Consider the following 72089-nt stretch of genomic DNA (forward strand, 5'->3'; position numbering starts at 1 on the left):
AATGAACCAATCAACCATCTGAATTGTGACATCAACTGAAATCAGTTCAGAGTTTAATCTGCCAATCCTGTCTGTTCCAAAGTCAAAGTAAACCATGTTATAGACCATTATAGTAGAACGACATACACATCTTTAGAGAGATTCAGTTTAATAACTCACCTAATAATACTTCACACCTGGGAGTATTAATGTTCAAAGCAACCCCCAGCAGAACTGATATACTGGGCTGCGTCTACGGGTCGTTTTACACAGAACAAGTATCGTTCAGATCCTCGCTGGATCGCAGCAATTGGAACGATAATTGTTTAGAGTAAATCCGTCATTTGGATCTTGCAGGCATAAAATCCAAACAACGATCGGCCTGTGCAAACAAACAGGCAGTTGCTCATCTGTGAACGACTGCTGTGAATGGAGGCAGGTGGGCAGAAGCGACCTCCGGGCCGTCCCACCTCCATTCACTGAGCGATGATCACACCTGTGCAAAAATATAGGAGCGATTATTGTTTGGACGGCTGTTGGGCGCTGAAGCGTAAGTCGTCCCGTGTAAAGGGGCTGTAGTACAAGGCTGGAGGGTGCAGTACATGACACCGGGACTTTTACTTTGATGATCCATGTGTCACGCACTTTGTTCCCTGCACTATGAACAACACTGTACATCACTGTTGCCTAGAGTGTTCTTTTAACCCCTTCCTGCCACAGCCAGACTTGACCTTTGTGATGCAGCCCTATTTTTCAAATCTGACATGTGGCAATATCTTTGGAAAGCTTTTACTTCTCCTAGTGACTCAGAGGTTGTTTTTGTGTACTTTGTTACTGATACATTTTGGTTGAACGGATTTTATTGTAACTCTAAAACATAAGCAAACAGTCACGTGTAACGATGACAAAGCAATAGTCTGCCGAAGAACCACCTCAAATAATGGGGTTTCATGAGAAGAACTTAGGGCTTATTCACACGGGCAATTTTAACGTCTCAGTTTGAAACTGATAGTTGGACTCACTAAAGTCAATGTATGTATTCACCGGTGTGATTTTTTTTCTCACAGACCAATTTGCAGCATATCATATTCCAATGCAATTCTCAGACCAGAATGCCCATTTAAGTCAATGGGTGCTTTAAGAAAAATGGAATGCACCTATTAGAATTATAAATGACATAAAATGCGCCACCTTCTGGTTTTTTTCACGTGTGAAAAACTGATTAAACTTGAATTACACTCGCATATTAACAATACAAACACTCCCCAAAATCTGATGTACAACGGCGCACAGACATTCGCATCAGTTCAGTTTTTCACTGACTAAAATCGCACTCGCTCGTTTGAATAAAGCCTAAGAGTATGTTCACATGTAGCGGGAACACTGACGATTTTCCGTGAGCAGCTGTTGATTGCAAGAGAAGCGGAGCAGCAGGCAGAAATCAGCTGCAACATCCACAGCTGATTTCGAGTCAAAATCTACACTAAAGGAGTGAATTTTGATTCTTGTTTTTGATGTGGAAATGCTGCAGATTTTGCCACAGAATTTTCCATTGCAGAAAGTGTGAATGTACCCCTAAAGTACAGGTTTGCAGTTTCAAACTGAGCTGCTATGTACTGACATTGCAGTAAGTCTTGCAAGGATATAGCATTGGTGGTGCTGGGACCGTCACTGGTCTCTAGAATTAAGGAGTATCTGGTGCCCCTTGAGTGCTGTACCCCATCAGCTTTTAGCTTCGATATCAATGAAGACATGCAGATGATGCGGTCACTGTGATACACAAGGATAACACACCTTTCACGAAGGTATTTCGGAAAATAATTAATTTGCAGTGCACTTTCAGTATATTCCTTTACTTTAATTATTAACTAGAGATGAGCGAGTATACTCACTAAGGCACATTACTCGAGCGAGTAGTGCCTTAGCCGAGTATCTCCCCGCTCGTCTCTAAATATTTGGGGGCCGGCGGGGGGTGGGGAAGAGCGGAGGGCAGATCTCTCTCTCCCTCTCCCCCCGCCGTAACTCACCTGTCACCCCCGCCGGCCCCCGAATCTTTAGAAACGAGCGGGGAGATACTCGGCTAAGGCACTACTCGCTCGAGTAATGTGCCTTAGCGAGTATACTCGCTCACCTCTAGTTAATAATTAAAGTAAAGGAATATACTGAAAGTGCACTACAAATTAATTATTTTCCGAAATACCTTCGTTGGTTGTAGCGCCCCCTAGTTTAGTATAGTAGTCAGTACAGGATGTTAATAATTAGCCTTTTTTTTTTACTATGTACACTGAATAATTTCAATTTGTGCTATATACGATATATATTCATACCTTACTCTGCTCCTTACTGAAACCGCAACCCTGGACTAAATGATTTGCTTGATTTATGACCTGCTATGTCTCAGCACCGCGGGCTCCAACCAAGTGCAGCAGTGGAGATAATCGTCTTAGGCCTCATGTCCACGGCGAAAATCAGATCCGCTGCAGATTCTCCATGGAGAATCTGCAGCGGGTCCCTCCTGCCCCGCGGACATGAGCGCCGAAAATAACAATAAATCAGAATTAACTCACCTCCCATCCGCTCCGTTTCTTCTCTTCACCGCGGCGTCATCTTCTCTGCCTCGCGGCCGGATCTTCTTTCTTCGGCTCGGCGGAAGCGCATAATGACGTCGGTGACGTGCCCCGCGCATGCGCCGTCCCGAAGCAAAATGATCCGGCCGCGACTGAGAGAAGATGGCGCCGCGGAGAAGAGAAGAAACGGAGCGGGTGAGTAAATCCCGATTTTTGTCTCCCGCGGATCCGGACGGCTTCCATAGGCTTCAATAGAAGCCTGCGGGAGCCGTCCCCGCGGGAGACCCGCATGAAAATGGAGCATGGTCCGGATTTTTTCATGCTCCATTTTTTTTTTAAATCCCTTTTATTGACCATCCGCGGGTATTTATCTACCCCGCGGGTGGTCAATGCATCCCTATGGGGTGCGGATCCGCGGGCAGGAGAAGAGTTAAAATCTGCTGCGGATTTTAATTCTTATTTTCCCCGTGGACATGAGCCCTTAGACAATAAAACGAAACCCAGAAACATGTAAATGAAGCGCAGGAAAGTTATGGGTCTACGAATGGGACTTGAGTGCAGTACCAAGTGTAGACTGCAGCAACATACCGTATATGGAGCTGTGCCTCTGCAAACCACGAGGTGGCCACGGTACTCGCTGGAGAGTCACAGCTCCTTCGTTCAGCTAGGTGGAGAACAAATTTAATTTAATTCTTTTAAAACATCCTTTAATTCTTGGAAAACCTGTTGAGCTATCCAGCCGCTCATGCAGACACATCATTATTTGATTCATTGTGTGGTGCTGCCCTCTAGAGGTCAATGAATAAAGTGCCGTCACGTTATATAAAAGTTGATTTATTTAGCCTTTAGCTCTGAAGTACAGAAAATCTTAGAAATCTTACTGCGACCAAAGTCTGCGTTCATCATTCCTTCACACGTTTCTCCTCCCTCTGTCACCACACTGTAGCCAGGTTTTGGTACAGTGAGATATTCAGTCATTAATGGGATTTATCCAGCAGCGAATTTACAACACAAAAAGTCCTTTTGGGTCACCAAACAAATGCAGCTCTTTCCCGTAACATGCGCACTCCAAACCTCTGCCATTCCCGCTGGTAGATCCACAGCTCTTGAGTTGTATCAAGACAGGCGAGAACTGCACCGCCCTTCCATGCGATCAGTCGTGGGTCCATATCCTAGGTCAAAGCACACAACATGCAATTATCATACAAGAGTTATAGTAGATCTGCTAAAGCAGGCTGACGTGGCCCATGGGCGGTGTCTTGTATCACAGCTCACTCAGGCTCCATTCACGCTAGCGGTCGGCTTTCTGCATTCCTGGTTCATCATAAGAGCAGAAAAATGAAATGCCGGATTTGTTTTATGATGGAAATAATTAGTGCCTGACAGAACTCGTTGACTATATTGGGGTCCGTAAGGCCTCGGTCATGCCCTCTGGCATTCTCTAACATACAATACTGCAGCATGCTGTGCTGTTTTCCTTGGCATCTTGTGCCAGATCTGCACTGCAGATTCTGTAAGGTACATCTGACATAGAGGAGAACATAACTTTACTTTCAAGTGGCTGGGGCCGAGTTGCAATACCAGACGCAGACAGAGGAAAAGTGTGGCGCTGTTTCTGGGGGCAAAAAAGTAGACCTATTTTTCGGGACAACTCTGTTAAAACTGCTGAGAAGCTGGATAGAAGCATAAAAAGCAGAGGACAAGCTGCAATTCTTCCATATTGATGCATCAGGCTAACACAAGCGCAATTTCATTGCGTGTTATGTGTGTAATATACACGTGCATAATATGCAGTTAGTGGGGTCAGTGAATGTACATTGATTTTCATTGATCCATTCACACGGATATATTCATTGCATATAATACATGTGTAAGAAAGAACGCAGTAGGTTATATTTTACTGTGTATAACATGCAATAGAGCCCTATTGTTCTCTATGGGAGTGTATAAAACGCTTTACATATGCAATTACATTGCATATGTGCGGCGTTTATACTCAACATTGCTAAGCAACAGCGCGGGAAATGTAAAAAAAAAATGAAACAAGGAAGATTGCGCATGACAGCGTGCATGTGATACACAGTCATGCAGAGTCAAAAGTTGCTGCCATATGTGGCGATACACTGGCGCATACAGTGGTAAAACGCAGCGTTTTACCGGACGCTCATGTGAGCCAGCCTTAGACTCAGTTGAAGTCCACAGCAATTTTCTTTTGTAGTGTAGTAATAAGTGTGATGTTTCTGTACGGAGATGGATCACAATATGTGTCTTAACATACTGACTACTACTACATAGGACAGTGACAGGCAAGAAGCAGGGTGAAGTCAGTATATACAATAGATATAGATTCTACCTTAGGTCTTGTTATAACTTCTACATTTTCCACCACTCTTCTGAAGGATGGAGGCATTTTATTGAGGATCCGATGCTGTAGAAACTTCTGTGCCTTGAGGAACATTAACCCTCCTCCGACCACTAAGATGGAGCTGTACATCTTCTTCTTTGTATCATCGGAGGCTAAAACAGGAAAAAAAGGACCATATTATATAAAAACTTTACTTATGAAAACAATCCAGCATCCAGGAATGAGGATGAAAAACTTCTGGTTTATTTAGCAAAAATTAAAACCATATCCATTAGGGACAAAAAAAGAGCCGTCTAAAAACAAGCCTACATATTAGGAGAGCTATATCTCTACATTATGTATGACTAAATAAATATCAATTTAGTCCCTATGCCTTAAATATTCATGTATTTGCATATTAAAATTTATAAGTCTTCAGTTTTGTATGTCCATGGATACCTATCCGTGGGCATACAATCTGTTATCATTAACATAACATATGTTAATCATTAGAAACTAGAGCCTATCCTGAGTCCTTATGCCTTATAGGGTATGTATCTCTATTGCTACGTCATTTGGAGTATACATGTAACAGGGTGTTATTAATAAATCAGAAATACATTGCTTTTGATACACGATCTATGTCAAGTGTCTGCTGTCTGCGTGCACGCTTTCTCGGTAACCAATTTGAAACATTAAGTGAAATCAAAGGGACCCATTTGGTTCCAATATGCTTCGTAGCTGAAGTTTGTCCGCTGTTTATTCCTTGCAACTGGGTTCACAACCCTGCATATAGTGGAGGATGATACTTCGTAATCTATGAGCTGGTAAATTCTGAGACTTGTTACATATAAAAACTTGCTATTACTATAATTATTATATTCTGTGCTGTTTTTTAATTATTTAATTAACACAACTTGCATTTTCTAAAGCCCCTATACTATGCCATAATCATGAAGTGGGCATGTTCACACAGTATAATCTGCCACATAATATGCAAGATAAATTCGAAGCTGGGCCTTAGATTTCTGCCTGGCACTGACATTTACAGATGTTATGAACTAGCACTATTCGGTGGGGCTAATCTGTATGGGGATATACTGATGAAGAGTATGTGTTAAAGTGGGTCTATACACTTCTGTATGGCCATATTAATGCACTTTGTAATGTACATTGTGCATTAATTATGAGCCATACAGAAGTTCTAAGAAATTTTTCACTTACCTGTTCCGTTGCTAGCGTCCTCGTTTCCATGGAGCCGTCTAATTTTCAGCGTCTAATCGCCAGATTAGACGCGCTTGCGCAGTCCGGTCTTCTTCTTTTCTCAATGGGGCTCCGTGTAGCTCCGCCCCGTCACGTGCCGATTCCAGCCAATCAGGAGGCTGGAATCGGCAATGGACCGCACAGAAGCCCTGCGGTCCACCGAGGGAGAAGATCCCGGCGGCCATCTTCAGCAGGTAAGTAAGAAGTCACCGGAGCGCGGGGATTCAGGTAAGCGCTGTTCGGTGTTCTTGTTTAACCCCTGCATCAGGGTTGTCTCGCGCCGAACGGGGGGGCTGTTGGAAAAAAAAAAAGACCCCGTTTCGGCGCGGGACAACCCTTTTAAGAATTGACAACACTTTCTTTCGCAACATGGATTTCAAATCCGTGCTAAATACACTACGGTGTGGATTCCCATTCAAATGGCTGGGACATAGATTTGGTGTGGATTCAGTGTAAAATCCACTTCAATTTCTGACATATGAACATGGCCCAACAGAGGCATTGATGTGATTGTTATGTGTATATCCGACTTACCGCAGCAATCAATGCTATGAAGAATTGCCTTGTCCAGGCCCAGCGCTTTCCCTTCAAACTGAGATACCATTGATTTCCTGGAGAACAAAGTTGCAGAAATCTCCTCCCCGTCATTACTATGTCCCATGCCATCACACTGAGAGGGGCCAAGATCTGCTTCCATCATGTGTCCTCTTTCTCCATCCATGCCCTGGCTCCGGGGATCATCAAACATGCTGGGTTTGCTCATGGCCTTCCGGTCTGCAGCAGCCTTAGAAGACTTCAGAGAGAGTCTAAATTACAATCAAACCCTGAAGGAACTTTATAAACTGTGGCATTCATGGTATGCCCATAGATGTAGCAGAGCTATGTTTACTAATGTAATAGCACACAGCTTGTAATTTGGCACAACTCATTATATAACACTGATATGTTGCTTTAAAGGGATATTCCCACTCAGCATTTCCTAACTGAGATCAGAAACCTGCCACTGCGTTCCCAAGCAACGCATCGGGTGGTAAGCAAACAGCCGAGGCAGCAGCCTTGCGCTGTTTTCGTAACTTCCAATGAAGTGGAGTTACGGAAACAGCGTACCACAGTGAGCTAGACTGTTTATGTAACACCCGTTCATTTCAATGAAAGTTATGGAAACAGCATAAGGCTAAAGCCTTGGTCATTTCCACAACACCTGGTGACGTGGTCGGGAAACAAGTGGTGGGTTTTTGGTCTCAGCCAGGAAACGCTGAGATTGGGAATATCCTTTTTCATAATACAGATTTTCATGGTTCCAGTGTAAGCAGCTCCGCCTTACCTGATCCTGTTTGCTTTGTGTCGCCAGTAGATAATGCTCATCATGAGGATCTTCTGGGTCTCCATGTGACCGGTGTTGTAAAGAAGTCATTTTCTGACCAACAATTCCAAATGTAGCCGGATAGAACAGCGCCATAGGAGCCTAGAGGACACCAAAGAAACTAAAGTAAGTAGCAGGTCATACCAAGCATGCAAAGCTAATAAATAGTACAATGCAGTAAAAGCCACTGGGCAGAGGTAAAACGTAAAGCAGTACAACAGTTAAGTAAAGAATAAAGGCCCATTTAGACACAAAGATGATCGCTCAAAAGATTGCTTTTGAGCGATCATTTTGCATAAACTACTAATTGGTACTTATGCCTATTAGTATCAATTAGCAGCCTGTGAGTGAATGGGAGCTGTATTTAAGGAACAGACCACCCGCTGTTCGCTGAATACTTTTGCTTTGTTCTGCCTGCGGGGCTGACAACTGAGAACAGCTGACAGGACGCAATCAGCAGTTATCAACTCTTCCCCAGCAGAACACAGCGTGTGGTCCATCTTATTAGCTCTTCTGCTGAATGACGGATTTCAGGCAGAACTGAATTCAATCGTTCGGCAGAAAACTGAAAGATGGGCACATTTACACACAACGATTATTGCTCAAAGAATGGCTGTTTTGAGAGATATTCGTTGTGTCTAAATGAGCCTGTAGTCAGTGATGCAAACATTATTTACATAGATATCAAATGAAGAAACGCAAGGGATGGCTAGAATACTAAAAGATGAACAACTGATCTTACTTGAAGTTTTTCATCTCCCAATCTCATCTGGTACAACAAGGCTGGAGAATCTGGATGTCGCACCTGAAACTCATGATCCTGCAATCCACAAATGTCCTAAAGAAAGCATACAGGTGTATATTTGCAACTAGCCAGACCACACATGGAATATTGTGTACAGTTTTGGGCACCGGTACTCAAGAAGGACATATCAGAGCTTTAGCAGGTACAAAGGCGGGCAACTAAAGTAATAAATAGAATGGGTGGACTACAATATCCAGAGACGTTACTAAAATTGGAACTATTTAGTTTAGAAAAAAAAAACAGCTGAGGGGCGACCAAACGACTATGTATAAATATATCACAAATCAGTCCAGAGATCTCTCCCATCATCTGTTTATACCTAGGCTGTGACTGTAACAAGGGGGCGCCCTCTATATCTAGAGGAAAGAAGATTTCTACACTGACATAGAAGGGGGTTCTTTACTGTAAGAGCAGTGAGACTATGAAACTCTCTACCCCAAGACGTGGGGATGGCAAACTCACTAAAAAAAATCTAAGACGGGCCTGGACGCCTTTCTTGAGCATTACAATATTACATGTTATAGTCACTGATTACAGAAGGTAATCAGTCGGTGATCCGGGGATTATTCTGATTGCCAAATTTGGAGTCGCAAAGAATTTTTTCCCCCATAGAATTGGGAAAACTGGCTTCTACGTCATGTTTTTTTTGCCTTCGTCTGGATGAACATTGGGGCGAGGGGGGGAAGGGGTAATAGGTTGAACTGGATGGACATGTTACATGGTATGTAAGGCTGAAAAAAGACACAACCTTTACATAACTATTTGGTTTTAAACACAAGTTCTTACATCTGACCAGAAAGCCTTATTAAATTGTGCAGTAATGTGACTCAATTGCCCCCTCCAGTGGTAAAAATCTAGTATTATATTGTATGTAATGGATAAATCGCATTCTTAAGATTATAGGATATTCATTCTGTTTAGCTGCATGTGATCTAGTACGTAAGTGTTAGGTTTTGCTCCATTATAGCCACTTTAAAGAGAGACATTCTTGTATGCCTATGGAGGGGGGGGGGGGGGAGCAGCCAAATTCTTGCTGAACATGTTTTGTTGGATTTTTCTGGTTTAATTCAATTTTTCCCTCCAGGGTGTTTCTGTAACTTCCATATATGCATTTACGCTCTTGAAAAAGACCATAAACACATGCTGACAGGTAAGCCTTCTGTTATAGGTATAATCCAAGGCTGTGATGCATGATACGGTATAGGAATATGTTACTAATAGGCTCTCAGATTAACAAAAATATATACTGCATGGTATACTTTTATTTTTACTTCATTCTTCTGTATGGAATAGCTTAGAAAAGGACATGCTTTTGGCATACAGTGAATGAATGGGGCTCTATGGATAGGACTGTGTGCAAACTCCGAGCTGTGCACAGAACTTTTGTAAAGGTTTTTAGCCTCTGGACATAAACAAGAATGTTCCCATACAAAAAGGTGAGAGACTAAAAACACAATTTGTATATACATTTGTAAATCAAAAGGATTCCATCACTGGGTTCATGAAGTTTGACTAGGAGCTGAGCTCGGAGTCACAGGGCAGGGCCGTGACGGCTTCTCTCCACTCACAGCATACAGTGTCAGCCCTCTCCCTATACACAAAAGGGGAGAGAGTTGTCAATCTGCATGATGCTGGTGGGAGAAGCTGGCACAGCCCATCTTGGTGAAGTGGAAGTCAACTCCGAGTCAAACTTCATGAATCTCATAACAGAATCCCTTAAAAGCATGAAACTGCTCCTACCTGATCTAGATGAGTGTACGTCTCCTTAAGCTGCTGTAAGAGAAGGGCGTCTAGTGTATTGGTCAGCTGACACCCTCGATAAGGAAATCCTGCTCTCTGCATAAGCCAAAAGAAGCCGCGTGTGACATCAGATCCGCCATAGGCGAGACACAGTCTGCAAATACACAATAACATTCATTTCTTCTACGCCTCCATTCTTCTAAATGATACATGTCAACACTTTCTCTTATGAATACACTCTTATAGTAACGCTAATGTGTGTTGACATTTGAACTTACAAAGGGTTTTCCAGGCAAATACTATTGATGACTCATGATAGGTCATCAATAGTTGATCGGCTGGGCCCACTACTTGGGACCCTGGTCAATCATCTGATCGGGTGCCTGCTGCCAGCATCACAACATACAGGGTACGTAGCGAAAGCAGTTAGCTCTGACCCCTGTGGAGTGTCCGGCATCCGTAACTGCAGGCGAAGCTGTCACTGATTTTAATGGGAGCTCCCCCTGCAATTACGAGAACTGGCCACTAAACAGGGTCAGAGCTAACTGCTTCCACTCTGTATCCCTGTTTGTTGTGGAGCTAACAACAGGCACCCAATCAGCTGATCGACTGGGGTCCCGTGCAATGGACCCCAGCCAATCAACTATTGAGGAAAGCTCCTTAAATTTTCCTAATTGGAAAGAAAAAAAAGAACAGTTTTTTATACATGGAAGAAGTAAAGGGGCTTTCTTACTGGATAACTGCTGTTCCAAATGAAGAACTACTAGTAAAGAGTATCATTGTGGGAAGCTGCCAGGAGCCACACATTTCACCTGCAGAGTCCTCTGTGTAGCGGCTCTCCACATGCATATAATATGGCCTATAAACAGCGGATGTCCTAATAATCCCGGAGATACCTGGTGTTTCGATGAGATATACCATCCTCCACACAGCAAATGCTAGTCTTTTGATCGCCAATGTCAACAACGCATGCACTGGTGAGACCACTTCCATACACAGCGCAGACTGACTCCTGATGAATAATCACACCTGAAAGGCAAAATCCATTTATATGCTTAATTTGAAAAGAACATAATCAGTTTTGTGTCCTAATAAGACGTGGTAAGACTTCAGCGAAACTCCAAGATGACGTCTAATGCCAAGCGGTAAATAGTACTTCATAGCAGAAAATATATCATTCCATGTAATATACTCCTCAGCTACTGCAGAACTTCAGCCTAACATACAGAGGTTGGTTCAGTTTAATCTCAGCACCACTAGACTGACGGCGATACACATATAGTGCCATATCTACCTGTAATTTGACCTCTGAGGAAGAAACAGCTGTGCTTAAAGAATTTATATTACTACATGAACACACCTGAAAATCCCATCTTCATGAGGACCATATTAACCATCTCTTTCACATGCTGCCTGTTATAGATATCCGGGATGAGTAATATACATCGGTAATACTGGAAGAAATGGGAAGAAATTATATTAGAGTGGATATAAAAAGTCTACACATTCCTGTTACAAGGTCATGTTAAAAGAGCAGACAAAGATGAATCACTTCACATTTATCGGTGACCCGTTACCTGTACAGCTCCACTGAAAAACAAATCATTAAGGGGGAAAAATAAAATGAAAAAAGAATAATGATGTTGCATAAATATACACACCCTAAGGGTGCATTCAGACGACCATATATCGGCCGGGTATTCACGCCCAGCCGATATACGGCGTCTCTCTCTACAGGGGGAGGAGGCTGGAAGAGACGGGAGCAGTGCACTGAGCTCCCGCTCCCTCTCCGCCAACGCTCCACTCCCTCTGCACTATTTGCAATGAGGAGAGGCGGGACGGGGCAGAGCTAATTCCCATGACTTAGCCCCACCTCCTCTCTGCCAACTCTCCACCCCCTCTGCACTATTTGCAATGAGGGAAGGCGGGACAGGGTGGAGCTAATTCCCGTAACTTAGCCCTGCCCCCTCTCATTGCAAATAGTGCAGAGGGGCGGAGAGGGGGTGGAGAGGAGGCAGAGAGGGGGCAGGAGCTCAGAGCACTGGTCCCAGCTCTTCTACCATGACTCCTTTAAATGTGCGCCCTGGAGCTGCCAGTCAGCATGTAATAAACTCCCCACCATCCACGACTATTTTACTGCTCAATCTTTAAAGCTGCTCGCACTCACAGAAACGTGGATACAGCAGTCTGACACGGCCTCCCCTGCTGCACTGTCTTACAATGGCTTGCAGTTCTCCCATACCGCGAGACCAGATGATAGGCGTGGCGGAGGAGTAGGTGGTCTTCTCTCCCCAAATTGTACCTACCAGGTCATCCCCCCTGTACCCTCACTCACTTTTCTATTATTTGAGGGACATATGCTGTGGCTTTTCCGCCCGCTGTCCATGCAAGTAGCAGTTATCTACCGCCCCCCAGGTGCTCTTCGCCTGTTTTTGGACCACTTTGCTGCCTGGCTCCCCCACTTCCTATCCTGCGAAATCCCATCCCTCATCTTGGGTGATTTTAATATCCCACTAATGACCCTATCTCCCCATCTGCCTCTCAGCTTCTTTCGCTCACCTCCTCGCTTGGTCTCTCTCAACTCACAGCCTCTCCCACTCACAGGGATGGCAATACTCTTGATCTGGTCTTCTTCCGTCTCTGCTCTGTTTCCAACTTCACTAACTCCCCTCTCCTGCACTCGGACCATAACCTCCTCTCTTTCTCTGTCACACTCCCTGACATCTCTCCAGACTCACCTACCTACTGTACCTACAGGAGCATACATCAATAATAAACACCAATCATTAATATAGTGATGTCATTCGCTCCCCCATGATTGTTGTTTATTATTGATGTATGCTTGAGAAAGGCCCCGGTTACGGGCTGAAACGCGTTGCATTAAACTACAAGATAAAGTATCCATATAGTGGATTCTCCTTTTTCCCGGGAAGCGCTTTGGTCATTTTTTTCATTTTGTTTGGAGTTATGCCAAAATTAAGTGATATTTGGAACGGATCGTAATTCCCTCCACCTTGACTAACACCTCAGTTCCACCAGCGAAAAACAGGGACTGATTTTGGGACAAAGCATAATGCTGCCCCCACATCTTCACTGCGGGTATGGGGTTCTTCTGGTGAGGCACAGTACTGGCTTTGCACCAAACATACCTTTTGGAATTATGGTCCAAAAGTCCCCCCTTGGTCTCACCAGACCAGAACATGTTCTCCAACAGACTTCTGTCAGACTTAATGGAAATTTTGGCAAAACATAGCTGGGCTTGGATGTAAAGGCTCCCATCTTGCCCCCTACCCCACAGCCCAGATATATGAAGAATACGGGAGATGGTTGTCACATCCACTACTCAACCAGTACATTCCAGAAATTCCTGCAGCTCCTTTAATGTTGCTGTCGGCCTCTTGGGAGCCTCCTGGACTCATTTTCTTCAGTTTTTTTCATCATTTTTTGAGGGACTCCTAGTTTTTGGTGATGTCACCGTTGTGCCAAATTTAATGCACTTCTTGATGACGTCTTCACTTTGTGAAACTGTCGTGGAACCTCAGCAGATGATTGATGAAAAAGTGTACATTTCCTGATGTAGACTTGTGTGTAGCTTCACGCCGCTTGTGTAGATGATGTGAGGCATGAAGTATGTTGTAGATGCTATGGTGATGATGAGTGAGTGTGAGGCGTAGCGTGTACTGGTACATAATACATGTACATGAGGGCAGATTTGTTTTGATAAGAAACCGCCCCACAACAGGTGAAGATGTATATATGTTAAAGAGACTATCAATTTCTATAAATTAATTTTGCACAAATTGGACAAACAACAGAATATCCCTTGCGAGGGAATAGATTGTGCTTTTTAGGCCTTTTGCAAAGCTGTATGTGTTTACAGTATTATATTTTATTTAAGGGACTGTTTCATCAAAACACCCTTTTTTAAGCTGAATGACACATCCAGCAAGCTGTAAGAGCAGCATCAGAAAAGTTGACCATTCAGCTATCACCTGCACAGGGAGCGACAACTGGCCATACATTCATAGTATTGCATGCAGACTATTTAAGTGAATGGCTGACGATATAATACATGAATGAGAATCACTTTCTGCTAGCAACAAATATAAAGTGCGAATGCTCCTAAGTCAGAGAACTTTCTCTATGATGCCCTTAGAGGGTATATATAAGAGCGATCATCTTCAGGAGAAAGACCCTTTAACAAGCATTAATGCTACAATTTGATCTCTGCCACCTAAGAACAGTTGTATTTCTCTTACATTCCTGGAGACAATGAACACACCTTCAAGTCTTTCAGTTGAATTTCCAAGAACTTGTGTATGACGTGTGACCAGATAACTTCCAGGTCTGCGAGAACCGCAGTGACAGAACCTCCAGGTCCACTATGAACATTAAGTTGGCCCCGCCGGATGGGATAGTGAATATCGTAGCCATCAGCTGGATTCACAAAATATGCCTGATGAAACAGGAACATTTCAAAGGTTGTTCAATATGGGTTTTGTTAAAAAGTTAAGTTTTATTAATACTCATGAAACTTAAAGGGGTTGTCCAATATCCCTTTAATAGGGCTTCCTGTAATAAAATAATAATCTGGGCAGTACTTACCTCCCTGCCACCGCCACTGGGATCCAGCGCTGCTCTGGCATTTGTTGTTACAGCTGACATCACAGGAAGTTGGGTGACCGCTGCAGTGTCAGGTTCCCAGACTCCTGGCATCATGGCGCTCAGAATGTGTGTGCCAATGCCAGGAGAATGAGCGATGACGCTGCAGCCTCCGACTTCCTGTGACATCAACTGTCACAACAAACGCCAGGACAAGAGTGGGGCTGCAACGCTAGATCTTGGTGACAGTGACGAGGTACTGCTCGGTTTATTATTTTACTACGGGCAGCCCTATTAAAGGGATGTTGTCAGGTAACTGGACAACACATTTAAAGAATGCACCAGAATGGCATCAGTCCTGTACGGCCCTGGCATGAAAACAGTGGCCGGACACAACTGAGAAACTAACAAAGTTATTGATCTGCATGGTATAAAGGGGTTGTTAGAGTATCAGACAAAATTGCTGTTAATATTTCCAGCTCTATTAAAATACAAACAGAGTTGTACTTACCCTTGCTCCTCAGCAGGAATCCAGCAGTACTTCCCCCCCCATCCACATAGTGATTGCTGTGGAAGATAATATCTAAGGAAGTCACCTGACTGCTTCCCGACAGAGGTTGCAGCGTCTCCATTCTGAACGCATGACATCCAGGATGTGAGCGCCGATGCTAGGTGAATGGGCTGTGACGCTACAGCTTCTGATTGGCTGTAGTAATCAGGTGACTCCCGCTGATCTCTTCCACAGCAATCATAGGAAGGATGGCGGGGCAACAGCCCTGGATCCCCACAGCAGAAGATGGGCAAGTACTACTCCGTTTGTTATTTTAAGACAGTTGGAGCAATTGCTGCAATGTTGTTCGGTAACCAGAAAATCCCTTTAAGTGTAGGGAACAGTGATTGACAGTTCTAGAAAAAGATTTAGTATGGTTTCACAAGCCCCATTTTTTTTCGTGGCTCTTCTTAGCCAAAAATGCTACAGACAGATTTTACATAAAAGTTTATATGGAAATATAAAATACACACATACAAACGGTTTTGGTTTATGGAGATTTGCTGTCTCTTTTGGTTCAGTGGTGTTTTTGCCCTCAAAAATACAGTATGCTCTGGTTATGACAGTTTCTAATGGCAATTTTCCCATGTGCTTCTCCATAGGACTTAAAAACACCACCAAAAATGCAATGAAAACAACTGAAATTCATGGCGTGTTTAAGAACTTTGAAAAAATATGTTTAATGGCCTCTTAAACTGTACCTCTTCTCCTACAAAGTATTCTTCATTGTGAGAAGTATTGGTCCATTTCACTCCAGAGTCATGATCTAATATCGCTGGTCTTATCTGTTTATTGTATGCTCTGGCCTAAAAAAGATAAACATGAAGAACACACTTGATAAATGTGCAAGAAATCCATGGCTGAAGTAATTCAATCCAAAATCAATGGGAGCTGTAAGGTGGTGGACTATGACGAAATGATGACAGACATTTAAGTGAACGAGAGTGAGCCGCAGTACCATGCTGCGCCACTGCCCCATCATAACCGCTAATTGGTGAGGGGGCGCCGGGTTTCGATCTTTCCCCGTCTCTTATTGATTGCCTATTGTGAGAATAGTTTGCCAACATTATAGCCCCAGAAGATTTCTCTAAAGGACCACTCCAAGAAAAAAGTTTAGTTATTCCTTTCCATCTGAAAACTCCTGGGATCCTTCTCTTCAGGTGGGTCATGTGATCTCATTGTGACTGTCTGATTAACTTGTCTCCCTGTTCTCTCCAGGAGTCACTCTTACAATCATCAGAGCTTCCTGTATGATGAAATTGCAAGCACTGTACTACACAAGTTCTTCACATGTGGGCACACAAACTCCTATCAGTTACTGATGATGATTAGAGGCTCCAGTCACACAGTTGTAATGAAGGAGATGACTGTTCATCTTCCCTGACTCTATACTTATAGTATCTAGCTTATTTAGGAGAATATATAGGGTAGTAAACAATCCCATCAGGTAGAAATTTTATCAGGTCATCAAATGTTGTCCTGATGCATCACGGGACAGATAGCAAAGCACATAGGAAGAGAAAGCACAGAGAAATCTCAGCTAAATACATTAATATGGCTTTTGCTAAAAGCCAATACTGTATATTGTGAGGTTATGGCCGGGTTCAAACAACCATATGTTTACTGCGTATTACGTGGGCTTTGTATGCTCGTGTGATACGCAGTAAGTCGCAGGCGATCAATTGCATTGCCGTACGCAATTCTGCTCACATTAGCGTGTTGGAATTGAGTAAAGGCCCTTTTGCACGGGACGATTATCGTTCTGGTTGTTCAAAACAAGTGCACCCGCGGGGTTTTGAATGATAATCATCCCGTGTAAAAGCATCCAGAAACTCAATGACAGGACGAGAAAACACATTGTTTGGTGTAAACAGCAGCCGTTCAGTACTGAGCAGCCACTGCTTACAGTGAATGGAGAGGGCAGGGGAGAGAACTCTCCTCCAGCTGCCCCACCTCCCTGCTGGCCCTGTGTAACAGCAAGGGAGCGAGGTTTGCCCGACACTCGTCCCGTGTAAAAGGGCCTTAATACGCAAGCGCAAAATAGAAAGCAGCAGGTTCTATTTTGCCGTGTATATATGCGAAATAGAGCCCACTGTTCTCTATGTGCACATATATACACACACACGCCCATACCCAATTGCATTGCTATATACATCATTGCTGAGCGACGGCACGGGAAATATAAACAAAAAACCCCGTGTCCTGCACATGACAATGTTTGTGAGTACACAGTCCTGCACAGTACAATGTTGCGGTAGTAAGCAGGGTCAGGCTTGCTCCACAGCTTTAAAAACTCTGTAAAATGCTGTGGGACCCCCACAGCGATTTACGCTTACGGCCGTGTGAGCCCAGCCTAAGACATACATAGTCCTGCATACTGTTTAAACATTTGCCTTCCAACATTCCCAAGGTCCTAGGCCTGCAATGACTAAATGTCATTCATGTAATCTTAATGTAGACAACTGTTTGGGAGAAGTGTTCTTATTCTTTGTACATAATTCACAGTTTTGTCTGACCTGCAAACATTAGTGTCACACTCCAACCAAAACAATCCAATGTGACTAAGAAAGTGCTAACTGTATTAACTCTTCAATAACGAGTCAATAGTGGCCTATTCAGTATGGAAGGTGGTTTTTGCAGGCAGGTACCTACCTTAAAATGTTCCCTCTGCAGGAACAAAGACAGGTATTCTTGCTACGTCTTGGCATGAAGTCTCCGGGCCATAGTCTCATTTCTTGCTACTTTTTCCGCTCTTAAATCTGTAACACTTATTTCTACTTTGTAACTATTCTAAATAAACTTTTTTTCTTAAATTTTACACAAGAGACCAGGTTACTTTGATGCCTTTCCATAAATGTCTTTGCAGGAGTGGCCCTTTAAGTCCAATCCCCACTTGTTACACTAAGGCCAGCAGTGAATTCTGCATCATTTTAGCATTCTATTGAATGCTATGAAAATCCGAGCTGCAGTCACTACAGAGCGGACTTTTTCGCACGAGTTTTGAAATCCATGCTGCGGACAAAAACAACAGTATATACAGTAGTGTGCAAAAGATTTAGACAGGTGTGGAAAATGCTGCAAAGTAATGGGCCATTTACATGGGACGATTATTGTTCAAAATTTGTACAAACATGAACTCGTGCGATAATCATGTAGTGTAAATGTACAGAAATCCCTTACTATTAGTTCACATAGAAGGTGAAGCGCTGAGCGAGGAGCCCACGATCCAGCGATGAAGTCTGTGCGTGTAAACACTCTGCACGAGCGCTAACAACCTTAGCCGTAACTTCGGCTTCCTTAAAAGAGCTTGAACAGCACATCTTGAAGCCCCAGTCTGCTGTGAAATCTTTGCCTGGGAGAGACCTTACTGATGCAGTATGATAACCTTGTGTCTTGTTGTACTCAGTCTTGCCATGGTGTGTGACCTGTGACATGAAACGGTCTTCCACAACATCACCTTTGCAGCAATGTTTAGCTGTTCCCCACCCAGTTTTAAGCCTCCTACGCTTCTGTTTCAGTTAATGACTGTATTTCAACCTACATCTGAAACCGATGATCCTTGTCCCACTGGTATAATTGGTTAATCATATTCCTGACTATATTCCCCAAATCCCTGACTTTGTACAAGTTTACCTAGAAGAATTGTTCTCTTCAGTCACTGCATTTTATTAACTGACAAAAATAAACTATTAACACTTCTATTTTTTAAAGCATTCTTACTTTGCAGCATTTTTTGCATACACGGTATACAACGAAAACCGTCTCTCAAGGTGACTTGAGAGGCTACTATGATATATAATAAGCTTTAATAAAAATTCAATACACAATAAAAACAAAAATTAATAAAAACTCTTAACATAATTTAAAGTTTAATTTTTACATTTTATTTATGTTTTTTTATTGCGTATTCAATTTTTGAAGTATAAAAACTTAATTAAGACACATTGAGAACTAGAATAGGACATGCTGCGATTTCTTTCCCCCACGAGCGGGGAAAAAAAAAAAAAAATAAATTTAAAAAAAATCACAGTTGGTTTTCACTCATGGGCATAGAAAAGCATTTTGCATAGCATGTCTATGGGCAGTATTTGCTGCGGGATCCAGAGGCGAATGCCCATTTCGGATCCCGCAGTGCAAATACACTCATGTGCATTGGGCCTTATACTAGTTTTTTTTGGGTGCGATGGATACCATGCCATACTGTGCATTCGGTGTCTTCTAGTACTATTTTAAGTATTGTGGTTGAGCTGGCTCTTTACCTAAAGGTATTTTTGCACACCTGCCTAAAACTTTTGCACAGTACATACATGTATACTATATAAAATATATCAGTCTCCCTTAAACACTGTCAGGTGATCACCAGCTACTGTAGGACCTCCTCTGAATGTGTACCTGCTCTGGCACTGCAGGGATCCGTCTGGTCCCGTTAGACATCTTCTTGGACCAGATGGCCTGATCCACCATTTTGAGTCCATTTTGTCGCTGTTCATTGCTTTCTGGCTTCTAAAAACGAGGATAAATGACAAAATAGAAATCACCAATTAATACTGTTTTATATCAACTTTCAAGTAATGAAATGAACTAAAGAGAAACCCGACTTCACACGGGCTGATTCCTAGTTTCCATACGGTAATACGCTGCATAAAGATCAAAGCGTTAGACCAGCGCAGGGAACTGCGTATTGTCGCGTTTTTGCCTGGGCACGAACAGTGCATTCTATGCACGCTGTCCTGCAGTGGCTTCCTGGTTTTTTTCTCTTTAACTTTCTTCTGAGGTTTCCTAGCAACATGCGTTAAAAAACCACTGTAGATTTGCAATGTAATTACGTATGTACAGCGTTCTGAACGCACCCATAGAAAATAATAGGGCTGTACGCATGTAACAATAGAATATTCTGCAATTGTTTTTAACACGTGTGAATGGAACTATAAAAATGTACGTTCGCTGAAGCCATTCACCATGTACATTGCGCTTGTAATACGCAATTCAATATGTTTGTGTGATCCCGGTCGTAGGAGTGGATTCTGACTAATTGAACTCAAAGAAGAAAATCTGCAACTAATCCCCAGCAGAAATTGACGTCATGAATCCAAAATGCGTACCGCAGGTCAATTAACACTGCAGATTTTTTTTACATAGCATTTGAATTAGATTTCTGTAAATCCCATCCCCTTTGCAGCTACTGCGTGACCATACTCTTAGCACGGGCGTATCTGCATTGTGGAATCCGCAGCGGGCGTCCACCACTGGATTTTGCAGCAAATACTGCCCATAACATGCTATGGAAAATCGCTTTTCCATGTCCATGAGCGAAAATCAATTGTGATTTTCCACTTGCGGAGGGAAAATCGCAGCATGTTCTATTCCAGCGTGATTTTTACGCAGACGGCTTACATTAAAGTCAATGGAAGCCGTCCGATCTATGGCCCGTTCGCAGTTGTCACTGTGGATGGGCTGCAGAATCCACGAAATCACCTAGCTACGATGCAGCATTATCTGTATTGTACATGTGTGCTGGCTGGCACGTCCGCAGCACAGATAAGACAATGGACAGGTACGCAGGGCTCACCGGACGGACATTGGGTCGGATTCTGCTCCGAGATCCCGCATTCATCCTTAAACTGGTTCTCAGTGCAAGAATACTTCTGCGTATGTAAATATGGACACGGGAACTGATGCATGTACCACTACGGACCTCATCTTCAGGATCCCCCATGAGGTACCTGTATATGGAGCCTCATTGGCTGTGGAGAGCCCTGCAGCATCTTATATTTGGTTCCACTGATTGCTCGTTATCCCCCTGCATACTTACATTCAGTCCCTCCCTGAGAAGCCACTTGTCACAGGAGGACGGCTGTCCGGACTGTTTGTGCCTCCGGGCAATGACGTGAGGAATGGCTGCTGGGTGGGTGTCTGTAGCTCTGCCGATGCGTAAGGTGCCGGATCCGGGGTGTATGACCACCACATAGTCGCTCTGTATATGCTGCACAACAAGACAAAGAAGTGGTTAGAACCACAGATAGCAAATCAGTCCTGCTGATAGAGAGGAAAAAATAAGGTTCAAATGCAATGTACTACGTCAGGGCCGGGCAGGGGAGGACTAGTAGAGGGGCGGGTCCCTGACCAACCACTGTAGCAGGAGGCGTGCATGTGAGGAGCAGTTCCTGCACTTCCATTATACAGAGTGTTACATCTGACTGCAGGCTCATGGGTCTCTGGGGTAGGGGGCTGCCTAATGGTCAGTGCGTCCCTGCTTTAAACTTATTGCCAGGCACACTCTGCCACCCAGATACTAGGCATGCAGAGAAGCACCCTGGGTGGTACAGATGCCAGTGCACAAGGCCAAGGAGGACTGAGCACAGGTGCTATTACTGTGGGTTATGACAAGAGTGCATTAACGCCATTGAATGAGGCTAATCTATGTGCGGATCTGCAGCAGCGCGAACCGTAAGTCCCTGGCCTAAGGCCTCTCTCACACAGGGGCTTTTCACCGCAATTAATGCAGCATTTTGAACGCCAAGTTAAGCATGGTATTAACGCTTCCATTGAAATCAATGGGGCCTCACAGACATGCGTCCGATCGCAACGCTGGATGGGGTTTTCAAGCGCTGCGATTTTCGAACGCTGTCTGCTCTACAATGATGGGGTGCGCTAAAACATGCTGTTGGCCGCAGGAGCTGCGGATGAAAGTGAGAGCAAAATTGCAGCGCTTTGCCGCGGTCATGTGTGAGAGGATCCTAGGGTCGTACTTACACGGGCGAATGAGAGATCACACTTTTATACCTGGGATGCGTTTTGCACGAAAAACATATATATATATATTGCACAATAAGAGATGCATCCACCCCTGCCAGACGTCCTGCATCCGATACAGTACAATAAGGGGAAGTAATGGCTGCAATCCAGCTCTGTATCCCAGACCGCACTGCGCACCGGCACCGCTGTGGAGCCAGCCGACTGCCGTATCTCACGCACGCGGTCCTGCGCAGGCTGCCTGTTTCATATTTTTTGTTTAGATCTCCTGCACTGTTGTGGAAAACGTGCCGCGCGTCATTACGTATGGGCCCCGTATATACGCACCCATAGAGAACAGTGGGCTCTGTGACCCGTATATACACAGCAGAATGGAACAGGATGCAGCCTTTTTTGCGCTCGTGTATTACGCTAATGTGAGCGGAAGGCAATGTAATCGATTGCCTGCGAGTTACTGCGTATCACACAGGTGTACAGCGCCTCTGTAATATGCGAGCTCGGCCTTATATATGCGGGGGGGTGAATGAATTAAATACTGCCCCCCCGCAGCGGCACCAATGCCCGCGCAGCGGCTGGATTAGTCATTGGAGATGTACTGGGATACAGGCGATAAACGCAGTTTGGAAGCCGCACAAATCGTATTCTCAGCAGAGCGCCATACTGCCCAGTGAAAAACTGAGTTTTAGTGCAATTTTAATGTTATTTTCTTGTGTTTTTGTGGCACTTCCTGTGTTTGTCTTTTGTGTGCGGTCTCCATAGTAACCACGGCACAGGGGCTGGCAGACATACGTGAGCGCTACGCCCGGGGGTTTACGTCAGCACCAATGCATTGGGGTCCCACCGTGTGAGCGCTGCTGTGAACCCCACCGTACGCAGATCAGGTAGAAGCTGCGGCCCTCCTGCGAGCAGCACTGAGGGCCCCGTGTTCTCGGGGGTCCCACCTATCCTGCGGATGAGTAATAATAATTTAACCCTGTACGGACTGCGACACTTTCCCACTCGTCCCCTAAAGGCTGCGACCGCTCAGAAATCGCGACGAGATGCCATAATCGTATCCACTATACTTGTTCGCAGTAAGATAACAGGACGACAACAGTGGCGCAAAGTGCGAATTAAGGCATTCTGCCATGACGGCCATTTGTGTAACGTTTACAGCATTATGGGCGCAGAATGCACTTTATTTCCATCTAGCTTCCTTCAGTTCCAGGGTGGTTGTCATGGTACCGCCTGCCTCCCCACCCCGTCTTCCCGGTCACCTCCTGCAGGGGCTCCGGTATGGCCGCCGGTAATATCGGCCTCTTCACCCCGCGCTGCTCCTTCTCTTTCTCTCTCCCGTTCTCCGGTTCTCCCTTCTCAGCCTGAGTCATAGCGGCCGCCGGGTTCCTGCCGCGCATGCGCGACGCGTCTTCCACAGCGGCCAGCCAAGAAGTATCCCTGGGGAAGAGGACAACCAGCGACTACCCCTGGGTACCAGGTCGCCGCTCGTGCGGACGAGACGTGCTAACCAGTGCAGCCAATCAGCGGCCTCCATTTCTCCATGTGATCAGGTTAGCCTGCATATTTAGAATTTCAGCCGTAGTTCAGCAGCGCTGCTGATTAGAGCCACCTGATTGGTTCTTCGGCACCATGTGACTACACAGCGTGCACGCGGATTGCCTTCAGCAGCCGTGCACTACACACTATAGTTAAGTAGACGTGCACTTAACACTACACTTAAGCAGCACGGGGTTAGGGTTTTGAAGGCAATTCGCGTGCACGCTGTGTAGTCACGTGGTGCCGAAGAGCCAATCAGGTGGCTCAAATCAGCAGCGCTGCTGAACTGCGGCTGAAATCCTATATGCATCCGTAAGAGCCGCAGAGACTGAGTCATCATCTGGAGGAGCGGGACATGGTGTATTCCGTCAATGGTGAGAGCGGGGTGGGTGAGCTGCTGGCAGCCGGCCGGTGTGGTGGGCAGACATGATGGCAGTTGCAGTATCTCCATCTATCAGTATTGCAGACTTTCATGCGTGTCAATGGGGTTAACCTCTTGGTGACCACCAATACAGCTTCTTACTGACCTCACTAAGGGGCTTTAAACCTGCGCGTGTATCTTTAAGGCGGTGGCTCCGATGACTACTGACAGACAGATGCGGAGAGACCTCAGACCCTGGCACTTTAACCCTTACATGCCACAAGCAATAGCTACTGCATCATTTAACCAGATGCCAAGGGGAGGGGGATCTTTCTGCAGTGCGATCACAAGGTACCAGTGGGTTTCCATGGCAGCTGGCAGCCTGATAAAAGCCTCCATGTCTGCCATGTAACTTTTGGTAATGCAGTGTACTGAACGATCACATCTTCAAGTCCCCTTGAGGTACTGAAAAAGAACGTCAAAAAAAGTTTAATGAAGTTTTAATTTTAAGGTTACAAATATTGCCTATCCCATAATAGGTATTACTGCGCCGGTAACAACCCAGACGGTGAAAGTGTTTAGTTATTTATCGCACGTGGTGAACGCTGTAAAAATAATTTAAAAAAATAACGCCAGAATTACTATTTTTCTTTTGTTCGCCTCCCGAAAAAACTAAATAAAAAGCAATCCAGAAGTCACATGTAGCTCCACCTGTTACCAACAAGAACTGCAGCTCTGTAGTGCGTCGCAGAGCTCTGTCGTTGGAAGAACGGCAATATTGTGGATCTTATTATGCGGCCATGAAGAGACAATTGTTTTTCTTTAAAAAAAAATGTGTTTTATTGCGCAAAAGTAGTAAACATTTTTTTTAAAGCCTGCTTAAATTCGGTATCGCAGTAATTGTGCTCATCAGATAAGAACGTTATTGCATTATTTTTACCGAATGCTGAACGCTGAAAAAACAAAATCACCTACGTTTTTATATATATACTAGCTGATATACCCGGCTTCGCCCAAGTTAATTTGGTACTGGTGTTTATCTGGTGTTCATACGGAAAATCTTACGAAGTCGTGGTTACTTTAGAGATACCGGAAAAACATATGTTCACCATTTCGCATAATTCTCTGCGTTACCCAGGAAACACCACATGGAGGTAACCATGTGACGTTTACTTTATATAAAATGACATCAGGAAGTGAGAAAATTAGATTACGTACATAAAATTTGGACGCTAATTCTTTTGCGCATAGAATTGAATAATCGAGTTGGGACCCATTAGCTTTTACTATTTATGACATAATCAATGCTTGTGCCAAATTTCCCGTTTTTATGACACCGGAAAGTGAAAAAATTACATTCCGCACGTAAAATTTGGATGCTAATTCTTTTGCGCTAGAATTGAATAATCGAGTTGGGACCCATTAGCTTTTCCTATTTATGACATAATCAATGCTCGTGCCAAATTTCATGTTTCTATTACATTGGGAAGTGAGAGATTTAGATTATGTACGTAAAATTTTGACGCTAATTCTTTTGCGCATAGAACTGAATAATGGAGTTGGGACCCATTAGCGTTTCCTAGTTATTACATAATCAATGCTCGTGCCAAATTTCCTGTCTCTATGAAATCGGGAAGTGAGAAAATTGGATTCCGTACCTAAAATTTGAACACTAATTCTTTTGCGTATAGAATTGAATAATGGAGTTGGGACCCATTAGCTTTTACTATTTATGACATAATCAATGCCCGTGCCAAATTTCGAGCTTCTATGACACTGGAAAGTGAAAAAATTACATTCCGCACGTAAAATTTCGACGACAATTCTTTTGCGCTAGAATTGAATAATCGAGTTGGGACCCATTAGCTTTTCCTCTTTATGACATAATCAATGCTCCTGCCAAATTTCACGTTTCTATGACACTGGAAAGTGAGAAAATTAGATTCCGTACGTAAAATTTAGACGCCAATTCTTTTGCGCTTAGAATTGAACAATCGAGTTGGGACCCATTAGCTTTTCCTATTTATGACATAATCAATGCTCGTGCCAAATTTCCTGTTTCTATGACACCGGAAAGTGAAGAAATTACATTCCGTACGTAAAATTTGGACGCTAATTCTTTTGCGCATAGAATTGAATAATGGAGTTGGGACCCATTAGCGTTTCCCATTTATGACATAATCAATGCTCGTGCCAAATTTCACGTTTCTATGACACCGGAAAGTGAGATAATTAGATTCCGTACGTAAAATTTGGACGCTAATTCTTTTGCGCATAGAATTGAATAATTGTGTTGGGACCCATTAGCTTTTCCCATTTATGACATAATCAATGCTCGTGCCAAATTTTAAGTTTCTATGACATTGGAAAGTGACAGATTTAGATTACGTACGTAAAATTTCAACACCAATTCTTTTGCGCTAGAATTGAATAATCGAGTTGGGACCCAATTACTTTTCCTATTTTGGAGATAATCAATGCTCCTGCCAAATTTCATGTTTCTACGACATCGGGAAGTTGGAGAACTTTTGGCGAGTCAGTGAGTGAGTGAATGAGTGAGTGAGTGAGTGAGTCAGTCACTGAGGGCTTTAGTCTTTATATATATATCTCGCACAGTGCTGCCGTTAAAAAATACACTTTGTCGCCAAAAAATAAAACAAGCCCTCTAACAGCTGTCAACAAGTTATGGGTCTTGCTGTGCCACGATGGCAATCACTTGGTCCTTATAGCAAAATCTAGGCTAGTCACTAAGGGGTTAATATCACTTCTGGATGAGGAAATAGGGCGCTCACAGATGTATTCTGCCAGTGACATATGTTGGCATGACGGGTAAAGCTTTAGTTGGCGTTGCACATAATTAAGTAGAGACGTTTCTATTTGTATCAGACATTAAATGTGTCCCATCTATGGAGCGCGCCAATTTAGTAGTACTAACGTAATACCGCACAGTTTACCAACGTTGTGGCGGGCGCCGTGGCTGCGGGCTCCTGGTGTTACCGATCGCTGTGAGTCGCCATATTTCTCCTTGGGAAAAGTATCAGAAAAAGCTGCTAAATTGTTGTGAGCTATAGCTGGTCGCCGGGGGTCCGCCGCTCACGACCCCTGACCATCAGCTGGCCGCCAGGCCGCCATCGCTTTGTTTGAAATTGATAAAAAGCTGAGAGAGTTTAAAGTTGGACCCCTGTAACTACACAGTTGTTCCTTGTACGGATGTAGTAAACTTTAACTTGACGCCTGAGCATTAGCTTCACAGTCACAGCAAACATTAACCCCTCAAAGGGGTTGCACCTGATTTTCAAGTTAACCCCTGTTCACAAGATAAGGGATGACTTGCTGATCGGCGGGGGTCTCACTGCTGAGACCCCATCAATCTTAAGATCAGAGGTCTGCTATCCCCCATCCTTGTACCCCCCCCCCCCCACAGTGAGGAGGAGACTTAATGAAGTACCGGTCGCACTTGCACACAGCACCCCATTCAGTTACAATGGGACTGCGGAGATACCTGAGTGGCACTCGGGGATTTCCATCAGCCCCATTGCAACAAATGGAGTGCTGACTGTGCAGGTGTGGCCAGCACTCCATTTAGAGTGACGTCACTGCGCTGCGAGTGAAAACCCCTTAACCACCAGACGTACATCTTTTGATGGTGGCTTTAAGGCCTCGTGCCCACGGGTGGGTTTGATATGTGGAATCTGCAATCGGCACCTGTGTGGAAGATCCGCAGTTCAAGCCACCCATAGGAAAGCAGGGGCGTCCACACCTCCATTCACACATGAGGAATTGTTTTGTGGATTTAGCATGTGGGAAAAAAAAAATCGCCGCATGCTCCATTTTACCACGGATGGGCTCCATTGATCTTTATGGAAGCGAGCGATCCGCAATTAAATTGCGGATGCATTGGGGATTTGTAGGCAGATACCTCTCTGGTTGCTTGGAGATCAAGCAGGGAGGAGGGGAAAGGCAGGCACTTCGGAATTTAAAAAAAAAAAATTTCCATGCAGATCATCTGCGCGGAAAAAAATAGCAACTGTGATCACTGGCAAGCATTTAAAAATCTTCTCCGCAAAGACTCTCACGTCTTCCACTGCGGAAATCCGCATGCAGAATTCAACCGCCTGTGGACATGAGGCCTCGTTCACACGGGCGACAAAGTCGCGTTGCTACAAATCGCATGTATGAGAAGCCCATGCTTTCCTATGGGTTCCTTCACACGTGCGTGTTTTTTTTTTTTTTTTATATTTATGTATTTATTTTTTTTGTAGCATGCGACATCCTGATATGCCCGTAACTCGTAGGGTTTTGAAGCCCATGTTTCCCTATGGAGCCTTCCTCTCTCTTGCATCACATTGCACGAAAAAGTGATTTTTGTGCGGTGCAACTTTGACTGTAGGAAATCCTACTGTCAAAGCTATAATCTAAGCTCTGGCTGCAGCGGGGAAAAAAAAAGTATACATCGCCTTAGAAGCGTTATTATCTGCAGCGTGTCTTCTCCCCGGCACTATTCTCCTTCATCTCTTCTTGCTGGGGATTGAAAAATCGCTGCCTCTGATCACAGCCATTCATCGAGTGCTGGCTCTGATTGGCTAAGCATCGGCCAATCACGGCCATCACTTCCTGGAGGCGGGGATTTTTTAATGGAGATGAAATCTACATACAGGCAGATATCACTTGCTTCATAGAGGAGTCCACTAGGGGGTGCGGAACTCCTCTGAAGTCCGAGGTTACTCGTAATGAAATCCTGGATGGTGTAGGAGTCTAAACATACATTCTACAAGGACGCCCTTGTAGAACTTCCACCATTTTGACAGCTGAAGACTGAAGGGTAGTTAAGACTTGTGTCACAACTTCTAATGTTCCTTAGGGCTCCTGCACACTTGCGTTTTTCTTGCACGTTTTTTCACACTATTGTCAATGGGACTTTCTGATGTTAAAAATGCATCGCACAAAAATTGCACAGCACCAACTTGTGATGTGTTTTTAACATCAGAAACTCCCATTGACAATCCCGTAAAAAATAACGCAGCGATAGCGCGTAAAAAAACGCGCAAGAAAAATGCAAGTGTGCAGATGCCCTAATATTACTCTTCTGGTATTAAAATATGATTGCTAATGAGTTGGCGATCTCACAGCTGGCCGTATGCAAGTACCTCGCTCTGAACCCACGTGACCCTTAAAGGGGTTGTCCCGCGAAAGCAAGTGGGGTTCAGCACTTCTGTATGGCCATATTAATGCACTTTGTAATGTACATCGTGCATTAATTATGAGCCATACAGAAGTTATTCACTTACCTGTTCCGTTGCTAGCGTCCTCGTCTCCATGGTGCCGTCTAATTTCAGCGTCTAATCGCCCGATTAGACGCGCTTGCGCAGTCCGGTCTTCTCCCTTCTGAATGGGGCCGCTCGTGCCGGAGAGCTGCTCCTCGTAGCTCCACCCCGTCACGTGTGCCGATTCCAGCCAATCAGGAGGCTGGAATCGGCAATGGAACGCACAGAGCCCACGGTGCACCATGGGAGAAGACCTGTGGTCCACCGTGGGTGAAGATCCCGGCGGCCATCTTCGCAAGGTAAGTAAGAAGTCACAGGAGCGCGGGGATTCGGGTAAGTACTATCCGTTTTTTTTTTTAAACCCCTGCACCAGGTTTGTCTCGCGCCGAACGGGGGGGGGGGGCGCTATTGAAAAAAAACCCCGTTTCGGCGCGGGACAACCCCTTTAAGGCTGACTCCACAAACGAGGGTGTACTCAGGGAAGGGCAGAAGCATATGACTGCTGCGGTCAGTCAGAGGCTGCAGCATCACCATCAGCACTCCTGGCATCAGTGCTAATATCCTTTGACCGCTGCCCAGTGGCCAGCGCTTGTAACTGCAGGCCCCACTGTCATTGATTTTACCCTACCCTGCATTTACAAGTGCCCAAAATGCACAGGGGTTGGGGCAGCAGCTTCCACTCCGGTCCCTGTGTATTGTTGCACTGGGTATTCTTGTATCTTGACGCCACCAGGAAGCTATGGTTTGACAGGGCTCAGAACGCCCCTGTCACACTCCTAGCTCCCGATTGGCTGATGTCGCAAAGGTCCTAGCAGCACAGTGTATATTGATTGCTGGCTGCCCTGGACGGTTAGGGTTAGGGATGATTTTCCATTTAGGCTTACATTATTAGTTGTTAATATTTCCATGTTGTAATATGGAATTATTTACAACTAATAATGTAAGGCTTAAAGCAGCATCATCCCTAACCGTCCAGGGCAGCCAGCAATCAATACACAGGATGCAGCAATACATCTACCACTGGCGTGGATAGGCAGCCGCTGCCGTGCAGGACAGAACGGAGTTCCGGGGATCCGCGGAGAGGAGCCGGGACGGGAGCTGTCACGTTGGCTGTGAGCGGGGAGAAGGAACCACAGCCTGGAACGGCCGCTGAGAGAAACTGCAGCAGCGGGGGGCTTTGCGCCGGACAACAAACTGAAGCAGTGGGGATTACAGGGGCCGGCCACCAAAGTGCAGGCGCGGGGAAGCTGTTTTAGGAACCAAGAGGGAAGATGCTGTGGCGGAGAGCACTATCAACACCTGTGGAGACAGGGGGAGACCAACAGCGGTGGGCTGGGATGGGAACACTATTAACCCCCGGGGAGCTGGGAAAGGAGACCTGGAGCGGCGATTAGAGGGTCGGGGATGACAAAGCAGGAGCATACACCAGTATTCACAGGGGACTGGATAATTTAACTTAGCTGCCAGGAGCTGATGCCGAGCCTTCTCTGCAGCCAATGAGCTTCTGGGGTGTTACTAGGCAGTCAGTCTTGCCTCCACCAGGACTTCCTGGTGGCATCAAGATACAATAATACCGTTGCACTGACAGGTGGGGCCCCCGAGTGGCACATAGCAGCTGATTAACTATTGATGACCTATACTGAGGATAAGTCATCAATGATATTTTCCTGAAAAACCCCTTTAAAATCCCAGACAAGCCCTTTAAGCCCTGCACATCATCCAGCCGAGGTACCCTGCCTCCCCTGTGGCAGCCCACCATCCATTCTGAACTTCGTGTGATGAGTGGGTGTGCTCTGAATGTAGAGCTACACTTTACCATGTGTTGTTGTAAGTATGTATTTCGTAAACGGTTTGTTCAGGGCTTTTACTATAGATGACCCACCCTCAGAACAGGTCGATCAGTGGAGGTCTCCTGCTTAAATCCCTGCCGATCAGCTGATTCTTTGGGATCCTAAACAGCCAACCCCTGTCGTAGTAACATCCTGAAGAACCCCTTTAAATTGAGAATTAATCTTAAATCCTCTCCTTTAGGACAGCGGAGATCTCCATGGAGGCTGTCCTTCATCACAGACGTCTTCTGGGGATTCACAGACTTCATTGTCATGTTGTAAGTATTAGCTTGCTGAGACTTTTTTTTTATCAAGGTCTTTTAAAATGTATCTCAAGAATATGATGACAAATTACTAGATTAGTGCCAATACCAAAGTCATATCTATTGTCTCCTCCATGTCCCAGTAGACTTACACTGACATCCTAGGATGTGTGACTATAGGAAAGTGTGGTAGCTCAGTTTGTAGAGCTTGCTGCTTTGCAGTGCTAGAGTTGCGGGCTCAGGGCTGGCCAAGGGCAGCCCCTGAAGTTATGGGCTCAAGGCTGGCCAAGGGCAACCAGCTCCTGGAGTTATGGGCTCAAGGCTGGCCAAGGGCAACCAGCCTTGAGTTATGGACTCAAGGCTGGCCAAGGGCAACCAGCTCCTGGAGTTATGGGCTCAAGGCTGGCCAAGGGCAACCAGCTCCTGGAGTTATGGGCTCAAGGCTGGCCAAGGGCAACCAGCTCCTGGAGTTATGGGCTCAAGGCTGGCCAAGGGCAACCAGCTCCTGGAGTTATGGGCTCAAGGCTGGCCAAGGGCAACCAGCTCCTGGAGTTATGGGCTCAAGGCTGGCCAAGGGCAACCAGCTCCTGGAGTTATGGGCTCAAGGCTGGCCAAGGGCAACCAGCTCCTGGAGTTGCGGGTTCAGATGGAAGTCTTCAAACAAAGGCTGGACAAATATCTGTCTGGGATGATTTAGTGATCCTGCACTGAGCAGGGAGTTGGACCCGATGACCCTGGAGGTCCCTTCCAACTCTACCATTCTATGAAATGACGTACAAATATCCATACTGGAAATGAGTCACTGACAGGAAAATTATGGTCTTTTGGTGGGTCTATGACATACCGCACTCTTACTTTGTTTTTATCTTCAGCTTTCAGAGTATTATCAACCCTGATATAACGAGGAGGAGTTCTTCCTCTAGGATAAGATATAATCATGGAAGAGGGTAAGACTAATGTCTTAGATGTTTGCTGCACCACTGCTATATCGCTAATACTGCATGGGAAATGGTGCAGTTTTCCTGTGCCTTTCTTAACTCTTTAAGGACACGGCCTATTTTGGGCGTAAGGATACAACAATTCTTTTTCATCTCCACATTTCAGAAGCCATAACTTTTTTTATTTTTCCATCCACCTGTATGAGGGCTTGTTTATTGCGTGACAAGCTGTAGTTTTTTTGTTACCGCTTTGTGGGTACATACTGTATAATGTATAACTCTTATTAATTTTATTTGGAGGACAGGGAGAAAAAAAATACATCAATTCTGCTACTGTTTTTTACATTTTTGTTTTTTTTACATCGTGAATCATGCAGCATAAATAATTTAATACATTTTTTCTGCGGGTCGGTACAAATATCAAAATTGGTTTTTTTTTAGGTTTTTCCACTTTTGCACAATAAAACCCCTTTTTTTGCAAATTGTTATTTTTCTTTGCATCGCTGCATTCAAAGTCTCATAACTTTTTGTATTTCTTCATCAAAGGAGTTCTATGAAAGCTTGTTTTTTTGTTGTTTTTTTGTGACACGAGCTATAGTTTTTATTAGTATCATTTTGGGGTACATTCAGCTGTTTTGATCATTGCATTTTTGGGACGTGAAATGAACAAGATAAGCATTTTCTAATGGTTTTCGTTTTCTAATAGCGTATTCAACTTATTGTACAGGTTGTTACAGATGCTGCGATAAAAATATGTTTGGTGTTTCCAAAGAAAAAGAGGGGAAAGTTGTTTTTTTTAACCCACTTTTTCTGTCCCTGAACTTGAACCCACGATTGTATGATTGATATAACACTAGGGAACACAACTTTTGGTACTTAAGATGTTAGAACATTTTTTGGATATTTTGGGTCGTAGATCCTGAAAATGGCATTTGTTTTTGGCCATCAGATCTCCTTTTCACTACAAACTATTTTATTTCAATACCACCATTAAGTATGAATAACTGTATTATTTCAAAATATATGGTATTGGAAGGATATATTCCATGAAGCTTAGAAAACGAACTGCAAACAAAAGTTTCTTCATTGGGACGCGTCACTGAACCCTCGCTTCTGTGATTTCCTACGATATGATGTTTCTGGACATTCGGAATGGATGCTCCATAGGTAGTCTGCCATCAGATGTGTGCCCCATCGTCCACAGTGCTGTTCTTCCATGATCCTTATTTCTGGGGAAAATAGTTCCCTTTGTTCGTCGCTGACACCAAGACACAATGGACGTCAATCCAAATGACTGTACAGATAGTGCAACCTGATACTTAGTTGCAACCATGTGTACAGAATGCAGCGGGCATATTCTTCATGAATACACTGTAGTTAGCGGTCTTGTTGTTTCCAAGAAAATTCTTTCCAACCCTACAGAACGATGACCACGTGCCTCAGAGAATCCTGTAAACGCTGGTCTTTCATGAGTTCCCTGATTTGCGGTCCATCGAATGTGCCTGCTTTTAGTTTCTTCATGCCCAGCCCAGGAAATTTAAGAGCCTTTTATAAGTCAGTTCATCAATGGTGGCAATATGAACCAAAGGTTCTGTGATGAAAAATGTTTCCTCCAGGAACCATGCTTTCTCAAAGGCCGCGGTCTTCTCTCCCAGCGTTGGTCTTTAGCTCTGCTGTCGCACAGACATAGAAAACATGGGTACTTCGTCTACCCGCCCTGCTGCCCTAGAAGGAAAGTCACCACTTTTAAATCCACACAGATTATCTATTGGTGATCGCGATTGGCTATCTTCTGTAGGACTGTGGCTATTGTTGCCTGATCTTCCCGCACACTAACTGAGCGGCCAATAGGAATTGACCTGAACCGGTTTCCGTTATGTGGAAGTACACATTTTAGGCTGCATTTGAAGCTATCTAAGAACTGCCATTCACTTGGGGTGTATTCTCTCACATTCAGTTTCACCAGTAACCCTTGTATGTCGGTGAAGAAAACACAAATTGTTAGTTTTTGTGAAGAATGGCACAAACTCCTCTTCTCTGTTGCGGAATGCTGTGATTTTAGTACCCAGTAACGGTAAACTTTTTTCTGTCAGCCGGTAAAAAAGAACTCAGACGCTTTCTGTGGAGGATTTAGGTCTCTTATGAGGTCGTTTCATTCTTTTTGATTGAAACCTGATGAAGGGCCTTCAAAGTCACTGTTGCTCAGCATAGCCGTCTTTCTCACCAACCAGGGTTTCTTTGGAGAGCTCTGGAAGGCTTCTACAAGTTGGGACAAGTAGATCTTCAGTATTTTCCCATTAGTTTATATTCACCAAACAAAAGTAACAGTCATCGCTATGGTTGCTCTGCTTGCTCCATACCATTGGTATATCAAATTCCATGCACTTCCTTTTCCACCATTGTCACAGGTGTTTTGTACACAATATGTGGTGCCCACGGCTTGTCTTGGTCCCCCAGTTTCACCACTAAGTAAGCTAAATAAGCTCTCTTCACAAAGTCTGTCATAGCTCGCCTGAGGGAATGTGTATTCCCTGCAAACGAAACAAGAAACATCAGGATGACGGACACCTTTTCTTCTTGATGTAGCCATATCTGTCTGTAATGAACTTCATGGATATAACCTACACGAACAGTAAACAAATTGTCCTACAAAAGTAAAGTGATAATTAATAATATCAGTGATCTCTCAAAAACTAGAGCTCCTTTAAAAAAATAGAATACCATTTCTGGAATGAGCGGCACAAATATACCCGAAAAAGGTTCGAAAATTTCAGACACCAAGAAAATTATATTTTTTTGTTCCCCAGTGAATACATTGCTGAACGTCTCTACTGAAATACATTATCATTATTCGTAGCCATCATCTGTGGTGGCAGATCTGGACACCAGGAAATGGCATTTAGTTGCCATGGCAACCCATCAACCCTCTGCGATGGCATTGTGGCAGAGCAATAATGTCACATTTCACAATCGACATTGATCACGGCATTTAAGGGATTAACAGCAGGGATTGGTCAGTCAAAGTTGGCACAGGCCAAGCTCCTGAGCCCATGCCATGCGCAGGACGCAAGTTTATATCCTGTTGCAGCAAGTACCAGTTGATCAGGACATAAACTTATGGCATATAGCGTTAAGGGGTCGAAGAGAATCTGTCTGGTCCAGTGAACCCTGTAAACTAATGTAGTGGGTTAATAGGAGTTGATATTCTGCCTGTTCACTCTGAATGGAGGCGGGTGGCTGGAAGAGAAGTCCGGCGTGCTCCGCCTCCATTCAGTTAGTGATTATTGCTCTTACGTGAAAGCACAGGAGCATTAACGTTAGGACGGCTGTTGGGAACTTGAGCACCCAACAGTTGTTCCATTTAAAAGTACCTTTATACTCGTACTCCTTGGCATTCCCTCACTGACCGCTGCAGCTGCGTTCCGACCACGGACTAGATAGTCGCGGGCATAGCATGACGACTAGCCATGTGTTGCTCGCCATTGTAGACTTTCTTTTAAAATACATCAGCAGCCAAAATACATCAGAGGCGTTGGCAATGTGCAGATGTAGAGCTCTTCAGTCTGTTCTGCCAGATGATGTGTTTCTTCTGATGTTGGCAAGTAATTTATCCTCTTGGTGACATCCACCATACAAGTGCAGCAGATATGCACACGGATTGCATGGAGTCAGTTCATTTTTCGTCTGTCTTTGGTAGCTGACATCCCATAGGTTTGTATAGAAGAGCATGTGTAAGGGAATCTGAAAAGAGTCAAATTTCCAAGCACCATGCGATATTCGGTGGGTGACCACGCTGGATCGCGGAAGCAAGTGAGTATAAAAATACATCACCTGGCTCCCTGTCACCTCCCCTAACAGAACTAGCACTTAATTTATGGTGCCGTGAGGATGCGACGGGATCCTTTTAAATGTCCCAAACAACATTCAGTGAAATTGAGGGTGGATGTTCAGGTATCATGACAGCCTAGGGCAGTGATGGCGAACCTTTTAGAGAACGAGTGCCCAAACTGCAACCCAAAACCCACTTATTTATTGCAAAGTGCCAACACGTCAGGGGGCGGGGCTTATCACAATGTATGTTTTTACCACCGGCATTCTAAAAAGGACAGGGGCGCTGCAAAATAGACAGCGTGCAGATATTAACTGCTTTTTGGATGCGGAAATACTGCGGAATGTCCTCAGCGGAAATTTTTGTAGCATTTCCACATCCAAAAAGCAGTCAAAATCTGTACCCTGTATATTTTGAAACAGCCCTGCCCATTTCCGCCACATGTAAGCATACCCCAGCGGTGATAGTGACCCCCGCCACCAACCCCAGCGATAATAGCGACACCCCACAGCGGTAATAGTGACACCCCAGCAATAATATTGACATCCCACAGTGGCCCCCAGCAGTAATAATAGTGACACCCCCCAGAGTGGCCCCCCAGCAGTAATATTAGTGACACCCCCCAGCAGTAATAATAGTGACACCACACCCCAGCTGCCCCCAGTAGTAATACTGACCCCCCCCCCCCCCCAGCAGTGATAATAGTGACGCCCCCCCCAGTGGTCCCCCAGCAGTGATAATGCCCGCCCCCGGGACCCACATACTTACCCCTCCTCCTTGTGGAAGCGCCGCTCCTCTTCTGCCCGATCGCTGGTGCACACTAACGCAGATAGCAGAGCTGATGAGTGAATGCCTGCAAGGGAGTATAAATAAGTTACATTATCTTTTCAATTATTATAAAAAGAATAAAACAAAAGTTTAGATCCCCCCCCCCCCTTATATTTATTTCAAGAAAATTAAAACAAAAAGATAAGCATATTTGGTATCACCGCGTCCATAAAAGAATGATCTCTGAAAATAAGCTATTCTTTATCTCGTAAAGTGAACATCAACAGAAAAAAATACACACCAAAATTGTGCGTTTTTTCGTCACCCTATCCAGAAGAAATCATTGTAATAAAAAGCGATCAAAAAGTTACATGTACAGTACTTAGAGTTGAGCGAACATACTCTGCCGAGCTTGATGCTCGTTCGAGTATTAGCGTGCTCGATGGTGTTCGTTACTCGAACAAGCATCAAGCCGTGTTCAACCCCGCCCCAGTTTTTGGCTCCTCCCTGCTGTGACGTGCCTGTTTTGGCCCAGCTGCATTGTAGAAAAAAAAAAAGCTATAGTGACAGAAAATCTAAATCTTTTGTAAAAGACATTTTATTTTTTTTTAAGTACTACAACAACAACAAAAAACTATAAATTTGGTATCATCGTAATCACACTGACCTCACTGAACAAAATGTGCCCTCCCCACCCCAAAAAATAAAAAATTATGCAATGATTTTTTTTTCTATTTCACTCCACTTACAAAAATGTTTAAGATTTTCAGTTCATTATATCATTCAAAAATACATCTCATCCTGCATGAACGTCCTCAGCCGGCTCTATGACAGAAAAATAATGTTACAATTTTTGAAAGTGGGGAGAAAGAAAGCAACCAGTTTAACCCCTTAAGGACTCAGCTATTCTTTATCGGGAATTACAAGGATAGACTATGTCATCAGCTGGGTCGGATTCCCCTCACCTACAACAATTTGTTGCTTGTTACTTTGCTAGTCTTGGTATTCACATTTTTCAGTGCAGGTCACACAAAAATCTGTACAATTTTACATTACTTGGGTTGTATTGTTTTGTAGGGAGTTGAGCGCTTCTTGAAGTTCCTCTAAATCCACTGGAGCATCAAGGAATTCTTTCTTGCGACAAGCAGGGTTGTGTTATATTTATTAGATATTGCGCAATTTGTGCTTGGGTTTTATGAAGTCTGGAAGAATACAGGGAGGCATAAAAGGAGTACAGCGTTTCAGTAATCAGTAAGATGCCGGTATTAATTATTCCCTGGCTATTCCTTAAACCAGTGGTGTATGTAGAGCCCACCTGCGCCCGTGCTATTACAGCCAGCATGTCGCCAGCCTTTTCCCCTTCCTACGTAACAAATTTGCTGAAAAAAACACATTTATTGACCGCTGTTTCCAGAGTATAGCGGTTAGTGCCTCCTGCGCCGCCCTCCAGTTAACCAATGCCTCAAATGTGCTGAATGTAAGCTATTCCCCATCCAGCGTACATTTACAGCATGCAAACTTTCTTGCAAACAGAGCACCAATGGATGATACTACTTAATTAACCGTCCTGAATATTGCCAAACGCTTAAAGGGGTTGTCCCGCGCCGAAACGGGTTTTTTTTTTCAACAGCCCCCCCGTTCGGCGCGAGACAAACCCGATGCAGGGACTTAAAAAAAAAAACCGCACAGCGCTTACCTGAATCCCCGCGCTCCGGTGACTTCTTACTTACCGGTTGAAGATGGCCGCCGGGATCTTCTCCCTCGGTGGACCGCAGGGCTTCTGTGCGGTCCATTGCCGATTCCAGCCTCCTGATTGGCTGGAATCGGCACGTGACGGGGCGGAGCTACACGGAGTTGCTCTCCGGCACGAGCGGCCCCATTCAGAAAAGAAGAAGACCCGGACTGCGCAAGCGCGTCTAATTTGGAGCTTAGACGCTGAAAATTAGACGGCTCCATGGAAACGAGGACGCTAGCAACGGAGCAGGTAAGTGAAAAATTTCTTATAACTTCTGTATGGCTCATAATTAATGCACAATGTACATTACAAAGTGCATTAATATGGCCATACAGAAGTGTATAGACCCACTTGCTTTCGCGGGACAACCCCTTTAACTCGATCACCCATGCCACGTTTATTCCATGAGATGCTCTTAAATTTGTCACCCATTGCAGAAAATACTATGTAAATGTGCACATGTACATACATAGATGATCCCACAGGCAAGTAATCTGCAGAATGCTAGGTAGTCAGACCAACTAGTATTAAGGTGGTGTCACATCTGCACTGGGGACTTCATGAACGGAGCAGGAAAGGGGAATCCTCACGGCCGATCGGTATTATCTGGTGCTCTACTGCAGTCATGTGTTCATACATGTTTTGCATATTGTTAGGGAAAAAAACTCCCGTTAGTATGTCATCCGGCGTCCAAATTGACATGAGTACTCATCATTGTTTAAGTAATACCGATCGGCAGGAAGAGAGACCGTACATGTGCATTGCTCATGTACAAATTCATCTACTTCGATTTTATTGGCGTTACAAGAGGTCTTTTATAGACCTATCATATAATTAAAGTGACGTTGATTCTGAACCAACCATTACATATTTTGTTTACATCATATTCAATCAAAGTCCATTCATGATACCTAATATTTTCCATTCTTCAGCAGTTCTGATATTTCCTTATACATGTCTAAATATGTAACATTTCATAATGTTTCAGCATAACTATTTATCAATACATGTTTATTTTGAGGTAACTATATTGCTTGTACCTGTTACACCCTGGTACATTTAGCCTTTGTCAGCTTATAGATATATTTCATCCATCTCCTGACTAACCACCAGGTGTGGTTTTATTACTTTGTTAGTTATTCTGAATTATTGCAATGTCTAAGGGTTACGTGACAGAGAAAATGAATTATCTGAGACAGTAGAATTTAAAGGTAATATCACACAATACTGGGGTCCTGGATAATCTCCCCTACAATTCCCGGCTTTTTAAAATAGTCCAAGCGAGGAGACGTTGATAGTCCAAGCGAGCAGACGCTAATAGTCCCTGCGAGGAGACGTTGTGGTACTTCAAGGAGGGTGGAGCCCTCCGAGCCGGACTTTTTCCCAATTTTCTCTTCTTTCTTTGGGCCGGGTTCCCACCGATACGGCTCCTCGATATGACTGTTTTTCATTGAAGATTATTCTAAAATCGTAAGTCCTTCATTGTATTCTTTGCGATGATCAAGATGGTTCTTTTAAAATTCGTGTATGTTCGTTGTTTTGCATTGCTTGATTCCTCATATATGAACAAACAAACATAAGCATTAGTTCCTATATAAACATGACATTTCTATGTTATTCCCATAATAGGATGGTCTTCTTTTTGGTACATACTTCAGACATATAGTCACCAAATTTGGAATACATTGTATACAGCAGTAGATCAATATTAATCCCACAACTATTATTGCAAATATCAAAAATATTTTCTTTATCCAGCTCAAACTGAACCATGAAAATAACCAACTGAACCATCCCTGATCCACATCTTGTTTTATACTAATGGATATTTCTTTTAAAGTGTTAATCTTTTGATGAATTGATTCCGAATGATCAGAGAGGTTAAAACAACACATCCCCTCGAACTCTTCAGAACCATGATTTAGTGTCAACAATAGGTAATCTATAGTGGCTCTATTTTGTAGGGCGGCCTTTCTTACTCCTTGCACATCTAATAGGAGAAGGTCTAAAGCTTAAGAGGTAATATTTAACCCTTTTGCTAAATCACCAACTATACCATTTACAACTTTCCCATTATATATAACTAGCCCCCAGACTCCTACTATAGAAAATCCTAACGCCTTTACTTCTGTGTCGCTAAGGAGGGTTGGTGGACCCTCACAACTTTCATCTAACCCTTTTATTTCTCTTGTTTCTCTGTCTCGTTCTTCTAGTTTCTAGTACATAAAAATACTCAAACAGGACAGTGCACATGGTTCTCCTGTAACATTTGCTGGAATAAATGTATGAGTGAGATTTCCACATGATAAAACCCAACCAGTTGGTAATTTAACATGTCGAAAATGATTGGAGCTTCCAACAATCACTTTACAGTGCATTTCATTTGTTACCTTCTTACATTGATTTACCGTACGATTACAGAGTATTTGAAAATCATCAGTAGCTTGTTCGGGGTGTGCTTCAATTTGCTGACATTTCCCAATTTCCTCAGGGTCACAAGTGAAATTATAGCACACCTCGGTCTCAGCTACATTCTTAACCTGAAACTTAGTCATATTAGTCCATTCAGTATTTTATGCTTCCCTACAGTCTGGACAATATTCATATACATTTAAGAAAGTATTCATGCTAGTTACATCGGATACTTCTACTAAACTATCATGATGTATTGCTGTAAATATATTTCTGAGCACTTTTACAGGTGTAGGATCTGATAACAAACATGTAAAATATCATTTCCACTTCTCAAATTAGGCATACACATACTTGAAATATTTAATACATCTCTTGCCAAATATTCCCACATATTGGGACACCCTTCTGTCCATATGGTTCCAGTGCTTTGCTCACGTGTCTCTTTATCACTACCCAATCACCAGGCTGCAATTCATGTGTACCTTCAAGAGATTCTGGATCTGGAATGGAAGAGAACACTGGGTCGTGTGTTACTTTAAGTTTCTTACTTAGTGTGATAACATAATTTCTTAGGGGGCCATTCAGCCTTTCCACCTTACCATTACTCTGTGGGTGGTATGGAGTGTGAAAGGCCTGAGTGATGCCCAAAGCTGACATTATGTGTTTCATTATCTCTCCTGTGAAGTGGGTACCTCTATCCGATTCAATCACCTCAGGTACCCCATTTCTGCAGATTATCTCGTTCATCAGTTTCTTTGCGGTCACTCAGTTGCCGAATTGACCGAATAGCCTCACACCACCCCAACATGTCCACACATACTAACACAAATTCATACTTGCCTTTGCGGGGCAGTTGAATGTAGTCAATTTGCAGTCTCTGAAACGGGTAGAGTGGTCTAGGTGCGTGCTTCTGGGGTACTTTGACTTTTTGCCCAGGATTGCTTTACGGCACAAATCATATAAAATTGGACAAATGATGCGGCAGCTACAGAAAAACCAGGGGCCAACCAGAATTTCTCTAACGTTGCGACCATTGCTGTTCTTGATAGATGCGTTCTTCCATGAATCAGCTGGGCCATCATAGGGAACAAGGCATGTGGGAGGCAAGTTCTGGTAGCAGTTCTCCATATGCCATCATCTTCCTTGGCCCCAGCTTTCGTCCACTTGTCTTTTTCTTCTTTGCTGGCTTGTATTGAGAAAGTCTTAATAATGTCCATATCAGATGAAACAGGTTTCCCTGTGTCTGCTTTGGAACAAAATGTCTCTGTATCTGTATCAGAACAAAATGTCTCTCTTGTGACTGTATCAGAACAAAATATCTCTCTTGTGACTGGGTCGGGGTCTGTATGCTGCGTAGCAAAAAAACCCTTTTCTTCTTTCTTTTCCATGGTTGTATCTTTTGTATGTGCTTTGATCTTTAGTACTGCTATCTTATCTGGCCATAGCAGGGCCTCAATTAATTCTTTCACTGCAGCACCATTTCTTAATAGGTTGTCCAGCAGAAGTTAAAAATTGTCTGGCCTTCCATATGGGGCCGTAATCATGAGCAATGCCAAAAGCATACCTGGAGTCAGTGTACACATTAGCTGTCTTACCTGTAGCCACTCTACACGCTTCTGTGAGTGCTTTTAATTCCGCTTCTTGTGCTGAGACTCTGCTTTTACCGTGTCATGTTGTGTTACGACTGCATAACTGGAGTGGAATCAGCCATCTTCACCCTGATAACGAGAACCGTCTACAAAAAGTTCAAAATCAGGATTTTCTAATGGTTTTTCAACAACCTTTTCAAAACCTGCTGTTTCTTGTTGCATCAATTCTATGCAATCATGCTCGTGTGTGTATCATCATCAATTTCTGTATTTTCCCCTTCTTCCCCTCCTCCCTCCCCCCTTTTGGTATCCGGATAATCCACTGGCAATAGAGTAGCCGGATTCAAGGTAGTACATCTTTGAAAGGTAGTGTTAGGAGGCATGAGGAGTGCATATTGCAAGCAGATCTGTCTGGCTGAATAGTAGGCCACAGGCCGTGGCCTGCCACCATGTTGTTGGCAAAGTACTGCTGTAGCATGTCCAGACAGTTCTGTACAGTAAAGTCGGAAAGGAAGTTGGTAGTTGGGTAGACCCAGTGCAGGAGAAGAAGTGATAGCTTGTTTTAGCAAATGAAAGTTAGTGATTGCTTCTTCAGAAAAAGTGAAGGGAGTGGTAGTAAGAGCCTAAAAAGGTTCGAAGCTTTGCAGCAGAATTTGAGAGAGGCAAATTTTGAATAGCCTTTTTCCTTTCTTCCGTCAAATGCCTGGTTCCTTGTAACAGGCAGTGACCAAGAAAGATTACCTTCTACTTACAGAACTAAAGCTTGTCTTTTAAAGCTTTACATCTATCATCTGCTAGCAAATAGAGCAGTGAGATTGATGCCTGCTGGCAAATTTAGAGATTGTCAGCACATAGTAACAATTCATCCACATATTGTAGCAAGACCACCCCTTGTGGCCAGGGCCAGGCCTGCAGAAAAGTTTGTAGGGCCTGTGTGTACATATTTGGAGAATTCTGCGCTCCTTGTGGCAGAACTGTCCAAGTGTACTGTTTTCCCCTGAACGTGAATGCAAAGAGATATTGTGAATCTGGGTGCAATACAACTGACATAAAGGCTGACATAAATTGCTATGGTCAATCACTGTAAAATAGGTGGCGCTAGCGGGTACTTGTGCCTTGAGGCTTTTCCTTTAAACCCCTGTTTCTGCATTATCATGACAGCTCTAGGGTTTGTAACCCGTTCAGATCTTTCATTTAATTCTATTTCTTTTTCTGCCTGCAACAGATTCTTATATTCAGTTTGCCGCCATTTAGGCTTGCATTCCTGTAATTTCTTGCGAATGGAGGGTTTAAGACCTTCCACAAAAGATAATGCTAACACAGAAGTCCCAATGTTACCATCGGTTATGCCGCTATACCCAAGGTCAGCCCACCTATTATGTAGTTTTGCCGCATAGGTCTCCACACTCTCATCCTCTTCCTGTATCAGGCCTCGGTCAGACGGGCGGTTTTTGCCGCGATTTGCGGATCGCATGACGGATGCGCATCCGCAAATCGCGTGACCGGGGCCGAAAAATCGCCGGAAAAATCTGCCCCTAGCCGCGTTTCCTTTGAAACGGGCCGGGGCACAGGAGCACTGTCCAGCCCATTGAATTCAATGGAGCCAGCAATACAGCCGGCTCCATTGAAAGCAATGGGCTGCCGGCGAGCGCGGGATGAATTTTCGGGAAGGGCTTAAAAATATAAATCCTTCCCTGAAAATCATCCAAAAATGTGTAAAAATAAAAAAAAATATATATACTCACCTCGTCCCCGCAGACGGAGTTCAGCTGCGGCCGGCCGGCAGTTCTCCTGAACTGCTCTGAGTAGTATTCAGCAGCCAGGGATTTAAAATCCCCGCCTGCTGAATGAGCTGCCTCTGAGTGGTCACAGCCCTCACCAATCAGAGGCAGCTCTCACTCACCCATTCATGAATTTATGAATGGGTGAGTGAGTGCTGCCTCTGATTGGCTCAGCGCAGGGACCAATCAGGGGCAGCTCTCAGCTGTCATTCAATAGCTGAGAGCTGCCCCTGATTGGTCCCTGCGCTGAGCCAATCAGAGGCAGCACTCACCCATTCATGAATTCATGAATGGGTGAGTGAGAGCTGCCTCTGATTGGTGAGGGCTGTGACCAATCAGAGGCAGCTCTCAGCTATTGAATGACAGCTGAGAGCTGCCCCTGATTGGTCCCTGCGCTGAGCCAATCAGAGGCAGCACTCACTCACCCATTCATGAATTCATGAATGCTACCTCTGATTGTTGAAGGCTGTGACCAATCAGAGGCAGCCCATTCAGCAGGCGGGGATTTTAAATCCCCGGCTGCCCATGTGTCCGATACCATTGCAAAGCAATGGTTCTATAAAATCGCCGGTCGCATGCGCAAATCGCGCGAAAAATCGCCCGTGTGACCGAGGCCTCACAGTGGACAGGGAAAGGGAAGATTCCCGTAGCCTTTCACTAGCCCTCTTTTGGAGATCCTCACAGTATTTTTCCGGACTGTACCATTTAAATCTACTGCTTCATTAATGATTTTTCCTGTAGCAGTTTCCCTTAGATTTGATTCTGCTATATTTTTCTAGTAATTACAGGGTAAAGTCCTTTAGGCATATGGGCCTAAAGGTTCTTTTACCTGCTGCTTCCTGCTTACAGACGCGCTGAGAAGAAAAGTTATTGCTGTACTTTTGAGAGAGCCGTCTGCCAGTCCAGTAAGGACCTTTTTCTTCCGTGAGTAACTTTTTTATTAGAATCATAGGGTGGTGGATTTTGTATTTTAAGAGCGTAATACATTATACCTTTGTACTCTTTTTATTGATAACTTATATCTTCGCTTGTGTTACTTATTTTTATCCTGCTGTTTATTATCCCATACATGTTTTTAGCTGCAACCCCCCCCCCCCCCTTACCCCCCCCCCCCCCGGTAATTCCTGAATTCTTCCCAAAGGGAAGACTCAAGAGTTCCAGCATTACTTAATCCTACTCCTTTTAGTAGCTGCTCACATATACATTTTCCTACTGCCCTTTGTCCCCCTATTTCTTCTGCTATTTCTCTAACACTTTTCCATTGATTACAGCCATTTGGGTGTGTGTTTCCCGTTTTATTTTTTCCTGTACTTCCTCCCGCTTCTTCCCACTGACCTTAATTACTACCCTTTACCTAAGAAGGGCGTTTCTCTAACTAAGATATATAGAAAAATATATATATAGTCTATATAAAATAGCCATCTTGCTATTTTATTTCCCAAGGCGCAGTTAAAGGGGATCTTTGTAACAAAGGGCTATAAAACTTTTCCTATCTACAGGATTCCGTAATCATACACACCCAAATTAAGAGGACAAAGTACAGTAGTAAGCTTAGCAGCGCTCTAGTATATGCTGAAGGGAATCATTATAAAACATAAAATATGGGACGCAACATTCTCACCCGCCAAAATGACATACCAGATCCCTTTTACAGGTTCTTTGAAAATTAGGCTTTTAAAGGAGATAAAAACACTCACCCACTTAGCTCCAGACAGAAAGAGGAGAATGTCAGAAAAGCACAGATTGTATGGTAAGATAAAAAATCTCTTACTTTTTTACAGCGCTGTTTTTAAATCTGTTGTTTCCTTGTATCCTGGCTCCTCCACTGCTAGGTCCGGGGTCCAAGGGGAAGGATCTCCTGCCTTGATAGGGGTTTCGGCACCAAGTTTGTTAGGGAAAAAAACTCCCGTTAGTATGTCATCCGGCGTCCAAATTGACATGAGTACTCATCATTGTTTAAGTAATACCGATCGGCAGGAAGAGAGACCGTACATATGCATTGCTCATGTACAAATTCATCTACTTCGATTTTATTGGCGTTACAAGAGGTCTTTTATAGACCTATCATATAATTAAAGTGACGTTGATTCTGAACCAACCATTACATATTTTGTTTACATCATATTCAATCAAAGTCCATTCATGATACCTAATATTTTCCATTCTTCAGCAGTTCTGATATTTCCTTATACATGTCTAAATATGTAACATTTCATAATGTTTCAGCATAACTATTTATCAATACATGTTTATTTTGAGGTAACTATATTGCTTGTACCTGTTACACCCTGGTACATTTAGCCTTTGTCAGCTTATAGATATATTTCATCCATCTCCTGACTAACCACCAGGTGTGGTTTTATTACTTTGTTAGTTATTCTGAATTATTGCAATGTCTAAGGGTTACGTGACAGAGAAAATGAATTATCTGAGACAGTAGAATTTAAAGGAGATGTCCCGAGGCAGCAAGTGGGTCTATACACTTCTGCATGGCCATAATAATGCACTTTGTAATGTACATTGTGCATTAATTATGAGCCATGCAGAAGTTATCAAAAGTTTTATACTTACCTGCTCCGTTGCTGGCGTCCTCGTCTCCATGGTGCCGACTAATTTTCGCCCTCCGATGGCCAAATTAGCCGCGCTTGCGCAGTCCGGGTCTTCTGCAGTCTTCTATGGGGCTCCGTGTAGCTCCGTGTAGCTCCGCCCCGTCACGTGCCGATTCCAGCCAATCAGGAGGCTGGAATCGGCAATGGACCGCACAGAAGAGCTGCGGTCCACGGAGGAAGAGGCCATCTTCAGCGGTGAGTAGAGAAGTCACCGGAGCGCGGGGATTAAGGTAAGCGCTCCGGTGAGCTTTCTTTACCTCCCTGCATCGGGGTTGTCTCGCGCCGAACGGGGGGGGGGGTTGAAAAAAAAAAAAACCCGTTTCGGCGCGGGACAACCCCTTTAAAGGTAATATCACACAATACTGGGGTCCTGGATAATTTCCCCCACAATATCATGCCTAATATGTTCTCTTGTATTGAACCCAATTGTATATGCAGTAAGGCAGTATTGCACTTATTATTTGCACCCAATATTTCGCTCAATGTTTCCTCCGTTTGCATGGTTGAGCTTGTCTCTCTTGGTGTTCCTTGTGTCGTGAAGCTAGGTGTTTCAGGATGGCACACTCCCCTCCTCTCTGCAATACCCCCATCAGACTCACTGTTCATTCATCTGCTCTAGCATGTATAGGGTCCCTGTGGTCCTCTACATTGCCTTGGTCTGCCTGGGGGTCTTTTCTTGCAAACTTAGCAAGATTTGCAGCGGAGTCTCTGTGCCAGTCAGTAGTAGGCATGTGCTGTCTGCTCACCGGCACCATCTTGGATCTCCCAGCTGCTGGCTTTTCCCCCTCTCTGCTATGGTCCTTCCAGCGTGTCATAGCACTGCAGGCCTTCAGAAAAGGACTCTCCCTGTCTGCTGTTATGTCCTGCAGATTCCGAGTGACAAGCGATCACGATTCCAGGATGCTGGCGAATGCATACTACGCGCTCTCAATGAATTCATCTCCTCACATCCCCATTCCGGTTCGGCCCCGATCAGGAGGCGGATGAGGAAGGTATACTGCAATGTGAATGCCTATTGTCATTTTCAAGTATACACTGAATGGCCACGTTATTAGAGACACTGGCCCTTTCACGATTGGAGCTTCCCTGTATGGAAATTAGACCCGTGAGCATGGAGTGCAGCACAAAATCAAGAGAGCAAAGAAACCGTGGATAAGTTTCAGTCTGAATGCACATTAGAATGGCAAGAATTGATTGTTCTTCCAACAAGGCCTGCTCAGCAGTGCTTGACTAACCACAACAAGGATTTCACCCGCTGCCAACCTCGTTAGGTTTTCTCAGGGAATGGTGTGGAGAGTATACCGAGAATAGTGTGATCGAAGGAAAACATCCAGCAAACGAGGGTCCTATGGGCGTTAATCACTCGCCAACGCCAATAAAAGGGGTCAAAGGAGGATGTCAAGAATCGTTCTGAGGAGTAGGCAATGTACAGTCCAGCAAATTACAGCCGAATACAATATTGGTGCTCCATCTAACATCTCCAAATGCTTAACTTGTCATTTGGTAGCACAGCTGACCAGTTCCAGCGCCAGTGCTGTCTAAGCGAAGCAGAAATGCAAGACTGCAGTGGGCAAAAGTGGGCAAACATTGTGCACTAAGCAGTGGACAAACCTCGCCTGGTCAGATAAATCCAGATTTCTGTTTCACCGTACTGATGGGAGGGTCAGAATTTGCACAAGCAGCATGAACTGATGAACCCTTCCTGGCTGCTGTTCAAAACATTTCAGCACCTCCATCTAATTTGCATCAACTGCAAGAAACTTCCTGTCCGCACAGGCCAATATTCCTGTAGAATGATTTCAGCACCTTGTGGAATCTATGATGAATTGCTGAGTTCTGAAGACCAAAGGAGATGGGGGGCTCTGATAAAGTGGTCATTCAGTGTATAATTATAGCAGCTTGGTTCTAGTGATTACGTGATAGTGGGGGAGGGGGGGGGGGGTTGTGACATACTGGAAAATGTTGGGAAAGGAGAAATTCTTCTGGAACGCTCCCCCCCCCCCCCCCTACTAGCTCTGTGTGAATATATCCTTATAGGAATGTGTTCCAGAGTATTTTGACACCTATTTGGTATTTTCCCTATTGATTTGTAATGGGAAACTGTGTCCCTGTTTTCACAGTTTTTTTTTTTTACCCTATGACTCTTAAAAAAGCATGAAAATACAACGCCAGGTTTGGATGTGTATTTTGACACTTTTTCAGAAACTGCGCCAATCTTATCTATTGGCTGCTACTGGTATTGCAGCTATTCCCCTTTCAATGAAATAGGAATGACTTGCAATAACAGAAACAAATTAGGTAAAAAAAAAATTTCTTCTAATCCCAGACAAAATCTATCACTTCATTAAAAACCATGTTAACAGCAGATTTTGCATATACAGAGGGTACATGGAACATAGGATTAAAGGATGAATCATTGAGAATTACTTTCAATACATTACTTACGGCCACTAGTTGCCCCGATGACGTTATTACACACCTGTTGATTTACGCGTGGAGATGAGCGAACGTACTCGGTAAGGGCGATTTCGCAATCGAGCACCGCGATTTTCAAGTACTTCACTACTCGGGTAAAAAGTACTTGGGGTCGCCGGGGGCAGGGGGAGGCGCGGCGGAGCGGGGGGTAGCAACGGGGAACAGGGGGGGAGCCCTCTCTCTCTCCCTCTCCCCCCCCACTCCCCTCTGCAACCCCCCCGCTCACCCACAGCGCACCCGAGTAGTGAAGTACTCGGAAATCGCGGTGCTCGATTGCGAAATCGCCCTTACCGAGTACATTCGCTCATCTCTATTTACGTGTTGTCCAACACATCGTTAATGAAACTTCCTTTTACATTGCAGGTAAGCGCCCGCTCCTAGAAGCGGGCAACCGGAGAAGAACATGCAGCAGTAAAAGGAGAAAAGGGAAGGGCACATTATGCTGATCATGTTTCTCTCTACATGTGTAATGCTGTGCCACCACACAGACGTATGATGTTGTGCTGGGCAATCCTTATCGAGGACCCAGTATGACTGATGAAGCATGTGTAAATGTATTTTTGTAGTACTCTGCGTCTTATTTAAACATGTAGAACATGGGTGAGGTATGAAGAGAAGGAGCGATGTCAACTGTATATCCTTGTCATCCGCCAAACTTTAACCCCTTAGTGACCAAGCCTGTTTGCGCCTTAATGACCAGGCCAAATTTTGCAAATCTGACATGTCACTTTAACATGGAAAAACACCAGAAAGGTTTTGCATATCCAAGCGATTCTGACATTGTTTTTTCGCCACATGTTGTACTTCATGTAGGCGGAAAAAATAGACCGATAGAATTTGTGTTTATTTATTAAAAGCGCCAAAATTGGGAAACTTTTGAAAAAATCGTCATTTTTTCACATTTCCAACTGCAATATCTTAAATATGTGCAAACATAATATAAAAATTTTTGCTAAGATTTATATTTCCACCCATTTACTTTATTTTGGGCGCACATTGGAAAAACTTTCGTTTTTTTTTAACCATTTAGGAGACGTACAAATTTAACAATACTTTTTAGCATTTTGAGGAACACTTTGTTTTCCTACACCAAGCCAAGATTGGAAAGGCTCATGAGTGTCAGAATAATAGATACCCCCACAAATGACCCCATTTTAAAAACCACACCCCTTAGTGTATTCACTGAGGGGTGTTATGAGTATTTTGACCCCACAGTTTTTTTTCAAGAATTAATTCAATTTAGAGGAGAAAAAGTAAAATTTCATATTTTTGCAAATCTATCATTTTAAAGACATATTTTTTTCCTATAGTTTACATGAAAATGAGGATTTACACCCCAAAATGGATACCCCTGTTTCTCCCGTGTTCAGAAATATACCCATTGTGGCCCTAATATTATATCTGAGTCCAAACAGGGCCCAAAACGAAAGGAGTAGTCAGTGTCTTTCAGAACAGAAATTTTGCTTGAAGTCCTTTTAGACCCCATAGCACACATGTAGAGTTCTTGAGCGCCCAAAACCATAGAAAACCCCCCACAAATGACCCCATTTTGAAAACTAGACGCCTTAACGAATTTATCTAGGGGTGTACTGCGTATTTTGACCCCACAGTTTTTGAATAAATTCAAGCAAAGCAAAAGGAAAAAAATTAGGATTTTCGTTTTTTTGGCAATTCAGTCATTTTAAAAACAGCTTTTTTTGTACAGCACACATATGAAGGAAGACTTGCACCCCAAAATGGATACCCCTATTTGTGCTGTTTTCAGAAATATACCCCTTGTGGCCCTAATCTTATGTCCGCATGCACAACGGGGCCCAAAATGAAAGGAGTAATCGGTGGCTTTCAGAACATAGATTTTGCTTGAAGTCCTTTTAGGCCCCATTGCCCACTTGTAATGTTCTTGAGCGCCCAAAACCATAGAGAACCCCCACAAATTACACCATTTTGAAAACTAGACCCCTTAACGAATTTATCTAGGGGGGTACTGTGTATTTTAACCCTACAATTTTTGAATAGATCTAAGCAAAGCAGTAAGAAAAAATTACGATTTTCATTTTTTGGGCTATTGCGTCAATTTAAAAACAGGTTTTTTTGTACAGCACATGCATAAATGAAGACTTTCACCCCAAAACGGATACCCCTGTTTGTCCCGTGTTCAGAAACATACCCATTGTGGCCCTAATAGACTTACAGGACACATGGCTAGGCCTACAATGAAAGGAATACCCGTCGGATTTCAGGGTACAACTGAATAAATTCCAGGCCCCATTGCCCACTTATTGAGCCATTGAGCGGCCAAAACTATAAAGAACCCCCACAAATGACCCCATTTTGAAAACTAGACCCCTTAACAGATTCATCTAGGGGTGTACTGCGTATTTTGACCCCACAGTATTTGAATGAATCTAAGCAAAGCAGAAGGAAAAAGTTACGATTTTCAATTTTTTTGCCATTTTTTTCCAATTTATAAACAGTTTTTTTGTACAGTGTACATAGGAATGAAGACTGTCACCCCAAAATGGATACCCCCGTTTGTCCCGAGTTCAGAAACATACCCATTGTGGCCCTAATTTACTTACAGGACCCATGGCAAGGCCTATAAAGGAGGGAACACCCGTTGGATTTCGGGGCACAACTGAATACATTCCAGGCCCCATTGCTTATTTGTACGGAATAAAAATTGACTCCCTAAAAATTCCCCCCCCCCACACTCCGCACCCTTTTTGGCGTTCGCAAATCTTAGATAAAAGTAATAATGTGAACTGTGTGGTATTTCCGAAGACGGGTAATTACGGAGGCTGGTTGGAATGTGCCCATGGGGCAATAAAACCGGTATCCCCCCTCCTCTCATGCTTTTTGGGGGTCATTTCTTGACCTCAGTAGCGGGTATGGGGTGTAAAAAGTGGCTATTCGTGAGTCTCCGTAATCTTGCTGAGGTGCGGCGGTCTCATGCAGATGGCGCTCAACAAGCTGCTCCTGGAACTGCATGAAGGCAAGCGTTCCCGGGGCTTCTTGTAAAATACGTATCACAGGTAGCCGTCTGAATAACGCCGGGCTCACGCAGCCGTAGGCGGAATCTGCTTGCGGAGGCCCGCAGCGGATCCCATCTGTGAGCCCGGCTGTGACCCTTCGTACGGCCGCCTAATGTACTGTGCATAACTGCCTACTCACACAGGCGGTCATGCGCAGTACCTTTTTTTTGCTTGTATTCCCCGCACCGTCGCTTAGCGATGACGCGGGTACCCGCAGCCCGTATACAACGTAGTTGCGTATGGGCAGCGGGTATATCCGCGACCATGGAGCACAATGGGCTCTATGTTGCAAATATCCGCAGTAAAATAGAACCTGCTGCGTTTTTTTTTTCTGCGAGTGGATTACACAATTCCAACCCGCTAATGTGAGCGGAATTGTGTAATCCAATGCGATTGATCTGCGTATTACCGCGGATCAGACGCATGCGGAATCCGTAATTCCTATCCGGTCATGTGAGACTGACCTAAGGTAGATCGCTACCTTTTTATCACGTGACCGGGGACCGCTCAATGAGGCCACCGGTCACTGCTCCAGGCTCTCAGCGACCGTTGGTCGCTGGGAGCAAGGAGATTTTAAGTTTCCTGGGCTCCCCGACTTCTGCGCATGTGTCCGGTGTTTTGCTGGCGGTCGCATGTGCAGAATCCGGGTAAGTTCACGGATGAGGATCGCGTCGGGGTGCAAATACGGAGGCCTCCGGTAAAAAGCTTCATCTCCTCTCACCAATCGCATCCGTGAGGGGAGATGAAACTTCAGATTTAAAAAAAAAAACTTTTACGTGATCGCCATTATCCATTGTATAACTGTGAACACGTGACCAGGAACTGCTCACCGCGGCTCTCCAGGCTCTTGGCTCAGTTTTGTAGCCAGCAGCAGAGAGATTTTCAATTATCCTGGCAATCCACAGCTTTTGTGCATGTGTCCGCCATTTTGGCGACGGGCGTGTGCGCAGAAGCTGGGGTAACGTCCGCGGATAAATCTGGGGGCCTTATGTGCGTACTTTCATCCTCCCTCACGGATATGATCCGTGAGGGGAGATGAAACGCACGCTTTTTAAACTTTTTTTAAACTTTTTAAAACTTTTTTTTACTTTTTTTTTTAACTTTACATAATCACTGTCATCCATTTGGATAACAGTGATCATGTCTCCAGTGAAATCTCTCTGCTCCTGGCTACACATGGCAGCCAGGAACAGAGGGATTTTGAATTTTCCGGGGCTCGAGCCCCTCTGTGCACGCTCCCGATGTCAATCATCGGACGCGCATGCGCAGAGGGGGACTTCGGGTCCCGGACCATCGGGACATCGGGGAGGACATAGGTGAGTATTTTCACCTCCTCTCATGGATCCGATCCATGAGGGGAGGTGAAACTAGCACTTTTTAAAAACTTTTAAAACTTTTTCGCGATCACCGCTATCCCCGGTAACACCTCCTGGTTCCCGGCTACCTTCAGGAGCCGGGAGCCAGGAGGTTTTGAATTTGCCGGGGGCTCCCGGGCTTCTGCGCATGCGCCTGACGTAATCGTCTGGCGCGCATGCGCAGAAGGCCGCCGGCGGGTTCCGGGAGGACTAGATCTCCGGGGGACACCGCCGACAAGCCAGGTGAGAATTTTCAGCTGCCCTGATGGATCCGATCCATCAGGGCAGCTGAATATTTATCTTTTGGGGCACTTTTATTTACTTCTTTGCGATCAGCGCTATCCATTGGATAGCGCCGATCGCAATGCCGGGGGGGGGGGGGTCCCCAGGGTCCCCACAGCCCAGGATGACAGCTGCATGCTGTCGGCTACCTGCGGGCACCGACAGCATGGAGCTGTCACGTCCAGAGCCCGAGGGGCTTTATTCTCTGTAGGACGCATGTTTTTACGTCCTCAGAGAATAAAGCCCACTTCGGGAGGACGTAAAAAGGCTATGGCCCGGTCGTTAAGGGGTTAAATGGGTATTCCTGGACTATAATATTGATTCTGTTCTCAGGATAGATCATCAAATTGGTGAAAGTCTGCCATATCAGGACCGCCACCGATCGGCTATTTGAAGAGTCTGCGGTACTCGGGTTAGTTATGCAGCCTATTCTCAGGGTAGTGACTTCATGTTCATTCATTACATGGCCAAAGTGTGGCTCAGACCCATTCAAGTGAATGGGATTGAGATGTTCTACCAAGCACCACCACAATGAAATGTATGGCACTGTGCTTGATATGCAGTGGACAGGCCACAGCATTCACTTGAGCATCTCCGCCTCTTCAAACAGTTGACCAACGGGGGTTCTGACCGATCTGATGTTGATGGCCTATCCCAAGGATAGGTCATCAACTTCCAAGTTTTGGAATACAGTTTTTGTGAAGGTGACTTTAAAGTTTGTCAACGGTACAATCCCAGTTTGCATGTCATGTAAGTTATTTCACTGCACTTTTTTGTGTAGGCTTGACCAGCTTTATGATTGGTTCTGATATATGATCTTATTAGAGAGGCACCATTATATTCTTATAATTCAGACCTTGTAATAGCAATTGTTTTTGTCTCTTCATGTTCTGCGCTTTTCCTAAAGCGGCAGATATAAAGTTTCATCATAATTCTAGTACATATAACAATGTAACACTGCAACAATGTGCATATCTCATATCGGAATCTTGTGCATGATCTGGTTCATTCCCGCATAAACATTGCTTATGTAGTTGAATCATTTCTTCATCTGCCGTCACAGACAAAATAGATTTTTGTCCCTTTTTGATGACATGATGTCATTGTGTCTTTTCATATCTTTCTAAAGCTATAAATAAATATTTGTGATACGGTGAAAATGACTTTTCATGAGATGGATTTAAACCCTTTAATTTGTGCTGTTCTTCCAGCGGATTCAGGTATTTGTGGCATACCCACAGGGGGTTACCCTTCCCGGACTCCCACCTTTTGGGAGAACTTAAATTAAAAACAAGGGCAGCACTCTTGAGGTATGAGTAAAAGAAAATCAAAGTGTGGGCAAAACGGAGGAGACTTAGGTCGCCTGCATACTATGGGAAATCGATTCTTCCTGCAAACGAGCGGAAACCAATCGCGGAGGAAAAAATCACAGCATGCTCCATTTTCTCGTGGATAGCTTGGAAGCCATCTGACCCACGGACCATTCACAGTTAATATTGCGGTAAGGTTGCAGGTTCCAAATCATCCCTAGCGATGCCACGTGAAAAATGAACATTGGAAAAAATAAATCTGTACTGTGCATGTCCTACCCGGCTCGCCGCGCCCATCCGTAGTACAGAGAAAGGACCAAAGGCAAGTACACAGGGTCACCAGCCGCGGTCAGAGACATAATCCGCTGCGGGAACTTGCTTGCAGCATTTGTCTCTGCCTTGTACAGGTGGCCTTAGCTGGTGTGACCGGGCTACCCAAAAAAGGGCAGACCGGACTGTCACATCTGAAGTCTCTGGTAGCCTATCAGATGCTGGATTTGAGGTGTCCACAAGACTGTTTTGTCACAAAGACATTCACTGGTGGAGAGCGTCAACGAGATTCTGAAGTATATTTCGGTATGTAAGGTGTAAAATTTCAGGTGAGCCAACAAAACCTGGCGCTCCAGGGATTACAGCCATTAATATAAATAAGTAACTTTACAGGGTGGGGTGGGGGGTTCCGTTGTTGAGAACATCCGCTTTAGTCCTGTATAATTTATTGCTTGGGCTAAATTAAGACTGGTCAATAAATAAATAAAACAAAAGACAACAAAGGGGGTGACCCAGACGGCCCCTGCTAGGTAAGTATTGCTTTTTTTAAAATGATGTTTAGCTTGTACTTATTTTCGGGGTAGGGCTTATAATTCAAGCCTTCTTCCTCGGCCCCCATGAAAATAAGGGTAGGACCTATTTTCAGGGTAGGTCCTATTTCTGGGAAAACACAGTAGTTACATGTTACTGAATATAGTAATAAATATATAACTACAGATGTAGCAAAGTTTAACTGGACTGTAATAACTTTCTGCAGCAAGTTATTTTATGTTAAGCCATCAATAAAACTATTGTTAGCTTAACACACCAAAAGCCATTGTAAAACAAGTGAAAGGGCAAATAAACTGTGGTGCAGAAAGTTATTTCAAAGGGCGACTCCAGTGAAAACACATTTTTCCATCCCCAACCCCATCATCTGCTTGTCTTTTACATTCTGGAGGTCTCCTTTGTGTATTCCAGCAACTCCCATGCAGTGCAGCCCCCTGTCAACCACTATCTTTAGAGTTAGATTTCCCCTCATCATCCTGACAGCATACACCTGGAGGTTGTCCGCTGGACACCTGTTGGGACAGGAAGCGGAAAAACACAAAAGGTAACTCCCACCACCGGCTTACCAGTGTCTTCCTGTCCCTACAGGACAGTCCAAGTGGAGCCTCCAGGTGTATGCTGGAGGTGAACAAGGAAAAAAGAAGACTCCCATGCAGCCTGTCCGCCCCTGGGGGGATGACTCTCTGGTCGGGCTGACAGGGCTTGCGCGGGTGAGACCCAACGAGGGGACCCTCACCCGCAGGATCCACCAGCACTGTTTCCCTTGTGGAAAATCCTCCCCCAGTACACTGCCCAGAGGGTAGTCGTACTGGTAGAAGCAGCCCCGGTACCTGGAGGGCCTGGAACAGAAGCCCGGCGTCTCCAGCGGGGATCCAACAGCACCATCAGGCAGAGGTATGCGGGGAATAGCAGGGGCCGGTCCGGACGGCGTGCGCGTGGCAGCGGCTCCATGTGTTCCTCCTGGTCGGCGCCCCTCTGTATGCGGCGTATCGTCAGCGCGGCCGCGTCACGCAGGGGGCGGGGCCTGACTTAAAGGGGGCGTGTCGACACAAATTTGAATTTTAAAAGGCTGGATTCCCCTGCATCTCTCCTGTCTGCACCTTTACTGAAGATGTCAGCCAGAGAGGACGCTGAGATCAGCCTGCTGGTGAGTAGACCTCCTTTGGGTCTGGTACCGGGGGGGGGAGGAAGGAGAGACAAATTATCAAGGTGCTGGAAGTTCCTTTTGCTGTCTCCGTCTCTTACGACAGAGATGCGCAAAAGGTTAGAGAGGCCAAAAAGCGAGTGCACAAATGTCCGGTCTGCTTGCGGCGGCTAGAAGAGGATCATACCAAGCCACTATGTGCGGACTGTACGGAGAAAGTGGTCCGTGAAGAGGGCTCCTCTGCCATAACGGACATCCGATCCATGATTCGCGAGGAAATTGAAGCCTCTCTCTCCTCTCTTTCTCTTCCGCCCCCTATGAAAAGGGCGAGGCGGACACACCTAGAGGAGTCTGACTCTGAGGAAGGACTCCTGGAAGATTCTCCCTCAGAATCCATGCCACCAATGGAAGATGTAAGGAAATACTTCTTCTCATCGGCGGACCTGGGTCAGCTGTTAAACGCGGTCCGACGCACCATGCAGGTGGAAGAGGTGCCGCAGCAGCCATCCTTTCAAGATAGCCTGTTACGGGGGCTCCTACCGCAACAAAAACCATCATTCCCGATTAATGACATTTTAAAACAGTTGATCCTGACTGAATGGAAGCAGGCAGAACAAAAATTTTTCCTGTCCAAAGAATTTAAGGATTGAATGGTCTTCACCCTAGAAGATATCGAGTTCCTGGAAACCGTCCCTAAGGTGGACCTGGCGGTTGTCAGGGTCTCAAAGAAAGCAGCCCCCCCCCCCCCTTTGAGGACATTTCCCAACTGCGGGATCCACTAGATACCAAAGTGGATGCAGCGATGAAAAAGGCCTGGGAGATGGCCCTAACCGTTAAAGCTAACATCACGGCCACATCTGTGACAAGGTCTATGACGGTTTGGTTGGACCAACTTTAGACGCTGATCTCTCAGAGGGGCTCTAGGGAAGACATCTCCAACTGCCTTCCCCTCCTCCAACAAGCAACCGGCTTTCTGGCAGACGCCTCTATGGAGTCGGTGAGGTTCGGGGCCCTTTCAGCAGCCTTCTCTAACACAGCCAGGCGGGCCGTCTGGGTTAAGGCCTGGACAGGGGATAACGCATCGAAGAACAGGCTCTGTTCCCTGGCCTTCCTTGGATACCCTCCTGGGGAAGGCATTGGATAGAAGCCAGGGACTACCAACGGAGAAGTCCTTCAAGCGGCCTTCCTCCTCCTACCCTCCATCCTTTTTCCCCTCTAGAACATACAAGGGAAAAGGGAAAACTGGACGCTGGTCCTATCCCAAAAGGTGGAAAGGGTGAGAATCCGCCCTCCAAGACCCTGCAAGTAGGGGGTAGGCTGATGGGGTGGTGACCTCCAATCCCTGGGCCTTACGCCTAGTGTCGGAAGGCTATAAAATCGAATTTTCCTCCTCTCCTCCCCGGAGGTTCGTGGTCACCCCCTGCCAGTCACCCTCGTCCGCTCAGGCCCTCCAGTTGGGGGTGCAGGAGCTGTTGTCCCTAGGGGCCATCACTCGGGTTCCCACAGAAGAACGGTTCAAGGGGTGCTACTCCCCCTTGTTTCTCGTTAAAAAAACCAACGGGTCTTATAGAACCATCATTAATTTGAAATTCCTAAATAAATCCATCTCATACAAAAGATTTAAAATGGAATCGGTGCGGTCAGCAATCCCCTTAATCGCACCAGATAGTGTCATGGCCACCGTGGACTTAAAGGACGCTTACTACCATGTCCCTATACACACAGATTTCCAGCAATTTCTGCGATTTGCCCTGGTGATTGATGGGTCAGTCTCTCATTTCCAGTTTACGTGCTTGCCGTTCGGGATTTCCTCCGCACCCCGGGTGTTCTCCAAACTGGTGTTAGAGATGGTGGCGGCACTAAGGACTAACAAGGGGTTGATCGTCCCGTACCTTGATGATTTCCTGATCATAGCAGGATCAGCTTCAGAACTCCGGTTCCAGGTCAATCTCACACTCCGTCTGTTTGAATCACTGGGCTGGATCATCAACACCGTTAAATCTAGTCTCCTGCCCGGACAAAAGAAAAAATTCCTGGGAGTTATTCTGGATTCATACCGCCAGTGTTCATCCCTTCCCCTAGAAAGGCAAAAAGCGATCCTGGACGAGTGTCGGGCACTTTCTTTCGCCACCAAAGTCTCCCTTAGGAGAGGCATGAGGGTCCTCGGCCTCATGACATCCTGCATCGGGGTAGTCCCTTGGGCCCAATTACATTGTAGAACCCTCTAGGACTTCATCCTGAGCAACTGGGATAAGTCGTCCTTTCCCACAAGATAAAGTCCTCCTTGGAGTGGTGGATGTCCATTACCAACCTTTCCAGAGCCACGGTTTGGTACCCCGCATCCCCAGTATCCATCTTTACCAACGCGAGTGCAACTGGCTGGGGAGCCCACTTAGGCCGTCATTATGTCCAAGGGGGCTGGAACCGGGAGGAAGCTACTCAGTCCTCCAACTTCAAAGAACTTTGCGCTGTCTGGAAGGCCATTCGGGGCCTCGAGACAGAGATCAGGGGTAGACACATTAAGATCTTTTCGGATAATGTAACAACTGTGTCCCTCATTCGCCACCAGGGATCCACGCGGAACCCCCGACTCCAAGACCTGGCGGCGAAAGTTCTCGAGTGGATAGAGCAGCGGACACCTTCCGTCACAGCGTTCCATGTAAGGGGCCCAGAGAACTCCATGGCAGACCATCTCAGCTGCAGGAAGATAGATCCGGGGGAGTGGACTCTACATCCACACGCATTCCAGCTAATTATAGAAAGATGGGGGACACCAAAGGTGGACTTGTTCGCCTCCCGTTTTTTTTCCAGGGGGAGCAGATGGGGGCTCCCTGGGAATAGATGCACTGTCCCGGGATTGGGACCTTGCATACGCCTTCCCACTCATCCCCCTGATCCCTCTGGTCCTAAGGAAAATTCAGGGGTCCCCAGGCTCCGTTATCCTGGTAGCCCCATTCTGGCCCAAGAGACCCTGGTTCTCGCTCCTGGATGCTCTCTTGACACAGGATCCTCTACATCTGCCGCAGAGAGACAACCTCCTTCAGCAGGGTCCTCTGATATGCCCAAAGGTCTTACAGTTCAGACTGGCGACCTGGAAGTTGAGCGGGTAAAATACCTGAGCCAGGGCCTATCAGGGAGGGTAACCATTACTTTATGTGAGAGCCTCAAAAGATCCACCAGAGATATATACACTAGGGTTTGGGATACCTTCTCTAGGTGGTTGGGGCATAGTATCCATGACCTCCAACAGCCTGACATTAACAAGATATTGGAGTTCCTGCAGGATTGATTAGATATGGGGCTAAGATCTAGTACCCTTAAGGTCCAGGTGGCCGCCCTTGGAGCCTTCTTTGACTCCCCCTTAGGCGACCATAGGCTAATTAGGAAATATCTTAAAGGGGCAGTCAGACTCCACCCCTTTGTAAGGGAAACCATGCCCCCGTGGGACCTGAACCTAGTTTTACAGGCCCTCTGCGCACACCCATTTGAGCCCCTGGAAGATCTATCAGTTAAGATCCTCTCCTATAAGGTAGCTTTTCTAGTCGCCATCACATCCGCTAGACGGATTGGGGAGATCCAATCCCTCTCTATTAGGACTCCGTATATGACTATCTTCCCGGATAAAATAGAGTTCAGGCCTGACCCCTTTTTCCAACCTAAAGTTCTCACAGACTTCCACAGAGAACAGCACATAGTCCTTCCCTCCTTGTGCCAGGAACCCCGTAGCACCACAGAACAGAGGTTCCATAATCTAGATATTAGACGAGCAATCCTGAAGTATTTGGAGGTCACACATTCCTTCAGGAAGTCTAACAACCTTTTTATTCAATTTCAGGGTCCACGCACAAGAGGGGCCGCTACTAAAGACTCCTTAGCGCGTTGGGTCAGGAGGGCTATAGAAGACGCATACAGATCCCAGGGGATTCCACTCCCGGGCAACGTTAAAGCCCATTCCACTAGGGCGGTCGCCTGTTCCTGGGCGGAGAGAGCCCAGGCGACAACCGATCAGATCTGCAGGGCCGCCACATGGTCGAGCACTCATACCTTCACTAAACACTATCACCTGGACCTGGGGGCCTTTGGGCGGAAGGTGCTACAGGCAGTGGTCCCTCCCTAAAGCCCTTGGTTGTTGGCACTTCTCCAGGTGTATGCTGTCAGGATGACAAGGGGAAGACAGGAATTAGGTCCTACCTGATAATTCCTTTTCTTGAAGTCATCCTGACTGCATAGGGGCTTTTCCCTCCCCTTGAGTTATGTTTACGTGAAGTAACGTATTGTACTATGATTTCTGTATTAAAAAAATTATTGGTTAAGCAAAGCCGGGTCACTGTAGTCATTTGGTACACACTGGTGAGCCGGTGGTGGGAGTTAGCTTTTGTGTTTTTCCGCTTCCTGTCCCAACAGGTGTCCAGCAGACAACCTCCAGGTGTATGCTGTCAGGATGACTTCAAGAAAAGGAATTATCAGGTAGGACCTAATTCCTGTCTTTTTATTTTTCAGTTCCACATCCCTCTCATGACGCCATGAGCCCAGCATTAGCTAGGGTTATATCATTCTACATGCAGGGGCAACAGATTATCATTACCTTCTCTATTTGCCTAAATAAGCTACAGAGCATAAGTGTGCATTCAGGGGAATGAGCTGTGATCTCCTCTATTATAACTGTGTGACAGCAGCTGTGTGATCAACATCAGTAATTGAGACAGGAGTACATATTTTCCCTTCAGTACCCAGCTTGCTTGTGGGTAATAAAAAAAATTACCTGAAAGCGCTGCGGAATAAGTTGGCACTATACAAATACCAAGTCCCTTCCCTTCAACCCAGTTGCTGTGGTAGATCCGATTAACGGCATCACACAGAGCGTGAAAATGAATCTATAACCCCAAGTAAGGCCCCCTGCATACTGGCGGATTTGAATTGTGGAATCCGCAGTTGGCACAATCTGCTATCAAAGTCCTCCATAGGATAGTATGAGCTTCCGCAGTTCCATGCACACATGCGGATTTGAATTGCAGATTCCGCGAGCAGAAAATAAATCACAGCATGCTTAATTTTAGCGCGGATTCCGCGCAGTCGGGCTCCATTGATCTCTATGGAAGCGTTCAATCCGCAATTACTTGTGGATTAATTGTGGATTTGTAGGCGGATACTTCTCAGGTTGCTTGGAGACCAGGCAGGGAGGTAGGGTAGGGCACTATTCGGCTTGTGATCATCCGCGAGCATTTTAAATTCCTTTTCGCAAAGAATCGCAGGTCTTCCAAGGTGGAAGTCTGGACGTGCCATGTGCACACGGTCTAAATCTGAGCTGGTCAGAACTGAGATCATATGGTAGGGTAGGGTTTATATTTCAAGCCCCCCGAAAATCCAGGCAAAAGAACGCTACAAAGTCATGCGACTTTGTAATACCATATGTGACTTGGAAGCCACACAAAATCACGATATTGCCGCGAGAAAACGCAGCAATATCGCACCGACCACTGATGTGATATCGCGTCGCACGTGTGAAACAAGCCTAAAGCCTCTGCTCCAGCAATGAAGCAGGAGCAGGTCGGGTTGTCAGATGTTGGTCATTGAATGGCTGTGATTGACTTATCAAGTGTCGGCTGTGATTGGCTGAGGTTATGGTTTTGAACCAATCACAACATTCTCTTGCTGGAGACAGGTATTCAACCCATGTTACCAGAAAGAGAATACCAGCTCTTTCAGCGCTGCAGACGACAAGGAAGAATGCCGGCGTGCCTGGAGAGCAGAGAGGGATCGGAATACTGCATGTGACGTAAGTATTAACCCTTTGCAATCTAATTTTGGATTCAGGGTTTCCTAGGGGGGTTTCTCTTTCTGCCATTATACAATGGTGCCATCTGCTGGCTAGAAGCAGTACTGTAGTATAGGAGATGCTGGCAAGGCCCCCGACAACAGAGCAGCCAGTAATCTACAGTAAGAATAGCCTGCCGGACATCATCTGACATCGGAGCTGTACAGCCTTCAATCAGAATGTCTGAAGACGTCAGACAGTGGATTGGAAAGGGTTAAGACACCCCCTGAAAATTAGACACTGTGCCTATTTTGTATCAAAAATTATTATTAGACAGTGTCTTATTTTTGGGGAAACACAGTAGCAGGAAGACCTACCTCCAAAGTTTCTGCTCTGCTCATCATGTCACTCATCCGGCGCCTCGAGGCACAAAAGATTTGAAGGACCACTCTGGTGATTTTTTAAAATTAATTCATTATATAACAACCCCCCCCAGTATATATAAGTCAGCTAGTGTCACCTTGGTTAGTTATTTGTTTCTGTGTGAAACTCCTGGCCTCTTTCTCCTCAGATGGTCATGTGATCTCAGTTCTGACCAGCTCAGATCTATTTTGGGTTATGTGTTCAGTTACTAGTCAATTTCCAAAACTGCGTGACGCTGTTACATGGATCTACCACAAAAAACGGCTTAGACAGGGATCCAGACATTCCTGTCACAGTTACTGATGATGATCACACAGCTCCTGTCACACAGTTATAATAGAGGAGATCACAGCTCATCCCCCTGTATAAGGCCTCCTTCCCACGAACGGATTTACGCAGCGTAATTCGCGGCGAAAATCCGCTGCGTTGCCCGCTGCTATTAGGTTCTATTGAACCTAATAGCACAATGTTCACGATGCGGAATTCCACCGCGGAATTTCGCACCGTGAAATCTCCCGTCCTCACCCGCGGCATGCTCTATTTGCCGCGGGTGTACGCGCTGACGGCTTCCATTGCAGTCAATGGAAGCCGTCCGTTCACGCTATCTCCCGCTGTAACACAGCGGAAGATAGCGTGAAAACGCTTTCCCGCCTACCGCCGCCGCGTCATATGATGCGGCCGGCGCGTCACGTGACACGGCCGGCCGTGTCATGTGACGCGGTGGGCGTGTCACGACGCGGCGGCGGTGGGCGGGGAAGCGTCTTCACGCTATCTTCCGCTGGTAAGTATGGGGTCTCTGGGGGGCGCCGTGACGGGCTTCGCCGTGGAATATTCCGCGGCAGAGCCCGTCACGCTCGTGTGCAGCCGGCCTAATTATTGTCTGTAGCTTATTTAAATAAATATAGAAGGTAATGATAATTAAACTCTCCTTCTTCAAGCAGAAATGGTACAGCCTTAATTAATCCTGTGCTGTTGCATCATGGAATTGATTGAAAGTGAAAGGAAAAAATCTCACCATTACGATGGTGCCTGATAAGCATCAGACAGGAGGCTGCACTGCACGGAAGTGACTGAAATACACAGAGGAGGCCTCAAGAGTAAGACAGACAATCAGATAAGGGGATAGGCATGGAAAAATGTGTTTTCGCCTGAGTGGCACTCTAAAGAAATAATTACGGAAAATGTGAACAAACAATTTGTTGTAACACAACCGATACAAACAGTAATACAGATTAAAATTAAAAATGTAAATAATATTGCATTCAGTCCTTTAGAGTCTATTTGCCAACAGGCTCCCGAACATAGCCCAACTTCCCAGCAGGTGACGGGGCCCTTCAAATCCCTGTTACAAGATGACAGTATTCAGTGAGTGAAGATTCTAAAATAGCAGCTGTATGGTGTAGTGCCAGTAGGGGGAGCCCATGGCTCAGCACAGCAGAGCTCTGGGTCAGTGGTCCCCAACCTTTTTGGCACCAGGGACCGGCTTCAAGTAAGAACATTTTTACAAGGCCCGGCAGGGTTGGGTGGGACATGGGCAGGGCTTTGGTTATATGGGGCGGGGTTATGAAGGGGGTTGGAGTTTAGTTCATACTTATTTAATTATGACATTTAGAATGTCCTGGCAGTACACACATAGGGCAGTATAATATATCCCCCCCCCCCCGCCTGGCAGCACACACATAGGGCAGTATAATATATCCCCCCCCCCGCCTGGCAGCACACACATAGGGCAGTATATAATCTATTCCTCCCCCCCCCCTGTGCCCCCCAGCACACACATAGGGCAGCATATAATTTATCTCCCCCCCCCCCAGCACACACATAGGGCAGTATATAATCTATTCCCCCCCTGCACACACATAGGGCAGCATATGATTTATCTCCCCCCCCAGCACACACATAGGGCAGCATATGATTTATCCCCCCCCCCCCAGCACTCACATACTCACATAGGGCAGCATATAATTTATCTCCACCCCCCCCCCAGCACAGACATAGGGCAGCATATGATTTATCTCCCCCCCCAGCACTCACATAGGGCAGCATATGATTTATCTCCCCCCCCCCCCCCCCGCCAGCACTCACATAGGGCAGCATATAATTTATCTCCACCCCCCCCAGCACAGACATAGGGCAGCATATGATTTATCCCCCCCAGCACACACACGTAGGGCAGCATATGATTTATCTCCCCAACCCCCACCCCCCAGCACACACATAGGGCAGCATATGATTTATCTCCCCCCCAGCACACACATAGGGCAGCATATGATTTATCTCCTCTCAGCACGCACATAGGGCAGCATATAATTTATCTCCCACCCAGTAATAAACAGCCCTCCCCAGTAATAAGCAGCCTCCCCCCAGTAATAACCAACCCCCTGCAGTAATTAGCAGCCCCTCCCCCTGTCATAAGTAGCCCCCACCCCCAGTAATAAGCGGCCCCCCTAGTAATAAACGGCCCCCCTAGCAATTAGCAGCCCCCCTAGTAATAAGCAGCCCCCCCTAGCAATAAGCAGCCCCCCCAGTTGTAAACAGCCCCCAGTAGTAAGCAGCTCCCCCCCAGTAATAAGCACCCCCCCCAGTAATAAGCAGACCCCCAGTAATAAGCAACCCCCTCAGTAGTAAGCAGCCCCCCCAGAAATAAACAGCCCCCCCTACCCATATACTTACCTCCTCCCTTCTGTCAGCGTCGCTCTCTTTCTGATTCGGCCCGCAGGCCTTGTGTTTAGAACAAAAGTTTCCGGCGGTGCCGCGGACCGGCGCTAAACACCTAACGGCCCGGTCCGCGGACCGGTGGTTGGGGACCCCTGCTCTAGGTGACAATTCCTGCATAACCTGCGCTCCTAGTATTACACACAGCAGTATTCTGTTTTAGTTTCTCTTTGCCTGATAACTATCAGGTCATTATTTAATAAGCTCAATTTTATTTTATATTCTTTTTGCGTTTTAGCAATTTTTAATTTTTAATTTTTTTTGGCAAATCTATGCTGTGAGGCTGCTTTTATATCTGCGTTGGGGATTATCTTTTCTTGCTCTATTATGGGAGTAGAAAAGGAGAACGCCCTTGGCTAAACGGGTCTGTCTTATGACCGAACTGAAGAGCCCACATTGGCTATTCATTTGAATGGGTTCATTTACACGAGCGATTTTTCTTTTGGACAGACATTCCGAGTTTAAAAAAATCACAACATGTCCTATTCCTATCTGATTCTTGAATGAGAGCTATACATGCAATGTACGGTGTCCAAGAATATCAGGCACAACTCGCTATAAGCCATAGTATGGACTGAAGGGTATACAAGTACTATGAAGGGGTCACTGAGGGGCACTGTTAGATTTGTGTCACATGAGCGTATGCATATTTACACTGTGATTTTGCGCATCTAAGGTTGCGTTTTTGCGGTACTTTTTGCGTGTGAAAAACGGTTGAATTAGTTCTATTTCCCTACACAGGAAAATAAAGTATGCTGCATATTTTTTGCGCAACGCAATTATGCACACAAAATACTTGCTTGTGAACAAACCCATTCACTGCGTATTGCGTGTGCAAATTTTGTGTGCGCAAATACAACCATGTGAAACAGGCCTTACTGTGATGGGGTCACTGAGAGGCACTATTACTGTGATGGGGTCACTGAGGGGCACTGTTACTGTGATGGGGTCACTGAGGGGCACTAATACTGTGATGGGGTCACTGAAGAGCACTGTTACTGTGAGGGCGTCACTGAAGGGCACTATTACTGTGATGTGGTCACTGAGGGGAATTTTTCTGTGAGGCCGTCACTGAAGGGCACTGTTACTGTGATGGAGTCACTGAGGGGCACTGTTACTGTGAGGGAGTCACGGAGGGGCACTGTAACTGTGTGTGTGTGTGGGGGGGGGGGTCACTGAAGGGCACTGTTACTGTGATGGGGTCACTGTTACTGTGAGGGGGTCAATGAGGGGCACTTTTACTGTGAGTGGGTCACTGAGGAGCACTGTTACTGTGAGGGGGTCACTGAAGGGCACTGTGACTGTGATGTGGTCACTGAGGGGCATTATTACTGTGATGGGGTCACAGAAGGGCACTGTTACTGTGAGAGGGTCCCTGAGGGGCACTGTTACTGTTAGGGGGTCACTGAAGGGCACTTTTACTGTTAGGGGGTCACTGAAGGGCACTGTTACTGTGAGGGGGTCACTGAGGGGCACTGTTACTGTGAGGGGGTCACTGAGGGGCACTGTTACTGTGAGGGGGTCACTGATGGGCACCGTTACCGTGAGGGGGAGGGGTCACTGAAGGGCACTTTTACTGTGAGGGGGTCACTGAAGGGCACTGTTACTGTGAGGGCGTCACTGAAGGGCACTGATACTGTGAGGGAGTCACTGAAGGGCACTGTAACTGTGAATGGGTCACTGAGGGGCATCGTTACTGTGTGTGTGGGGGGGGGGGGGTCCCTGAAGGGCACTATTACGGTGAGGGGGGTCACTGAGGGGAATTTTTCTGTGAGGCCGTCACTGAAGGGCACTGTTACTGTGATGGAGTCACTGAAGGGCACTGTTACTGTGAGGGAGTCACTGAGGGGCACTGTAACTGTGAGGGGGGGGGGGGGGTCACTGAAGGGCACTGTTACTGTGATGGGGTCACTGTTACTGTGAGGGGGTCAATGAGGGGCACTTTTACTGTGAGTGGGTCACTGAGGAGCACTGTTACTGTGAGGGGGTCACTGATGGGCACCATTACTGTGAATGGATCACTGAGGGGCACTATTACTGTGAGTGAGTCACTGAAGGGCACTGTTACTATGAGGGGGGGGGTCACTGAGGGGCACTGTTACTGTGAGGGGGGTCACTGAGGGGCACTGTTACTGTGAGGGGGGTCACTGAGGGGCACTGTTACTGTGAGGGGGGTCACTGAGGGGCACTGTTACTGTGAGGGGGTCACTGAGGGGCACTCTTACTGTTAGTAGGTCACTGAGGGGCACTATTACTGTGATGGGGTCACTGATGGGCACCGTTACTATGAGTGGATCACTGAGGGGCGACCAAATAACTATGTATAAATACATGAGGGGACAATACAAGGATCTCTCCCAGGATCTGTTTATACCCAGGACTACGATGGTAACAAGAGGGCATCCGCTATGTTTAGAGGAAAGCAGGTTTTATCACCAACATAGAAAAGGGTTCTTTACTGTAAGAGCAGTTAGACTGTGGAACTCTCTGCCTGAGGAAGTGGTGATGGCAAAATCCATAGAAGAGTTTAAAAGGGGACTTGATGTCTTTCTGGAGAGGAAGGATATTATAGGTTATAAATCTTAGGTTAATTGTTAATCCGGGTATACAGGCAGGTAGGAACTATTAGGGGTTGATTCAGGGATTAGTCTGATTGCCATTAGGGAGTCGGTAAGAAATTTTTTCCCCAAAAGGGCTAATTGGCTTCTGCTCTTGGGGTTTTTTGCCTTCCTCTGGATCAACAACAACACAGGAGGATAAACAGGCTGGACTAGATGGACATTGTCTTCATTCGGCCTTACAAATTATGTTACTATGTTATGTTACTGTATTGGGGTCACTGAAGGGCACTGTTACTGTGATGGGGTCACTGAAGGGCACTGTTACTGTGATGGGGTCACTGAAGGAGCACTGTTACTGTGAGGAGGTCACTGAGGAGCACTGTTACTGTGAAGGGGTCACTGAGGGGCACTGTTACTGTGAAGGGGTCACTGAGGGGCACTATTACTGTAATGGGGTCACTGATGGGCACCGTTACTGTGAGTGGGTCACTGAGGGGCACTGTTACTGTGAGGGGGTCACTGAGGGGCACCGTTACTGTGAGGGGGTCACTGAGGGGCACTGTTACTGTAAGAGGGTCACTGAGGGGCACTGTTACTGTGAGGGGTCACTGAGGGGCACTGTTACTGTGAGAGGGTCACTGAGGGGTACTGTTACTATGAGGGGCACTGTTAATGTGAAGGGGAGTCTGGGGAGCTGTGTCTCATACTCAGCTGGTACTGTATTCTTGTGGTGACCACAGCCAGCGTGACTTTTTTCTGAAGGTCCTGCATGTGACTGTGCTGTGGAAGCCATCTTGCAAAAGGGCATATGCGCCCAAAGAGTATAAAAAGTAGTGACACAGCAGTTTATTCGGGAGAGACTGTGGAGCAGCAGAGCAATGTCCTGTGCTGCTGAAGCAGGTGGTGCTAACGTGTAACAGACGGAGCAGCTCTTTTTTTTTTTTTTAATGAAAATAAACTTTACTTAACAAACTGGTTATATACATCACTCTATGGAAGGGTTCATGTACTTTAAACATTGCACATTCATTCTCTTAAAGTGACAGCAAACTATTTATCTACTGCGATCCAAAATACATTGTCCATCACTCAGCATCTCTTGCCATCATATACATTACACATTACTTTGGCAGGGGGTTCACCCTGGCAGGACAAGGCACTTCAAATTACTTATTACTTCACATCTTTATCACAGTACTCCATATCTATACTCGTACTCCGTACTATTTCTCAAAGGCTAGCAGAATGGCCAACGTCACAGCCTCATGCACCGCAGGTGCCAGGGTACATTACTAAATTTAGGAGATCCACGTCACTGCAGACTGAAACGTGCCATAGGGGCCAATCAATATCTCCATCACAGCATCACTGTCCCTCATACACTTTTGCCCCACATTATCATTACTGGCGCACAGTGCTAGTATCCCAAAGTACCCTGTCCCCGTAACGGTACACTTTACATTCTGCATCATTACACATTACATTGCGCACCAACTGTACTGCATACGGTCTCACTAACTAACATAGTTAACCATAAACACCATGTCTCAGCCGGTCTTGCTTCCCTAACACTATAGTCTCCCCCCCCCCCGCGAAGGTACTCCCCCTGTCAATACGCATCCGTCACAGTCTCTTAGTGTGTTCACGGTCTCTAAAGTCGTTAAACTGGTCTCATGTGTCTAGAAGCTTGTTCGTTCACCGGGTCCCAGCTCAAGGTGTCATCATCTGCTTCAAGGACCAAGCCCACTGTGGGAAGGGAGACTCCCTCTCCTTCTACACGGCTATGTGTCTTCTTCGATTCTTGGGTCATCAGGGTCTTTCATCCTCTCATGCGCTGCTCCCCTTGTCTGGGGACAACACTCTGGCCCCCTTCACAGCCTCCTTGAGCGAAGTGACCAGAGGCCCAAGAGTTCCTGGGCCAGCAGGTAAAAAGGCAGTCGTGGAAAATTGAGGAGAACGCAAAAGGAGAGGGAGTCTCTCTCCCTGCTGTTTCACAACAACGAAGTAGCAATGTTGAAAACGTTGGTACAGTAATCGCAGCACAGACGAAGATAAGAGCAAGCGAGCTACGAAGCCCGAAAGTTTTCCACAGAGTTGAGAGTTCACTTTTTTTCCAAGACTGTTAGATGTAAAATCCCTGGCCAGGGTTGGGGTCTTGGACCTATTGGGACTACCCAAAAGGGTTAACGCTAGCCAGTGGTGTTAACTTTGGTGCCATAGTTAGTGCACATAGGAAATTAAGTGAGTTAAGTGAAGTCAATTTCTTGCAGTCAGTTGATAGGATGAAGTAATGTTATATGACTATGATGTAAAGTGATATGTTTATTACGATTGTTATAGTGCAGCAAGGTACCTAGGTGTGCGGCTAAAGAAAAGACATACTGAGTGGTAATACATATTTGGAATTGAATGTAATATTATGATACAACTGCTGATAGCAACACTTAAGATGAGGCGTCCATATACTACCAAGGAGTTTTGATGCGTGGTTCCACGAAGTATGGACCGCATGGTTAAACAGAATTAAATTGTATAAAATGTCTATTTTAGGGGGCGTGGCCAGCGAGCGACATGAGCAGAAGTGAGTGACCGGAGCTCCCGCATAGGAACCCCTTAAAATCCTGGAAATACCCTGAAAAAGATTTTAAAAACACCAAGGAAAGAGACCTCAAAACATCTTAGGCTGCCTGCAGTATCCCGAGACCAACTGCGGAAGGGAAAGGACGAGCGGAGAGTTAGGAAACAAACTTACCCCGGACCGGGGGAGCCCCTGCGCTGAATCGCGGTAAAAAAGGAAAGCAGCGGCGGCCAGACAGACCCGCGGAGCTGCCTCCATTGGTGCCGATAGGAGAGGTGGAGGATCGGACCGGAGGAGTGACATACTAGCGGCGGTGACAGCAGCAAAGAAGCTGAGCGGTATCCTGAGCGCATGACCCGGCAGCCGCCGGCGGTGAAGGGAGAAGCGAGCTAGCGAGACAAAGGACCCTGCGTTGTGACACACCAAGAGTGCAGGAGAGATACGGGCGACACAGACAGCCAGAACGCAGCCTGCGTACAGGTACAGGGGCACAGCGATTAGCAACCATTAATCAGGCTAACCACGCCACGAGGAGCCGCCATTTTGGAGGGTGCGAAGTGCGGGAACGGGAAAAGAGGCAACAGTGCAATATCTATAGCTGGCAGACTACTGAGAACAATAGCAACAGGGAAAAAATAAGGAAGCTTGTAGAGGAGTAATAAGAAGAACACTCTAACAATAACAAAGAAACTACTTATATACTTATATATACAATACTCCACTGGACTCTGGAGATCCCACTATAGAGAAACACTTGCTG

The 72089-nt window shown here is 45.5% G+C and overlaps 2 protein-coding genes across 5 annotated transcripts; one reads left to right on the plus strand and one right to left on the minus strand.

The window, feature by feature from the left end:
• Positions 1-3359: 3359 nt before the first annotated feature.
• On the minus strand, positions 3360-23404 carry LOC136621217 (actin-related protein 8-like). Its single transcript, XM_066596535.1, has 13 exons — positions 23223-23404; positions 21026-21196; positions 19606-19716; positions 15915-16019; positions 14344-14517; positions 11422-11515; positions 10958-11090; positions 10062-10215; positions 8259-8354; positions 7478-7618; positions 6688-6946; positions 4900-5063; positions 3360-3718 (listed from the first exon to the last, which is right to left on the minus strand). Exons 1-13 carry the CDS (start codon positions 23358-23360, stop codon positions 3575-3577), a joined length of 1884 nt encoding a protein of 627 aa, XP_066452632.1. The 5' UTR covers positions 23361-23404; the 3' UTR covers positions 3360-3574.
• Positions 23405-23791: 387 nt separating this feature from the next.
• Positions 23792-55184, plus strand: LOC136621218 (selenoprotein K-like). 4 transcript variants are annotated; one of them, XR_010791222.1, is made up of 7 exons: positions 23792-23873; positions 31156-31231; positions 32089-32163; positions 45051-45195; positions 45926-46021; positions 47750-47872; positions 49719-55184. XR_010791222.1 is itself a non-coding variant. In XM_066596536.1 (5 exons), the coding sequence occupies exons 1-4, from the start codon at positions 23855-23857 to the stop codon at positions 47865-47867; spliced, it is 288 nt and encodes a 95-aa protein (XP_066452633.1). In that variant the 5' UTR covers positions 23792-23854; the 3' UTR covers positions 47868-47872; positions 49719-55184. The 4 variants fall into 4 exon arrangements, 1 of the variants encoding a protein (XP_066452633.1); XR_010791223.1 differs by lacking the exon at positions 45926-46021; XR_010791224.1 differs by lacking the exons at positions 45051-45195; positions 45926-46021 and having other exon boundaries at positions 49719-53985; positions 54031-55184.
• Positions 55185-72089: the final 16905 nt, after the last annotated feature.

This window comes from Eleutherodactylus coqui, chromosome 3 (assembly GCF_035609145.1).
Source record: "Eleutherodactylus coqui strain aEleCoq1 chromosome 3, aEleCoq1.hap1, whole genome shotgun sequence".
NCBI lineage: Eukaryota > Metazoa > Chordata > Amphibia > Anura > Eleutherodactylidae > Eleutherodactylus > Eleutherodactylus coqui.

Excerpts from the sequence above, each read along its gene's own strand:
- LOC136621217 (XM_066596535.1), bottom strand. The coding sequence starts at position 23,360 with ATGCGCGGCAGGAACCCGGCGGCCGCTATGACTCAGGCTGAGAAGGGA. Across the intron at positions 19,717-21,025 it reads TTCTCAGGGAGGGACTGAAT|AAGCCAGAAAGCAATGAACA; the intron begins GTAAGTATGCAG and ends CCTCGTTTTTAG. Across the intron at positions 3,719-4,899 it reads AAGTTATAACAAGACCTAAG|GATATGGACCCACGACTGAT; the intron begins GTAGAATCTATA and ends GCTTTGACCTAG.
- LOC136621218 (XM_066596536.1), top strand. Across the intron at positions 31,232-32,088 it reads ACAGACTTCATTGTCATGTT|CTTTCAGAGTATTATCAACC; the intron begins GTAAGTATTAGC and ends TTTTATCTTCAG. Across the intron at positions 32,164-47,749 it reads AGATATAATCATGGAAGAGG|ATTCCGAGTGACAAGCGATC; the intron begins GTAAGACTAATG and ends TATGTCCTGCAG.